The sequence below is a fragment of the Chrysemys picta genome, chromosome 1 (genome assembly GCF_011386835.1).
Source record: "Chrysemys picta bellii isolate R12L10 chromosome 1, ASM1138683v2, whole genome shotgun sequence".
Taxonomy (NCBI): domain Eukaryota; kingdom Metazoa; phylum Chordata; order Testudines; family Emydidae; genus Chrysemys; species Chrysemys picta.
In genome coordinates, this window is record NC_088791.1 from 18925967 (window position 1) to 18998055 (window position 72089).

Genomic DNA, 72089 nt, shown 5'->3' on the forward strand with positions numbered 1-72089 from the left:
ACCAGACTCTTTATGGCATGAGTACCTGTTAAAGTCATCTGTAGATTGCTCATCAACCCTTTTGATCACAGCTCCCTTGGACCCGGAACCTGTCACTCTTATGTCTATTAAGCACCATGCAAACTTAAGGAACTGAATATATAAAATAACCACATTTAAAAGCTACTCTAACCCTGAAACCCTAGGACCAAATCTTCAAGAGTGCTCAGCAGCCAGCAACTCCCATTAGAGAGACAAGGTGGGTGAGATAATATCTTTTATTTGACTACTTCTATTAGCGAAAGAGACCGTCTTGATCTGAAGAAGAGCTCTTTGTAAGCTCAAAAGCTTGCGTCTCTCACCAACAGAAGTTGGTCCAATAAAAGATATTACCTCACCCACCTTGTCTCTCTAATATCCTGGGACTGACATGGCTACAACGCTGCAAACGGCAGTTCCCATCGGTGTTTCTGCAGATACTGGCTCCCTTTGGTGTTGTCAGGGGTTGTGCACTTGTGAAATTGTAGCCACTTGTACTGCGTAACTGGGAGATGAACTCTGGCCCATACTGCACAGCTGATAGGGATGGGGGGAAATTCATTGTGTTCATGGATAGTGGTACTTCCTGGAGCTCAAGATCTACCCACTGTGCTCAATAGGAACCTAGTCACCTTTGATTTGCCTACTCTATTGTTTTCTGACTGAATCACTTTTGGAAAAGTACAGTTACACAGCCATGCTGATATTTCAATGATTCTTTTCTTAACCTTTCCCAGATGGCTATTATTCAGTAACTGATTCCCTGTCGGTATGTTACTGCTTCTCTCACAGGCTGTGTAGTAAGTAATAGTTCTGAAACCATGCACTGCAATTTGTAGGATTGCTGCATTTGTGTTGTGCAGGCAATATCCAGGGTCTTCCTCAGTATGTTTCTTGCCATCCAGGCTAAGGGTCAGGTTCAGATACCCTTACTTCAATTGAGTGGCACCATAATGTAAGTTCAGCCCATTGTTTCAAAGGGGCTACTTGAGGAGTCAGGTGCCAGTCAACGTAGGTAATGATGGCAGCATCTGGCCATACATAATTGGTATGGACATTCTAAACTTTTCTGTGTCTAGGTTAATGACCAATAGATTTACTCTATATGGCGTTACCTGGATCTAATGGCATGTAGTAAACTTTGCTGCAAAGCTTATGATATTCCTATTTGGTATGGCTGCTCACTTAAGTAATAGCAAATAAAGCCTAAGTAATAGACTTCATGAATCAAGTAAAAACAACACTTGTACTTCTGTCATACCCGGGCTACGGATCCGGAATTGAACTAGGTACAAAACTCACTTGAGACATCAACACCTTAATCTCCTTTCACTTGATCCAATGTGATGGCATTGCCTTCAATGGAGCTACTTCTGAGTCGCATTTAAGACAGGATATTCAGGCCTTGAAAGAGTGATGCTAATGCATAGGTACTATTCAACATCTAAGTAAGGGCCCTTACTGAATTAGCAGTCTTTTGGAAGTCAGTGGAACCATTCAATTGAATAAGATGCTCCTCAGCATATGAATAAGAATATCAGAATCTGGACCTTTGGTGCTTGATCTGAGGTGCACTTGATGTGGGTAAGTGACAAACATTTTTGATTGGTATTTCAGTAGCACCTAGAGGCCCCATTGGCCTACGCACTGCACATACACATAAAATACCATCTCTGCCCTAAAGAGGTTACGATCTAAATACAGTAGATAGACACAGTGAGTAGGGGAAGCAAAGATTAAAGTGACTGCCACTAATTGTGACCTGGGTAGAGCCAGGAATAGAAACCCAGAATCCTTCCACTATTCTACTGCCGTATCCAATTGACTGTAAGTATTTCAGTTTGGCAAACTGCCTCCAGAAGGGCTGGACTGAAATGATGGAGCTGTACCCAAACAGACTTTTCTGACACGGAATATTGGCATATTTGAAATCCAGATCTGATCTTTGAGGCGCTGGCCTATCTTTAGTAAAAAACAATGTCCCAGGGCATTCTCCTCCCCTTAATACCTATAACATTTAAAGTGTCAGTGTAGAGTATGGTTTTTAAAACTCAAACATTCTCCAATGTACATGATAAGGATCTCTTTTGGAGGGGAAAAAAGAAATATGCACTATAAAACAGTGCAACGTTGGCGGTAAAGGTGTAGAGGAGCTTTTGGCAATTTTAATTCGGCCCCTGTGTAGAACTGCTGGTCCAAGACCAGTTTTGTTTGTGCATTTACTGCTACCGGAATTGAAATAGCTGCTAGAGCTTTCAATAAAGATGTAAAGTCATGCAAGATTTGAAAAAAAATATGTCCCTTATTCGTAGGATAAATGTTACTGACTGCTGTTAGTGATTTTAGAAATGCAATATCCTTGCTTCTCTTGCCCCCCAGTTTGGTTTTGCTTTGTGGCACTAGAATCTTGAGTTCAGGTTGACTTACTGAATAGAGGATTGTAACTATATTGTATTAGCTTTTACTTTAAAAGCAGCACATTCTGAATGAGGGACATCTCTAAGGATAGAATGACCATAACCTGACCCTGATCCTGTACTCCAACTAGTTTTAAGATCCCTTGCGAGATCTAATTTGTCAAGGCAAGCTATTGCTTTTCAACTGTACCAGCTTGAAAGAGTGAATTACCAATGGCCACTGTCCTGTAAAGCCTGTTGATATTTATATCATTTTTTAAAAAAACAAAGCACAATCTTTTCTGAATTAAAAATTGGCATAGCCTGAATGATACAACTATTTTTAAATCAAATAACTGCTTTAGTGGGATAGCTACTCATAAAGTTCCATATAAAACTAATAATTTCAATTCTCTGTTCACTTATTTACTTTAGTTCCAATTATTACTGTACTTACTATATAGCAGAGCTTATCTACAATAAAGAAGGGGTTTGTTTCTTAACTTTTAAGAAACTCAAATCAGGAAGACATCAATAAAATGAGACCCTCTCCCCCGACGTGTTTCTAAAAGTATATTAAAAATGGGGGACATTATTTGGCATCATCATTGTTTGTTACCACATAATGCTGATTGTAAGTAATGGTAACAGTGATTAAATGTCAGCTTTTCAGCAGTGTAGTGTAGGTGAACTGATTAAAATACTAAGCTTGCAAAATCAAGCACTCAGAAGTGAAGAAATGCCACCCGTACCATTGACTGAGCAACCTTAATTTTGTCTCCTTGCCCAAGGGCAAATTACAGAGTTGCATACTACCTCCTCACAGGAAAATAGGATGATGGAGAGAATGCAGAATATGTAGAAAGGATTTCTTAGCATGACTAAGATGACTGCAATATTCACAAAAGACAAACACTATGGAATTATTGCTCATGCTTCTGCTTTAAAGAGAACCTGAGACAAAAGTTAAGTGAACTGTCCAAGGTCACAGCAAGTTGGGGTCAGATCCAGGAACAAACAAAATGCAGATTTCTTGTCCCAGTCCTGTGCTCTAACCACTAGCTCATGCATTCTATCACTGCAAGATCATCCACATATGGTAGCATTGTGATAGTGGTGCAGTTACATAATACAGTCCTTGTATCATCAATCTGCTTAGAAGAGCTTCTTCAAAGGAAAACCATGTCCATGTTGAACATGAAAATCCATTCTGTAGTAACTGACTTGGAAGGATTTTAATTTTCACTTTGCTGAATGTTTGGTAATGAAGGAATTCTCCCACGGAATATTCATGTTGCACAGGGAAGATCAGTTCATGAGAATTCTAATTGCAGTTATCACTGGAAGGAAGGAAACACTTTTCCTCCTGGGCATTAGAGCGGGACTAGCTTTTAACTTTTCTTTTAGTGCCCTGAAAAGAACTCCTGCTGCTTGTTGATGGAATACAGCAGCAGCTTTCATTGTTAGAACAGCAAAGACCTAAACGGCTTAAGACTTGGCTACCTGTAGAATTGATTTGCTCCCCATATTGTGGCACTGCAGAGGCAATCAAAGTACTTACCTGCCTGAACAGAAAAGGGCTAATACAAACTTAGGGCTAGATTGTGCTTTTATGACCAGGGCAGAGTAAGTGGAAGTGCATAGCTTTGTAGCCCCAGGAGCAAACCAGTGATGATATTGTTACTGTCTCTGCAGTGTGACTTTTTCTGTCACACCTGCTGAGCTGTGTAGACTGGCATATTGGGATGTGGAGTGCAGGCTTTGCCTGCCCATATCAATGATGCCAATTCACATATTTTTTGGGAGAAGAGAACAAATTCTGACCCCAGCAGGGACCTCATTCAAGTCCCTGCTCACTTCCTCCCCTCCCACCGGGACCCCAAGTCTCCCTCAATGTGGAGTCTCCTCTCTCTCTTACCCACACAGTGAATGAGCCAGTGTCACCAGGAGTCTCTCAGCAGATTCCACACAATAAGGGTTTGTCTTAGGCACAGTTTCTGTGTCAGATTGGTATATGCCTTTCCCATGACATACATAAAGCACCAGTAAGTGTTAACCTACCCTTGTATTTCTGTGTTGAGTCTAATATAGGTCAACACTGAAAGAAAAAACATAAGATCCGAAATTTTTGTTAAAAAGCAAAAGGGGGAGCAGAGGACACACTTTCAAAAGAATCTACAGTAACTCCTCACTTAACATTGTAGTTATGTTCCTGAAAAATGCAACTTTAAGTGAAACAATGTTAAACGAATCCAATTTTCCCATAAGATTTAATGTAAATGTAGGTTCCAAGGAAATTTTTTGGGGGCAGACAAAAGGCATCATATACTGTACAGTACTGTACTATGGTTGGGAAGTGCCCCTGGCTTACCCCACACAGGCACAGCCCACTGCAGGCAAGGACGCTAGGAAGCACCTTTGTAGCAGCTTCCCCAGAGAAGAACAGGCTCGGACTTTGCCAGGAATACTCCAGGCCTGCCTCTTCCTGTCCCCGCTCCACTCCAGGCCCACCTCTTCCCACCCCCACTCCATATCCTCTCTGGAACACGCCACATCCCTCCCCCCCTCAAAGCCATAAGTGCTGCCAAACAGCCACTGAAGATCCTTCTGTTGAAGCTTATCAAAATATTGCATAGTATATTCTGATTCAGCAGACTGGATAGAGTTGATGAACAAAGACTCTGAGACTTAGGTGAATTCAGTTTAAGCTGTTGGAACTCTGAGTTATTTCTCACAGTGTTTCTGTGGGGTCTGACCTGTTTAGATTTTTTTTATGCATATTTATCTATACCTGAAGATAGTGTATGTGGATTACAAAGTAGCCGTATTGGTTAGTAGAAATCAAGCTGTTATTTTTCTTAATGATTATAAAGTTGGTACTTAAGAATGAAGTTATTTCCTGGTGTGGACCCTGCAGAATCCTTCCTGAAAATCCTCAATGACTGAATTCTGGGTCTTCATGTGCTTTTCTATAGGAGTTTTGTTGACGCGCTAGGAGAGGGGTAGTAAAGTAAACTCTCACCTACCCAAAGGTTACACTTCCATAGCAATGTAACACCAACGTGCTAGATTATGGATGAGATTCTGTGCTGCACAGCACAGACTGTTTGTGCTGGGCCTGCCCCTCCCACTGGTAGGATGGCCCCTGTGTTTGGGCTTGCAGGAAATGTAAACTGCCTTGCACAGGGCTAATTCTCCTTGGCAGATTAAAGGGCTATAATAGCACTTTTACCAGTGGAAGAAAGGCAAATCCCTCCGCAGAGAATAAATTCAGCAAAACACCATTGTCTACAAGAGTTATTCTGGGTTTATGTCAGTGCTACTGCGACTAGAACGTGGTCCTCATTCTTTTAACTATCTACTTTGTCTAGTGAACAAAACAAACAATGTTTGTGCCTTCCCACATTAACCATGTGAATTATTTATCTTAGCCAAAAATGGTTAAATTATAGCATGTTACTAGTTTTAAAACTGGCTTTGCGGAGTGTTTTTAATAGCTTTTCTGGAACTAAATGACAGATGCAGTGGTTGGTAATTCAACCTAAAATTATCTAGTACTATAAAAAGGTTGGTTAACACAAAACCAATATCTCCTCTAATGGCTAGAATTTGCTTTTAGACATGCACACATGGGTCCTATTGAATCTAATGGCAACTTCACCCCAGGGCAGAATTTGGCCTTTGCCATACTGTGAAATCAAGTTAAAAAACGTCTGGTGTAATTCCTGCCACTTCTGTTTAAATACACATCGCTATTACAGGAATTACTAAAATCCATTGTCCCAGTTATCCAGTACAGACTTGGGACAGATTTGTTAGAGAGAGTAGAAGAACTTTTCCTTTGTTCTAGCTAACTTTTATAACCATCTGATCACACTTCACAATTCTGTAAATTTATATTTTCTGAATGCATCTCATATTCATCTAATCAGTCCTGATCTATTCTGTTCATAGTACTGCATTAGCCCTAAATGGGATGAAGGAAAATGGCTTACAAATTCTGTCTTTGGACCACAGAGCACGGACTACAGCATCTCATTGACTTGTCATTTTACTGCTTCCTCCATCTAACAGTTCTATTTTGACCTGGCCCGAAACCTGTGTGATTAATCTATTTAATTTTAATAAATGTGCATCTTTCCATGCACTGAGTATCCCTCCGATATCTGTATAGAAAATGTTTGCCTTGAAGTCTCTGCCTTGCTTCCTTGACTGCCCTCACTTCCTCGGTCTCTGTAGAAATATCCCGAGCAAGATCACACTGCAGCATTTCACTGGGAAATATCCCAGGCAAGTCAGTGAAAGCTATAAGCACGCTCCCCTCTGGAGCCAAACTTTTTTGTTTGTCCCTTCACAGACACCTCATACTAGAAGCACCATTTTGTAATGTGACTTTCAGCATTAGACAAGTACATTAAAAAGGCAGTTATACTAAAAGTGATCGTGGGGAAAATAGCGGTTCTGAATTGCCACATTCATTGTCAGTGTGGATTCAGTCGAAAGTTTACTTTCATGACACAGCTAAGACTAACGCTACTTACTCCTGTTAGCAAACCAATAGGCCTATGGGAGAATGAGTTGGATTCTCTTCTGGGCCCTGTATTAGCAACACAATTGTTGAACTAGACTGACTTACACATGTAAGTAAAAAGCCCCCCTAACACCTATTTGGGCTACCTGGTCCTTATGTCCAGGAGTTCTAGGATCTATTCTCGCTCTGCAGAGCCTTGCTGAGCCAGCATGAAGTAAGGGTGTCTGGAAGCTGCTACTGGCCTATACCGGCAGCAGGAGCAAGAAGGAAACAGGGGAGGAATTCTGACTCTTAGAGGAGTGTTTGAGGCATGATACCTTCCAGGGCTACTCCTGAGGTCACCCCTTGCTCAGGACCACACTTATTTTAAGTACTAGATTGTAACATTAAGAACAGAGATTCACATTTTGATTCCCTTACTCATGTTGAATAGCACCATATCAGCGAGCTCAGTTGAGCCCAGTGGGACTACGTAAGATCAATATTCTGGAATGTGAGTATTAAGTTATTTCTCCATACAAGTAAGGGTGGCAGAATCTGGCCCTACTGTTCCTGAAACTCCTACCCTAGGGCCAAATTTTGGCACCCTTACACTCTGAGATGTTCTTTGCTCTGTAAACTGTCCCATTGAAACCAGTGGGATGACTTGTTGAGTAAATGGTGTCTGTCTGTGTCAGAATGGGGCTCCTAGTCAAGTCCCCTTCTCTCCAGTAGGAGTAAGCATTTTGTGAGTAGTTAATCACATGAAGTAAAGAGTTACCAGGCTGATTTGGTGTCCAGTATTTGATGTTGGTCTGGGCTTTCCTAATTCCCAAATACAGCCTATCGAGTAATAAAGAGGATTAGTATTGCAAGAACTCGACCTACATATTAACGAAAACTTGCAATTAAAAGAGCACAGTGTTGTTTATCTAACATTCCAATACAGTATGTCCCAAGCAAGTGGCAGTAAGTTTCGCTTATCTTGACTTGGGACACCAGCTTTTGGGAATGGAGAACAAGTGCCAGAGACTAGCAAAGCATAAGGTTCACCTTCTCTGTCTTCCAAATTTCAAACTTGGATAAATAACCTCAAGTGTTGAGTTTGGGGGGAAAGTTTCCAAGCTCCCAGAGCTCTACTCAGTCACAGCTCATTGCTCCTAACCTTGTTTTCGCTCAGTATATATTTTATCAACTCTCCCCCTTATTTCACAGCCCACATGCCATGCCAGCTGTCCTTTCATAATGTGAAATGCAATGCAGTTACCAATTCAAATCCAAAGCAGTCCATATCGCCCTTGTCACCCCGCTACCCCCTTAAAAAAAATTCTAAGCTGATCTTCAATATCACCCAGGCAGGTGGGTCATAAGAAGTTATATTAATTATTAAAAAATCAGCCAATCAAAGCAAGCAAAGTCTATGCATATAGATTTGATTGCAAGGCACCTTCTGTCAACAGCATGTTTCAATTGGAAGGAGTTTTTGACACTCTTCATGCTTCGGTTACCTAATAGTCTCTTCTGTCAGAAGTAAATTGGGTTCCTAGTAAAACATTTGCTCTAAAACTGCATAAAAATTAATGACTGTGTCAAGCTATGTACATTGCCAGAAGCTACAGTAGGCTAGGAGAATTGCTTTGTATTTGGAGTTTTGATATCATGCTGTCAAGGGCTTCAGACTGGCTGTTGGCAGACAGGGCGATGAGTTCAATGTGCATTTTATCGAAGGAAATTGCAACACCAGCATGTGGCTTTGTCCCCTGTGACTGCTGATAATTTTAAGTGATGATTCTCCTGAAACTTTCACGCCAAAACTTTATTTCAGGAAGTTGCCGAATGCCTTGAACTCAAGGAATAACAATTTGGTACAGTGATGTCGGAAATCTAGGGGCCAGATGCTGTTTCCGCTGTTGCTAAAGAGAAACATGGTGATGGGCATAGTAAGAGAACCTAAAATGCAGGGTAGTGAAATGCGTTTTTCATGTAGCAAAGATGGAAGTTGAATGTCACAATGGAGCTGTGGAGAAGAATTTGGACCTAACCTTTAGCCCAATTTTCATACCCAGTAACTCCAAAGAAGTCAGTAGTTTGTATGGAAGGATCGAGCTCTGGCACTACACAGGTGTATTTACGTTAGAAAATGCCTGTATTCTGGCACTGGTACTGGAACTAGTAACAGCATAAGCAGTAGTGGAGGCTGGGCTCTAAGTGGGCTATAAACCTTTGTCATGCTGTCTAGAAAGGCTCGTGAACGTGGGTGTCAGCCTCAGGGCAGACTGTTACAAATGGGGCACAAACCCCAAATTGGTTGTGTGTTCTATAATTAGATTTCACCAATCAAGTGTGAACTAATCAAGCATCATAACAACCTTAAAATGGAGCCAGACAGTCCCCAGGGGCACTCCAGTCCAACTTGCTACCCATGCAAGACTTCCTTTGCGATAGATGGTCCCTTACACCAAAAATCACAATAATATCCAGGTTACTCCCAGTCCCAAAGGACCAGTCACTTACCCACATCAAGTGCACCTCAGATCAAGCATCAAAGAGCACGCTTGTAGCCAATCCTGTAATAAACTAACTAAAGAATTATTAACTAAGAAAAGGAAACAAGTTATTTACAAGATTTCAGCAGGTAAACATATACACACACGACTTAAAGTCTTAGCTTCCAAAAAATAATAAAGAGCTTATACATTACAGCAGCTTCTAGGGCCTAACCCGATCTAAGCAGCTTTGGGATCCCCTGCTTGTGCTTAGAAATATTGCCCTCTCCATATTCCAAGCAGCATCATGATGGCAATTTCTTACTGACAGGGATCTTCCCCCAGTGTTCAAGATGTGATGGGATGAGCATTTGTGGATATCCCATCTTCTTGGGGGTTGGGAAAACAGCCAACAAAATCTTTTGTCCACTGATGTTCCACAGTAGTTTGTCTGGTGTCCAGAGGCCTTGCTTTATTGGGCAGAAGATGACTCCTCTTTTGGTAAACTAGTATTTAACCCTTGGTAATGCTTCTCTCCTGACTGAGGTTTCTAGTTTCATAGCAAATACTTTTATAAATTACAGACCAATCACATAAATATTACCTTATAACATAGGAGACAGATATTATATGTGAGATTAATACATGCAGCAACTGATGAGAGTTTCCTAAAGTTCAAATACTAAACACAGCTCTATCAATCTAATAACTACTTTAACAACACTAACACACAATTGAGCCAGACTGGTTTCCAGCTATGCATTTGTCAGTGTTCAGTGAGGCCTAAGAGTCTTGGCATTAGCTGGCACCTGATCTGCCAGCACCACAACCTTAGTATCAATTACTAGTAAGGAGCTAACAGCCTCAGTATTGCCACCTGTAAAATAGGAACACTAATACAGGGGTGTGGAGGCTGACTTACTCGAGTTCAGAGGGAGTCAGTCACAGCAGGAAACAGAATTCTAGAGTCCCTGTCTGTCCTGTACTTAGACCACTCTTTTCGCTCATCAAGGTTTGAATCTCTAGCTCACAGCTATTGTGATTAAGTCTAGATTGGAACTTGCCCTTGTTTAGATGCCTGAGTGGGGTGAAGAGCACAAGGATCCTCTTTGTACCCTCGCCACGAATTAGTCACAACTGCAGCTCTTCCCACGAAATCGGGCTGGAGAACTGGGTAGGAGGCAGTGGGGCCACAGCCATAAGGCAGAATTGTGCGGCATGCAAGAGTTCTGTAGAGTCCTGGTACAGTCTTTCCCAGAGCTCCTTTTGAGGAAATGCATTGCCCCACCCTCTCATCAGAGGCTGGACTATTAATGGCACATTATGGCTCTTAGCTGGTATGCTTATTTTAAAGGAGAGGAAAATTGCAACTAACCCTACTTAATTGATTTTCCTAGCCTGAGGCAACCTCCAGCCTATGTAATCTTTCTGACCTTGTCTGCATGACATCTTTCTATTTTTGAGAAGCCAAAGTACATGCCTCGGTAAATGTGGCTTTGGGGCTAACGCACAGGTGTAAATTTGCTGGTGGCTTTGAAAGTAAAACATTTGGACTAGACATGACTTGGAGAAACCCAGCTGGTGAGCAAGTTCAATTTAAAAAATTCATCTCTCAGGATCCTTCAGGCAAACCTAATTAACATTGGTGGAGAAAACTGTCTCCCTTGGAGACTCTGAGCTAGAGAAAATTGGAGAAAAAACACAGGAGTTTGTGTTCTGGGTGGGATTTTGTCTTCTGAACGCTTTGGGGGGGGGGACTTTCAAATTCCTGAGATAGCTTTGAAAAGCTTACTCTTAATTGCATCACTGGGTACGTGTACACTACCTGCTGGATCAGCGGGTAGCAATCGATCTATTGGGGATCGACTTATCGCTCTCCCGTCGACTGCTGAACTCCAGGAGTGCGAGAGGCGGAAGCAAAGTCGACGGGGGAGCCGCGGCCGTCGATCCAGTGCTGCAAGGATGCGAAGTAAGTAATTTTAATTCGATCTAAGATACGTCAACTTCAGCTACGCTATTCCCATAGCTGAAGTTGCGTATCTTCGATCGATTTCCCCCCTCCACCAGTGTAGACCAGGCCATTCTCTCTGTTCCTGGTGCCTTTTTTAAAATAAAGGCTTGCAGCACTGTTCAGTTCTCTTTTCAGACCTTCTCTGAAAAGTTGTCCTCTGGATGCATGCATGTAACTACCATCTCAGTAAGAAACTGAAAGGCCTGCTTAGATATTACAGTGAGTGTCACTCTAAAAATGACAGACCAGAAAGAAGCACTCTTTTCATCATCCATGCTTCAAATTTCTTTGCCACTTGAGATGGAGTTCAATATGTAGGAAAGACTTTCTAGAAAAAGAATCTGGACACAAGATCATCTGTGGAGAGTTGAAGGAGATGGTCAAGTATATAAACTTGGCCACTGGCGGACCAGAAACAGGAGTGATTTCCAGAGTAAGATTCTTCAACTAAAACTCTGCCCTCCAGCCTTTGAGTTTAAATTTCAATCTGCCATCAGAAGCAAGTTATCTGATCTCAAATGGCAAAAGCAGAGGTGGTGTCTAGGACATCAAGGGCCCAGACCACATAGAACTCTGATACTAACATTAAAACCTTAAATTGTACTGGGAAGCCACTGCAGCATGGGTGTAAGTTTAGAGCCTGGATGTAGGTTTGTTCGAAGCTAGCGCTACTAAACAAATAGGTTGACATGTTCTGCAATAGTTGAAGATTCCAGGCAGTGTATAAGGATAGCCTTAAATCATCTTTCTCATTCAGAGGTGAGAAAAGCACAGAGACCTGTGGTAAGGTCTGCAACAGAAAATAATTAGAACTGGTCTGAGTACTTACTTTTCTGGAAAGAAATTGCTTCCACATTTGCTGTTTGCTGAAATGTTGAGAGGCTGAAGTCTCAATAGCCTGGTGGTGAGGGACCTGGCCTTGAATGCAAGAGACCCAGCTACATCCATGATCTGTTAAATCAGGAATGAAAACCTTAAAAAAATACAATCTCCTAGCCCAGGGGTTCTCAACCTTTTTCTTTCTGAGCCCTCCCCCCTCAACGGGCTATTAAAAACTCCATGGCCTACCTGTGCCACAACAACTGTTTTCTGCATATAAAAGCCAGGGCCAGTGTTAAGGGGTAGCAAACAGGCTAATTGCCTGGGGCCCCACACCACAGGGGCCACCAGGAAGTTAAGTTACTTGTGCTTCTGCTCTGGGTGGCAAGACTCAGGGCCCCAGGCTTCAGCCCTGCATGGCAGGGCTTAGGCTTTCTGCCCTGGGCCCCAGTGAGTCTAACACTGGTCCTGCTTGGCAGACCCCCTGAAACCTGTTCGCAGCCCCCCAGAGGGCCCCAAACCCCTGGTTGAGAACCACTGTCCTAGCCTATCCCAGATGAGAGGAAAACATGCTTGCCTAACAACGCTACTTGGGACATCAGGGCAAATGGCATCCGAAGGAACAGCAAGGTAATAGTAAGGGCTTTCACTCTCTTAATAGATGACTAAGACTTAAGGTTTTCCTAAAGGCTTCCAGCTACCCAGTTGCATTGTGTAATTTGCCTCATCCAAGCCTGTGGAGAGACTGGGTATGCTGCATCTGTTGGAGTGATGCTTATTGACAGGCAACTTAAAACAGCTCTCAGTCTTCTGCCCCTACCCCACCTCATAGTCTATACATTGTGCATGAGGAGCATCAGAATGGAGCTCCACACAAAGGCTTTAGGGAGAGTGAGTATTCATCTTGCTTCATCTTCTGGAACATCTTGGAGGGAAGACTGAGCCACTGAAATGCCACCTGTCAGAACCAACCTCAGCCCCACTATATCACGGCAGCCAACAGACCTCTTAAAAAAAATCCTGTGGTTAGCTGCCCTTTGATGATTAATAGGGGTGAAATTCTAGCCCTCTTGACTTCAGTGGGGCTAGAATTTCACCCCAGAAGTCTCCTTGACCAAGCATACTATGCCCAGGAAAGATCAAGGAAACCTGAAGATTTGAATTAACCACAGAGCTGAGCTGCTTCATTCACCACAATCTTCTCATTTGCTTTCTTCATTTAAATCCAGTTGGCAACTAGCTACATTGCCAGCAGCACGTGAGGGCTCACTGAGCAATGTGTGATCTTACTCTTTCAAATGTGGAGGGTGATTCTACTCTCATCTGTCTAGCTAGGTGGCTAGCCTCAATCCAAACACATCGCTGCCAGACCCCAGTGAAACATGCCATGTGCTGTTTGTTTGGGGTGAGTTGGAAAGGAGACCCTGCAGAGAATTCCTGGCACAAGTAGGGTCAAGGTAAGATCATAATACTCTCAAGTGGTCCTGCTAGTGAAGGCAGGGGGCTGGACTCGATGACCTTTCAAGGTCCCTTCCAGTTCTAGGAGATGGGATATCTCCATAAAAAAAAAAAAAAAAAAGTAGCCAATGACCAAGTGCATATAAGTACTCCAACCAAACCTGCACCTTCTTCATGTGACATTCCCTAGCTTTCTGTAAGCAGGACTTGCATAAATAACCACTAGCTGAAGATCTCTCTGTCCTTGATTTGGATTAACCTTGTGCATAGTGGTGTGGGTATAAAGTGAACAGAGGATATTTATTGACACCTATCTCCTTCATGACTTTGAATTCTTCAGCGACATTAGTTAAGGTCACAAGTCCTAAGAACTTGGGACAACAGTTTCTTAAAACAATGGCTAACTCCTTTCCCAGATCCTGTCTAGCTGCTGGGTGGAGAAGAGGCAAAGCACTTAAAGCATTTAGGGCTGTTGTCATTGAGCTTTATTAGCTTTTGTCAAGGCTGATTCCCCATTCTGGCACTTCGAGTGCAGAAGGTGGGGGTCCGGAAGGATTTTTAAAAATTAATACTGGCCACTCCGGGCTTGTATTAAACTCCCAAGGTTATAGCTTTTTTCTGACCTTGGCTTGGTAAACGCTGCCACCACCCAAATGCAAAACCCCTTTTTTTGGAACCCAGGAAGGCGCACTTGGGAATTCCTTTCTGTGGGGTACCCTCAAGCCCTTTCACACTCCCCCTGCCCCCCCCAGGAAGAGCTGAGAAAGAAAGCAAATGAAATTAGCTGTTGCTACCAGCTAATTAAACAACATATGCACAAATCTCTTAGGATACCAAAAATCCAATCCTGTTCTTAAAAAAGGTAAATTTTATTAAAAACAAAAAGAAAGAAAATACATCTGGAACTTAGGCTTTTGCTAGATTTTAAAAGAGCAATTCCAAAAATTAAGCACCCAAAATAGCTTTCTTGGGGGTTCAGTTTAAAAGTTACAAGCAAACACAAGCATCTGGGGTTAGAGGAGTCCACTAGTCATAAGAAATAAAAAGAAATAAACCTAATCGCGTCTTTCTAAACATTCCTAATCTACTTACATATTTGGGGGTTCCAAATAAGTAGTTCTAGGTATGATCTCATGATCTATTGATCATACCTGGCTTAAAGCTTTTCACAGCATAACTGCTGCCCTGCTCCCCTCTTTCCCAGAGAACAACAACACATACAAGAGAAAGTTTTTTCCCAATTTTAAAAAGTTCTAGCCCTGCCATTGGCTCTTTTGGTCAGGTGCCCCTCCTTTCCTCTTACCAGTGGGCTTGTTAACCCTTTACAGGTAAAGCAAGTAGAGAACAGCTACTAAGAGGAATTCTATCGCTAACAGGCTGGCTGGGTGTCCACAAAAGGGAGCTACCCCCCGCCACCCTTCATTTATCACAGCTTTAATAAAAAGTTCAATCACCAGAGCATCATATTCCAGATGTGGTGCAGCTGTAAAAACTGAAAACGAGCATTATGCCCTTATCAGCTTGAAATAATGTCTGTCAGTCACATCCTTAAGCACTCTATTACTCACTGCGATATTACCCTTTAGAAACATATCCCTGTGTGTGCAATGCAAAATATATCAGAAAAATAGAAGCGGCTCTCACAGAGCCTTGGGGCAAATCTACACTACAAAATTAAGTCAACCTAAGTTACACTGATGTATAGCCACTGCAGTAATTACGTTGCTTTTGCATGTGCGCACTATGCTCCTTGTGTTGGCGGTGCACGTCCTCGCCAGGAGCACTTGCACCACTTTAGCTGCCAGTGTGGGGCATTGTGGGACGGCTTCTGAAAGGCAGCAAAAGTTGATGTAAGCAGTGCAATGTCTCCATTGATGCTGCATTGGCCTAACTGCATAGACCTAAAAGCTATACCTCTTGTGGAGGTGGAGTTAGTAAGTCAGTATAGTCGGCGAGTTAAATCCGTGGGAGCTATATTTTAGTGTAGACACTTACAGCGAAAGGTCAATGTAAACTGCCTTACGTTGACCTACCTCTGTAGTGTAGAGCAGGGCTTAGACTCATAGACTTTATGCCCAGAAGGGACCATTATGATCATATTGTTTGACCACCTGTACATCACAGGCCACAGAACTCACCCACCCACTCCTGTAATTAGTTTATAACCTCTGAGTTACTGAAGTCATCAAATCGTGATTTAAAGACTTCAAGTTACAGAGGGTTCATCATTCCACCAGCAGGTGATGCATGCCCCAGGCTGCAGAGGAAGGCAAAAAATCTCCAGGGTCTCTGCCAATCTGACCTGGGGGGAAATTCCTTCCTGACCCCCCAAAATGGTGATCAGTTAGACCTTGAGCATGTGAATGAGAACCACAGGCCAGATGTGAATGCAGGTCTGCTACACTGCAGGTGAGTGCCCTAGCCTCCAGCCTATTGTGGGATGGGCCTTTCTCCAGAAATTCCATCCTGGACCTGAAACTTTCTTTAAACCTGATTAATTCATTAGAATTCCTGACCAGCTATAATCATGGATTGTCCTCTGCATGTGTAGATGTGTGAGGCTATCTGAGGTATACTATATTGCATTATCTGGTATTTCTGGACTAACAATATTTGGTCAGATTAGTCCAGAAATATGCAAATTCTTCAAAAATGCACGTGACTCTTCAACCAATTCTTAATGGCTTGGTTTCAGCCAGCAAGCACCATCAAAGGACCTGTGGCTGAGAGAATCCTAAGATGCAGAATGTCTTTTGGGGTTTTGGTCTCTGTTATGAAACCCTACAAAGGAGGGCAATATTCAGTCAAACTGGAATCCCCAATCCAATCTTCAGTAAACAGGAAGAAAGGATTTGCCATACTGACCTTATGTAGCTATGAATAAAGAAGACAGACACTTTCTTAACTTTAAGCATTCAAGTAATTCCACTGAGTTTGCCCATAGCTATTAGGGGACAATGTCAGTATAGGTACAGAAGCCCCATCGAATGTTTTGAGCTTCTGCCTTATGCACATAAAAGTAAATTTAGAGATATTTTAAGGTAGGTAAAAGTTTATCTTTTCTGCTTCACTCCAAGGAGGTAGTTCTGGAGATGATTACATTGTTGGACCATATGTGCATTTGCTGCTATCTCACATTCAACAGGAAACTCTAATTAGATAATGATAGCTACGTCCCTACTTCTAGGTTATGGGTCATCTTTTCAGGGACCTTGTATCTTTCTAGTTTTCTTAGACTATTTATCTTGGATCTTTATTATAATTAAGGCTGCAAGTCTTTCATGGAGGTCATGGAAGTCACAGATTCCATGACTTTCTGGGACCTTTGTGACTTCCGTAGCTGCAGTAGCTGGTGCGGCTGACCCCAGGGCCACCCGAGCAGCCAGGGCAGCCCCAGGGCCAGCCGCACCGGCTGCTGCTCGTCCAGCTCCAGTCAGCTGGTCCCGGGTGCAACCCCAGAGCAGTGGTCCAGGAGCAGCAGCGGTGTCCCTGGCCACCCACACCCCACCCACACCCCACCCACACTACAGCAGTGGTGCCCCGGGCCACCCCCCCACCTGGAGCAGCAGCGACCACTGGAACACCCCCGCCCCAGAGCAGCAGTTTTATTGGTCTACTACTAGATAGGAATGGTAGAATTATCAATAATGCAGAAAAGTCAAAAGTGTTCAGTAAATATTTCTGTTCTGTATTTGTCAGGAAAAAAACAGACGATGTAATCATGTCATATGATAGCACTCTTTCCATTCCACTAGTAGCTCAGGAAGATATGAAACAACATATCCTAAAGTTAGACATTTTTAAATCATCATGTCTGCATAACTTGCATCCAAGAGTTTTAGAAGAGCTGGCTCAGAAGCTCACTGGACAGTTAGTGTTGATTTTCAATAAGTCTTGAAACTCTGTAGAAGTTCCAAGAGACTGGAAGAAAGCTAATATTTTAAAAGTGTAACTGGGATGAACTGGGTAATTATAATCCTGTCAGTCTGCAATCGATCCCAGGCAAGATAATGGAATGACTGATATGGGACTCAATTAATAAAGAATTAAGGAAGAATAATATAATTAATGCCAATCAATTTAGGTTTATGGAAAATAGATCCTAATTTGTAATCTCATAAAAATGATATCAAGTTGGGTTGATAAAGGTAATAGTGTTGATGTAATATATTTAGACTTCTGAAAGGTATTTGACTTGCTACCACATGAAATTTTGATTAAAAAAAAGATAAAAAATTATTGTGGCATACATTAAATGGATAAAAAGCCGGCTAACTGATAGGTGTCAAAATGAGCTTATCATTGAATGTATGAGTTTCTAGTGGGGTCCCATAGGGTTTGGTTCTTGGCCCTACACTATTGAACATTTTTATCCATGACCGGGAAGAAAACATAAAATCATCACTGATAAAGTTTGCAGATGACACACAGATTGGGGGAGTGGTAAATGAAGAGGACAAGGGGAAAGCAGTGGATGTGTTATTCCTTGACTTTAGCAAAGCTTTTGATACAGTCTCCCACAGTATTCTTGCCGCCGAGTTAAAGAAGTATGGGCTGGATGAATGGACTGTAAGGTGGATAGAAAGCTGGCTAGATCGTCGGGCTCAACGGGTAGTGATCAATGGCTCCATATCTAGTTGGCAGCTGGTTTCAAGAGGAGTGCCCCAAGGGTCAGTCCTGGGGCCAGTTTTGTTTAATATCTTTATTAATGATCTGGAGGATGGTTTGGACTGCACTCTCAGCAAGTTTGCAGATGACACTAAACTGGGAGGCGTGGTAGATACACTGGAGGGTAGGGATCGGCTACAGAGGGACCTAGACAAATTAGAGGATTGGGCCAAAAGAAACCTGATGAGGTTCAACAAGGACAAGTGCAGAGTCCTGCACTTAGGACGGAAGAATCCCATGCACTGCTACAGACTAGGGACCGAATGGCTAGGTAGCAGTTCTGCAGAAAAGGACCTAGGGGTCACAGTGGATGAGAAGCTGGATATGAGTCAACAGTGTGCTCTTGTTGCCAAGAAGACTAACGGCATTTTGGGCTGTATAAGTAGGGGCATTGCTAGCAGATCGAGGAATGTGATCGTTCCCCTTTATTCGACATTGGTGAGGCCTCATCTAGAATACTGTGTCCAGTTTTGGGCCCCACACTACAAGAAGGATGTGCAAAAATTGGAAAGAGTCCAGCGGAGGGCAACAAAAATGATTAGGGGTCTGGAGCACATTACTTATGAGGAGAGGCTAAGGGAACTGGGATTGTTTAGTCTCCAGAAGAGAAGAATGAGGGGGGATTTGATAGCTGCTTTCAACTACCTGAAGGGGGGTTCCAAAGAGGATGGAGCTCAGCTGTTCTCAGTGGTGGCAGATGACAGAACAAGGAGCAATGGTCTCAAGTTGCAGTGGGGGAGGTTTAGGTTAGATATTAGGAAACACTATTTCACTAGGAGGGCGGTGAAGCACTGGAATGCGTTACCTAGGGAGGTGGTGGAATCTCCTTCCTTGGAGGTTTTTAAGGCCCGGCTTGACAAAGCCCTGGCTGGGATGATTTAGTTGGGACTTGGTCCTGCTTTGAGCAGGGGGTTGGACTAGATGACCTCCTGAGGTCCCTTCCAACCCTGATATTCTATGATTCTATGACAAGTCACTGATACAGAGTGAGCTGGATCACTTGGTAAGCTGGGTGCAAGCAAATATATATTTTACTATGGTTAAATGTAAATGTATCTATCTAAGAACAAAGAATGTAGCCATACTTACAGGATGGGGGGCAAACAGTGTCTCTGAAAAAGATTTGGGAGTTGTGGTAGCTAATCAGCTGAACATGGGCTCCCAGTGCAACACTAAAAAGAACGAGGAGTACTGTGGCCAAAAGAGCTAATGCAGGGAAATGTCAAGTAGGAGCTGAGAGGTTATTTTACCTTTGTATTTGGCACTGGTGTGAGTGCTGCTGGAATACTGTATCCAGCTCTGGTATCAACAATTCAAGAGGGATGATGTCGATAAACTTGAGAGGGTTCAACGAAAAGCCATGAGAGTGATTAAAGACTTAGGAGACCTACATTATAGTGACAGACACACGGAGCTCAATCTATGTGGCTTAACAGTGAGACGGTTAAGGGGTGACTTGATTATTCTATGAGTACCTGCATGAGGAACAAGTATTTAATGATGGGCTCTTCAGTCTAGCAGAGAAAGATGTGATAATTCAATGGCTGGAAGTTGAAGCTAGATGAATTCAGGTGGGCAATAAGGCATAACACTTTAACAATGAGAGTAATTAAACATTGGAACAATTTACCGAAGGTTCTGGTGGATTCTCCATCACTGTCAATTCTTAAATCAAGACTGGATGTTTTTCTAAAGACCTGCTCTATAAATTATTTTGGGGCAGTTCTCTGTGCAATACAGAAGGTCAGACTAGATGATCACAATGGTCCCTTCTGGCCTTGGAATCTCTGACTCTAATTCTGTAAGGTGTGGAATACCCTCAACTCACAGAGAAGTGAATGGAACTATAGGACAAGTTCTCCAACTTTTTTCATCGTCACAAAATAAGGTGCATACATTTATTGAATCTTAAATTATTACATGAGAAAATATGGTAGCACTGCAAGTTTTATGTTCTCTTTTTATAATAGTATTTGAGTAGTTTATATGATATGAATTGCATTGGTAATAGTAAATGTGTTTATTATTTGCTCAGAGGAGTTGCTGATAAGATGGGTTTTTCTTCCCCTCCGGCTTGCAATTGCAGCACAGGGACTAAAAATGAATCCACTTAGCTCTTTTTATTTTCCTTCTGTGAGAGATGGGATTTAAAGAAAACAGATCCAAAACTGTGACACTAAATAGTTACAGGATCTGATCCTGCAACCAGAGGTGGAGTTTGTCCCCTGGGCAAGAGCGGGGGGGGGGGCTGTAAAGCTCAATTCCAGGGCCTCTACCGGTGACCTTTCATGGACAATGCATACAAGGTCACATTGTGCGGAGGATGCCATTTGGAGCCCTGGGCAGCACTGAGCAGGACGGAGCAGCTGACTCCCAGTGGGCCAGATCTTGCTTTCAAGGGGCCTCTTGCTGCCTTGCAGCCTGCTGCGACTGCATGGGTTGCAGGCGCCTAATGTCACCACTGCCTGCAACCCTTGTTTGCATGAGCAGCCTCACTACTTCAACTGAGGCCTAATCCAATGTCCATTGAAGTCAATGAGAGTCTCTGTTGATTTCGATGCAGTTGGGATCAGACCCCTGCTAGCTAGCTAGCTATGCATCTTAGAGCCGGCTCTCTAAAGGCATTTTATCTGCTACTTCAGACATTTTCTGATTTGGCATCTGGTTTAGTTCGCATTTGCAAGAAGTTTGGCAGTGAAAAATAAAACCTCTTCCATTATTCCTTGTGAAAATCAAAATCTCTGCCAAGAGAATTCAACAAAGCCCAACTCAGAACTATTTGTAACAGCAATATTAGCTCAAGCGAACACAAACTTACATCAAACACTGATCTACAATAAAGACACTTTGGATTCTACTGATGCTTGACAAATATCAGCATTTGGTGGTATAAAAAACACTAACATATGTATATAACTCAGATCTTTAAATATAAGAAAAGGAGAATATCCACACTCACACAGCTAAACAAATTCCCTCCAGGCCCGCCCAGAGGATTCAGGGGGCCTGGGGCAAAGCAATTTCGGGGGACCCTTCCATAAAAAAAAGTTGCAATACTATAGTAACATGTATTTGGAAATGTAAAAAATAACTAGTGAAAACCATTCAAATATTAATTTGTAATAATTTGAAAATACACTAAATACATTATTTAAAAACATTAAATGCTTTAATGGTATGTATACATTTGCAACTACATAATGGGCTGTTGCTGGGTGATGGTGATGGTTGGTGCCAATGGGCTGTCACTGCCTGGGGGTGGTGCTGCTGTTGCCCAGGGCTGGGTGGGGAGCTGGGCTCTGGGTTGGGGGGTGCCCGGCTCACAGGGGCTGGGCTTGGAGCTGGAGGTCAGGGCTGTGAGAGATGGGGTCGGGGGGTGCCCGGCTCACAGGGGCTGGGCTCAGAGCTGGGGTGAGGGCTGTGGGGGTTGGGGTCGGGGGGTGCCCGGCTCAGAGCTGGGGTCAAGGCTGTGGGGGGATGGGGTCGGGGGTGCCCGGCTCAGAGGGGCTGGGCTCAGAGCTGGGGTCAGGGCTGTGGGGGATGGAGTCGGGGGGGTGCCCGGCCCTGGCCCCTTACCATGCTGCCCCCTCTCCCAGAGCCTCAGCGCGCCGCGTCCAGCGCTGCAGCGGCGTGGTGTCTCCAGTGGGGCCTGAGTTCCCACCGCTCGGCCGCAGCTCGCAGCCCCTCCCCCTTATCGGCTGAGACGCCGGGGGATGGGGGAAGACGGAGGCGGGGGTAGCCTCCGACATACTCGTGGGGGCCCCTGCGGGGCCTGGGGCAAATTGCCCCACTTGCCCCCCCACCTCTGGTCGTCCCTGATTCCCTCTGGAGCATACTTGAGACATAGCAGTTTGCTTACAGGCTTTAGTCTGTTAATATTTTGTGTTTCTATAGTACGCTTCATCCGAGTATTTCAAAATGCTCTATAAACTTTCATAAATTAAGAGTCAATGCTCCCTGTGAAAATCTGTAGGCACAGCAGTACAAATCCCTGACTTTTTGGTTCAATGGCATTCCAAAAACAAAAAACAAAACAAAAAACCCACATTGTTTGGCTTGAACCAAAACCACTATCTTTTTGAATTTTTGATTGATTAAAATATTAGGAATTTCATTTCAGGTAAACAAAACAAATAGTTTGACCAAAATCTTTTGCTTTGATTTGGGGTACTTTTTTTGGGGTGGGGGGGAATAGGTAAGGTGTGCATATGAAACATAGGTTTGCTGGCTACTTGTTCAGTACTTTCAGTATCTATGAATCAAGCAAAGAGCTGATTTTAATTCTGCCCACATGTCTCATGTTTTCAATAGGTAAAGCCTGGGTAGTTGCATAAAAGGAGTTTATAATCAGTCTTGTCCATCTTATTCAATGGTCAACTTGGCATTTTAATCTCTCCTTCAATGCACCCTATTTTGGCTTACAATGGAGATGGCCTGAAGCTTCAGAACTGTGAGCGGCAGAATTCTGATCTAGATACAGATTTCAAACAAGCTAAAGTCAATGGCTATCAGATATGAATCAAAAGCCCACATCCAGTCTTTAGATAGAAAACAGATCTGTATTTCCGTCTAAGTCTTGAGACAGTATTTGACTTAAAAATAAAATGCTGTAGGGTTCATAGGTCTATTTCATTGTTTTCAGTAGGTTCCTTATATATTATACAGATGGGATGCTCCCTTTACTTTCCACAATGCAACATTTTTAACCCATTTATTATAACTCAGACTTAATGTCATTGTAAGACAGATGGTATGAATGCAAATATTTTGTCTTGAATCTTACCTTTCAGTTAGCCTGTATACAGGCTCCTCCTGGAGGAGATGGAAATTATTGCACTGCAGAACAGGGATGCATTTCATAAACCGATATTATGAACTTTAAATAGTAACAGTAAAACAATTTTTTGTATTAAGAAAATGTTACTGTTCTCAAGGGAGAACTCTGAATTCTGTCCTCTTAGCTAGGTCCTCTAAACAAGACTGAAACTAACTTTCATTAACTGGTCTTGCTGTGATATCTGAGGCTCAGAGTATCAGAGGGGTAGCTGTGTTAGTCTGGATCTGTAAAAAGAGTCCTGTGGCACCTTATAGACTAACAGATGTATTGGAGCATAAGCTTTCATGCGTGAATATCCACTTCGTCAGACGCGTGGCTCAGAGTACCTCCCGCAAAAAAATGGACACCCAATAATTGGTGTCACTTGGCATCTTGCAAGAGGTTCTTAACTCCCTGCAGGATGAGGCCGTGAGACTTCCAGGTGAAATTCAAACTGGATCTACCATTCAGAATCCTTAGAGATAAAAGGTACATTCAAAAGGCCCAAGTCTTCCTCAGGTCCCCTTCTGCAGATGCTTCAGTGTATGGAAATACAGCAAACAGAGAGCTGGTGGAGCTGGTTCTTATTTCTCTATCCCTGTAGCTTCCTGTGCTGGGCATATGGTAGCAAGGGGTGAGGATATTACAGCATATACTTACTTTTTTCAACTTAGAATAATTTGCTCACACACACACTCTGAGAGTCCTGCCAACAAATTTAGGAAATGTTTGTAATTGTTCTCCATAAAGGTCTCGGGACTCCAAAATACCCTCCCCACCACTCCTGGTCTAATAGAGCCCAGATTTCAGGGCCTATTTTCCAAAAAGACCTTTGAAGAAAGGTAAGGGGATAAATCATCAATGTATGGGGAGTTTATGCCTGGCTGTTTGGTCGAAGGCCTATTTCCAAGCCCTGGGGCCCTTATGAAGAATGCCCTGCCAGCTGCCGACCACTTCGTTATATCGAAGGGGACCGAGTGCCAGTACCTTTGCTGATATGTTGTCATAATATATAACCTTTATTTATGTAATGTGTGAGACATTGACAGATGAGCAAGTTGGAAGAAAATAAATGGACCTAGAGTTACAGATGAGTGAAATCAGGATGGATCTAATTTTGTAGTACCAAAATCAAAACCAAGGGTCCTTTATAGACAACTCAATGGGATTTTCTATAAAGGGTCACTTTTTAAAAAAAATAGAAGAAGTGAATCATCCTCTGGAATTTAATAGAAAATACCTATGCTATAAAATGCTACAGGAATGTTCAAGGAATGGAGATCATTTTCTCAATTAAGTTTTATATAGACTCCTATTAAATGTCAGTCCAATCCTTTTAGATTCATACTTATTAAATTCTGTAGGATTTTTCCAAATGGGTGGTTTGGGGTTTTATTATCCAAATTCAGCGTGATAAATTTTGGCCTCTGGCTAACTATTACATTAGATACAAAAAGGTTTTCCATTGACCCATAACATTTTTTAAAAAGCTATGTTCCTAGCTGGGAGATCTGGACAGGTCTGTAAAAGATTTTCAAATATTAACTAGCATTTTGAGATGAATTCACTTAAGCTCTCTTGGCATCTTGTTACTGTTTGCTTTCCTTCAATACTCCGAACAAGCTTCCTGACAGAAATATTCACTGAAACAGTAAAGTTTAGGTGATTATTTTAGGTGACTGTTACAGAATATAGGTTGAAAGATACTGTCAAATTTATAATTAAGTGCACTTATGCCAGAAACTGACCAAAAAGTTTATGCATTCAGTCAAAATAATACCCTTGTGTCTAATCCAAAGTTTGAATGTAATATCATACAACATAAAAACTGCTTAAACAAGCAACAAAACAATAATTTACAGAACTTCGTTTGCTTCCCTCTAACCAGGAAAACGGTGGATCTGTTTGTAGATCAGAAAACAAGCTGTAATGAGTCTCATGTATTGGTAATTGATTTTTATTCAGATTTAATTCAGTCAGTTCGATTGTCAGTTCAATGTTTGCTTTATACAAATTATTCAGACAGCACAAAGACTGTATCTGTGGTTTATTAGGGTACTTTTCCTAGCCGCTGATATAGTTTAGTAAAATAGAAGCCTGGAAGGTGAAGTTATCAAACTGACTGGTACATCTGCCTTTTGTCATTAATAAAACGTCAGATAACCCTGGATCCAAAGCCTATTTAAGTCAGTGGAAGGACTGCCATTGATTACAATAGGCTTTGGATGAGGGCTCTGAAGTGCATTTTTTTACAGCTATTGTGAAGAGCTGCAGGATAATGTCTGGCAAGAAGGATGGTTTGGTCACTGACTCGTGGCCATTGCTGATGAAATTAGTGGGCGGGAAGTGGGTATAAAATGACCAAAATGCACTTATTTAAGGGGAGTCACTTCAGTGGTATTTCAATTACAGGGATGAGTTATTGATAACTGTTACAGACTTGAAATACATTCCTGCACGACTTGATATGGAAGGAGTAAGGATAGAAATCCAACATCCCATGGGGAAAAAAAGAAGAAAATATCAAGTAAGTGTTAAAGTAACATGAGAGACAAAATTCTGAGTGAAAGCTGCCGTGATAGCTGCAGCCCAATTCCATTGTGGCTGGTTCCGGAGTCTGTGAATAGGGAACTCCAGCAGAGGTCTTAGTTTGATGACTATATGCGGCAGTGTTCCAGAGCAGGATAAGTCAGGTGATTCTATGATACTTTCATTCAGAATTTAATGACTTTTCTAAGCTTTTTAGCCGACCATTCCAAGGAAGAGGCTGAAAAGGATATACTCTCCGTCTCTTCCTTCTATACTGCTGAGAAAAGGTGATCATCTCCCCCTGGATCACAAAACAATAGTGGCATGCAAATTACTTCATTTCCATTATTGTAACACCTAGAAGTCCCAATCATGGATCAGGACCCCATTGTGCCAGGTGCTGTTCAAAAAAGAATTCCCTACCCCAAGGAGCTAAGAATAGTACTCAAACACATGGATGCAGACAGACTGGGGATTACATGCAAACAATGAGACAATACTTGTCAGCATGATAGGCTATGGTCTCAGCACATGAGCAGTCTAACCACATTTTTTGTTGGAGGCATCAGGACAAAGTGTTAATAGCAAATGCTAGTGACCATAAAAGCATTTTATTTAGGCCCTGATCCTGCATGTAGACAGACCCCAGTGCCTTCATGAAGCTTCACTGAATTTAATACTTTACCTATACTGCAGTGTACAAGGGTAATGGCTACTGAGGGTACGACTATACTTACCCGCTGGTTCGGCGGCAAGCAATCGATTCTCTGGGATCGATTTATCGCGTCTTGTCTAGATGCTATAAATCGATCCCGGAAGTGCTCGCCGTCGACGCCGGTACTCCTGCTCCACGAGAGGCGTAGGCGGAGTCGACGGGGGAGTCTGCCTGCTGCGTGTGGACCCGCGGTAAGTACCTTTAAGTTCGAACTAAGATACTTCGACTTCAGCTACGTTATTCACGTAGCTGAAGTTGCGTATCTTAGTTCGAACTGGGGGCTTAGTGTGGACCAGCCCTGAGTAGTAATATTAGGTTAAAGCGGAGGCTTTATGGAGGCTAATGGCAGGTTAGAGTATACAGGGTGCTGATTGATGGTAGAGGGTGGTTAGGTGATTGGATAGTCTGACTCCGCTGCCTCTGGGGAACCTGTTGTTACCAATGTGGAGAAAATGGCACATGTCATTACAGATGGAGGATAAGTGTGGTGCCTGTGATTACATGGGAAGAGGAAGCTGCAACAGAGATGGTTAATGGCTACATGTTGGTGGCCTGTATTTTAAGAAATTGCAGCTTCCTGCTGTCTTAACAGAGCAACATAAATAGTTATCCCCAAGGGTGTGCAAACAGGACTAAAGCAAAGGACATGAATAACCTCCCAGCTCTATAAGCCAAACCAAAGATGAAATACTGTGCTCCAGCCTCAGTACCACATTTTGTAGTCTAAAGGTAACCTGAGAATGAGAAAGCTGCAGAAGGGAGATCTTATCAGCATCCCAACTAAAACATTGCCATTGTCGCTAAAATCAATTTCCAGCCTTGAGCAGCATTGCACTCAGCTACATTACTTACAGTGCTCAAAGAGCCACCGTCGGCACTGACTTTCTACCACTTCGTAATGAGCAGGGGATAAGTGAATCTGCAATAAGATTTCACTGGCTGGAGACTCAGAAAGCTCTTATATTTCCTGGTCTGTAAATGCAATATGCTTTATCATCAGCTTTCCTTTACTCATTGGGACATTCGACCAGGGAAAAAGTGGAATGTCAAAAGCTGGAGTCTCCTCCTGTCTCTATGGTGCTCCAGATGAAAACCCCACAAGGAACCATCATGAAACTTTGAAACAATTTGGAGCTGGGTCTAGATCCCAACTGTGTGGCTCAGTCCCATCGGTAGGGGTCATTATTTTTTTCTGCTGTACCTACAAAGGAATAGTGGAATTGGGCCAGTAGAGAATGAAGTCCATAGTTCTTATTGCAACTGAACAAATTCAGTCATCCCTATACAAAGCATAGCATCAAAATTATAGAAGAGAACAATATAAGAAAACATATTAGGCTAGATCCTTGGCTTGTGTCAATGAGCAGAGCACGGCTCGTCTCTGATGGAGCTGCCCTGATTTTTTTCAGTCACTGAGGATCTGGCCAATTTCTATAAGATTTTTACAGAGACCATCATTTCCTAAGCGGCTAAGCAACTAACTCTAAGCATTTTGGGGACTGAATGGCAGGCTCTGAAAGGCTGTTTCTATGCTGTACTGATTCAGATGGTGGTTTTGACCTTTCAAGTTACAACACATTCTGTGTCCGTAAATTACTACAGTGCTTTGCTACAGGTCTAAAATTTGAAATATTACCCATGAAAACGATCTCAAACAGAGCAATAAATAATCCCAATATGACAAGGAATCTTCTTTTCCAATGTTTAGGCTACACATATCCATTTCTCAAGTGCTTCCACAATTGCTTAGCTGCACAATGACTTGCTGCAGAGCATCGTGTTCCCTCAGACATTTGGGGAAATAGTATTATGCAATAGCAATACCAGGGTATGTCTTCACTACCCGCCGTGTCAGCAGGTAGCAATCGATTTATCCGAGATTGATATATCGCATCTCGTTAAGACACGATATATCGATCCCCGAACGCGCTCACTGTCGACTTCGGAACTCCACCAGAGTGAGCGGCGGTAGCGCAGTCGACGGGGGAGCCGCGGCCATCGATCCCGAGCCGTCTGGATCCCAGGTAATTCGATCCAAGATACTTCGACTTCAGCTACGCTATTCGCGTAGCTGAAGTTGCGTATCTTGGATCGATCCCTCCCCCCCAGTCTAGACCAGCCCTCAGAAATTATGGGCTCAGTCCCACAAGATTGATATGTACAGTGGAACCTCTCCTTCCATAATGCTATATCTCTGTATTAAAGAATCAGTGTGAATCCCAGCAGCAGAATATCTAGCCTGGGAACTAAGGCTCCTGGTTCTTAGTCCATAGGCTGGGTTATGATCTCATTTATATTGTTGTCTTCAGTGGAATTATTCCAGAGTTACACTGCTGCACCTGAGATCATAATTTGGCCTCTTGTTTCACCACTGACTTGCCGTGTCACCTTGGGCAAATCAGTTAATGTATCTCCCTCCATTTCTCTATCTGCAAAATCTACTTACTTGCCTAACAGGGTAGCTGTGAGTTTAGTTTGAAAAGCAGCTTTGAAATGTGGTTATTAGAGTAATAGTAACAGTGCTGATATCTACCATATTTTACTGGAAGTTACTGAAACACTTGGAAAACAGTAATCTTCCCAATACCCCTTTTGAGGCAGGTAATATTGCATGTATTTTAGAGATGCACAAAAGTTGCAACCTGCCCACAGTAGGACACGGAGCTGGTGTCAGAGGACCTTTGGCTCCCATCCTGTAAACACAGAGGCACACTGAATAGCAAGGGTTGAACATTGTCTGTTTTTTTTAATTAACAGTTTTGTCAAACACAACTTTTCACCAAAAACTGTTTCAACAAAAATATTTTGGTTTTCATTATTTAAAAAAAAAAAAAAAAAGGTTTTGGCCACCGAACTCCATAATTTTTCAGTCTTTTTTTTTATTTTACAAAGCCCAACATTTTTCAATAATTTAAAAAAAAAATTTTTCATTTTGCTGAAAGTTTAACTTCCCAAGCAACTCGGTTTGTTAACTTTGTTATGTGAGTTCAATGTAACTGTTCACATTGAATTTCAATTTCAAACCTATGGGCCAGATCCTCATTTGGTGTGGATCAGTGTAGCTCTATTGATTTCAGTGGGAGTATGCCACCTTCTGACTAGTTGAGGATATGGTCCTCTGTCTCAAACCACAAGGCTACACATCATACATCTAACACGCCAATAAACCAGCTTTTGTTTCTCTTTAAACTTTGTGCCTCCCATAGATGGACATACAATAGCCTTAAAAACAGAAACAGATGCTAAACTGTATACATATATTTTTTATTAGCGTTCGAACAAATCAAGACACGTGGCTCAAACTAGTACCATGGACAGCTACTCTTACAATTACAGGCAGCTTTGTAAACACCCTGGCAGAATGTCTTCAGCCTGTATATACACTTGACCTCTGTATCTTAGTTTGGGGGCGGGAGGGAGTTTGGCAATTGTTGAAGTAAGATTCCAATACTAAATCAATAGTGTGAGCCAAGCAAAAGTGTAACCAAACATAATACAAAGTGCCTCTTGTAACTTGGCCAGTGCATAGTGATCCTCTCTGTAACAGGAACAACCCTGCTATCCTGATCATGCCACATTGTGCCCAGCTGTGCAGTGGTTCAGTGAACTCTTGGTATTTAGGTTAAGAGAATCAGTTACTTTCATTTATGAATTAAGGTTGAACTGAGATCTCTGTTGGTGAAAAGTTACTGCAAGCTGCGGGGCTTTTATTCTTTTGTGACCATGTGGACAAATGTCTGGTCAGAAAGCCAGACAATGAAGAATCCATGAAAGCTTCAGGGCGGGAATTTGGAGTAGCAGAATGCCAGACCAAGGGGTGTAGAGCAATCTGTCTTTCATTCCCTTTTGTTTTCAGCACCCTATCTACCCAGCCTTGCGTGTGTGTTCACAGGTAGGGAAAGGAAGCTTAAGATTCTAATTGGGGAAAGTTTGCCAAAGTCACATTTATTTAATATTTTGAATGAATCCAAAATCATCCAGCTTCAAACTCCCCCACACCAGTCAGCTGTGATCAGGAATATCAGTGTGGGTAGCGTATGCTAAGCCAAAGGTCCACACACTTCGAGTGAGTGAACCGTCTCTTAGGGGAAGCTGTCTTTAAACTACAGAGAATTATACCAAATGTGCATGCCCGATTAAGGGCAAAAGCCATGGATCGCTTAGAGGAGACATGGGCTTTCACTCTTTGCTGAATATATGTTCCTCTTCACATCCAGCCATGTCTGCTATAGTGGACAACTGAGATTTTAATCTTGGCTGCTTCCAGCATCCCATGGCCTGAGGCTTTCTCTTCTTGAATAGGAAAAAAAGTATTATTCTAAAAAGGAAAATAAAATATTTGCCAGCAATAAATGACTGAACAATGCTGGGTCTCGATCAAGAGCTCTCATCATTGCAATTTGCCTGGACAGGACCCACATTTCTCTTCCTCTGCTGCTGATTCAGTGGCATTTTCACTGATAAAGCACCAACATTCCTGAGATAATGGAGGCAGGACCGAGGACTTGGGAAATCCCACTAGAGCTGGAATCTCAGGCTAAGGATGAAGTTAACCTTTCCCTAGCTTTTATATTGTAGAGAAGTCTCATTCAAACGCCAAACACTGAGATATTTGTTTTCTTCAATAGCCTTCAAGGGAACGTATTTTAGGGAAATTAGCTTGTCTGAATTCAATACAGATGTGTAGATAGAGTAGTGCAGGGGTTATGATAGTCTTGTGGCTGCAGGCTACTGAGTGGTTTGGTCCAATGCTTAAGGTGCTAACCTGGGCTATGAGAGAGACAGATTTAATTCCCAGCTGTACCACAGACACCCCATGTGACCTCAGGCAAGTCCCTTAGTTTCACTGTCTCATTTTACTCACCTGTAAAATGAGATAATAGTTCTTCCCTACCTCACTGGAGTGTTTTGAGGGTAAGTGTATTAAAGATACTATGGGGATTGTGGGGAGGAGGCAGATAAGTATCATAAATAGAGAACTCTTGAATTTTTGGCTCAGGTACTGATTCTATGTTTGGACATGGGTGAGTCATGGGCCTCAGTTTCCTGATCTGTAACCGGAAAAGCGTGCGGTGAGCCTTCAGCAATAAAAGTTTGCAAAGTGACTTGAACATCCTTGGTCGGAAGTTTAATATAAGTCAAAAGTGTTAGCAAGAGTTGAGAGAACCCGAATTTCTCTTCACGCTGTAATCATCACATTATTGCAGTGACACGTCTATTGTACAAATCCTGCTTTGTTTCCTTTTCCAGCCCCATAATTTAAGCAATGCTTCTCTAAGGAAATATCTCTGGCAAAGCAAGAGACAAGCTGTCAAGCAAATAGACAAACAACTCTGTCACTTCAGTACATTTCTGTGCAGGTACCGGAACAATGATATGCTGCTATAATTAAAAATGAATTACAACAGAGGATTAATAAAAGAAATGCCAGATGTCACCATTTCATTCGAAGACACTAAACTGGAGGGGGCAGGCAGAACAATTCTAAGGAACAATTCTAAGCAGAGAAGTACGGTGAAGAGGCAGCACAAAAAGTGCTAAGTACTTACAAGCTCGGCTGCATCGGTGGGGGGAGGGGGTCACAAAGGCAGACAGCAAGATATTCTGCTGAAATTCAGGCAGAGCGGAAGCTCAAAGCTACAGGGGGAAACAGGCAAGACAGGCAGCTTTAATCTGGGTATTTCCAAGTAGGATTATAGTACATCCTCAATTTCTAGGAGTTGAACAGTGAACACAGGCCCCAGTGCTGCAAGCTGCTCTGCTCAGGTAGACTCCTCCGAACTTCTAGGTTCCATGTAGATGCTGGAGCCTGTCCAAACACAGCAATTTGCTGGTTTGTGACCTAAGACCAAACCTTGCAAATGTTTACGATTGGGCCCAGGATCTCAATAGCACTAATCACTGTAGGAAATCCTGTATCTGGCCCTTGTAGGTTGCAGGATTGGGGCTGTCCATAGTGTTTTGTGAAGTGGGATGTTTTATATAGAATATGAAGACACCCCAAAGTCAGCCAGATTCGCAGCTGCTGTAAACCTTCCTAGCTCCAAGTTCATGTGACCATGATGATCTCGGAACCTTGCCATAATCACGCAATTGGTTTCTTGTAGGTGGAAATGAAATATGGAAAATCTTCTAACTGGAACAGAGAATTCAAAGTAATGCAGAATCTAGACCAAATCTAGGGGGGAGTTGAAACTACACTAGCTTACACATTGAGGGTCAGATCCTCAACTGGTATAAATTGGTATAACTCCATTGATTTTAATTTATACCAGCTAGGGATCTGGAGAGCTGGAAGGTATAAATGCTATACACTTAGATTAACATACTGAGTTTCTCTGTCTCTTGTAAATACTTTTGATAACACGAGGAGTAGAATTTTATCTTCAAAGTTATTGAGGTACATTTGTGATGCTGGAAGTCCATGGATTTGTGCATATTTATATCAGCAGTGGATCTGAACTGGGATGATCTGGTTTCTCTGGAAATACAGAAACTAGAGATCCAGTGTCGCTTATATTTTAAGATTTTTTTGTAACTCTTAAATGGGTAAGATGCCTGTTTGTGCTGATATGCTGTACGGAAGTGCCAGTCTAGAACAAATGTATCACTCTAGAAGTAATATTAGTTTAGCCTCTTCGCATGTGCTAGTCTGTCTTTAGACCTTCATTACGCAAGGGGTGAGAGTGACTTCTGCTAAACTGTTTTGTTACTTCATCTTCCCACCTCACCCCCATCTTGTTTCTTTCATCATACTACAGTATTCTGCCTGACCTGACATAGGTAGAGACTGTCTTCATTTGTCTAACACGATGAGGCTCTGATCCTTGAGGAAGGTCCTAGTCTCCACCTGTAATATAAAGAATGGCTTTTGGAGATCACTTCCCCTCTAAAGTGAATGGAACGCTATTGGAAGGTGCTAGATTTACAGTCCTCCAGGCAGTTTCTCTTTAACCACAGAGCAGGTACTACACAGGGGGTTGCAATGCCAGTTTCCCCACAGTGCACGGCCAAGGTGTCCTGACCTTTTTGATGGGGGAGGACCACCCCAGAGAGTAGATTATCCTCCATTTAGTACTTGAAATAATAATGGGCCTGAAACTCCCAATAAAGCTGGAGTGACTGTGGTGAATCATGCCCTAAAAGTCCAAAGTGCTTTGTGACACTTAGGTAACTATGATCCCCAGTGTCGAAATAAGGATGCTGAGGCCGAGAAGCCAAAAGTTTCAGACATGGTTGACTAAGCACAAGCTCCTAAATCAGCAGTCTGGGTGTGTTTTGCTGAGCACCTGTAGCTCAGGTGGAGTTTATGTTCATTGTTCTCATTCTCCCAGGAGTTTGAGACACAATTGATCTTGCTTCTATGTATAGATTAAAATTCTTTGCTGCCCATTCTGATTTCCTCAGCCTCGTTCGATCTTGGATAAATGATCCACATTTAAACTTGGTAGGAGTTGAATCTTAATTTCTTTCCAGCATACTTCTGCGTCCCATGTTTTTCTGTGCTCTCCTGCATTTGCTGTCCCTGCATCCATTATGTGACACTTATTACAGGGCTCTGTTTCTTTTATAATAGTTATCTCAACTTACCTACTCAAACTTCCCTCTGGCTGGGCTCCTAGATGCTATAACTCTGATGCACTAGGTACTTCTCCTTAGTAGTTGGGAAGAGACAGCAACAGCTTAAGGGACTAGAAATGTGTAAAGGCGAGAGCACTAAGAGCTGGGATTGTCAGAGGAGCCTAAGGGAATGAAAGCACTTCTGTGGGGAAATAGAGATGAGTGAGAGAAAGGTTCGCCTTATGGTTAAGGCATGGTCTTAGGACTGAGGAGATCAGGATTCAATTTCTGTTTCTATCATAGATGTCCTGTGGGACATTAGGGAAGCCATCTACTCTCTCTTTACCTTGGTTTCTCTCTCTGTAAAGTAGGGATCATTATGATTCTTTTCTCGAACCCTTTACCTAGTCTGCCAAATAGTCCTTCCCCTAAAGAGCTGCCAGCCTTTTACATCATGCATATAGCGTGCCCAGCAGAATGGGGCCCTGATCTTGGTGATAGCTTTGAGATGCTACTGTAATATTAATCATATCAACCATATTCAGAGCTGCATGACAGTGTTGCTTTTTAATAAAGAACCAGAATATGGTGCCAAAGATGGGTAATCTCCTGCAAAGATGAGGAATAACAACATCCATAAAACAAATCATGGAGAGAAGACCCAGCCCCAAGTGAATATGATAGGAGATATGGACTTCTGCAGAGAGTAGTATGTGTGGGGGAACTCCAGGCCATTTGGTGTTCTGAAATGTTTGACCAAGTTTACTGTTGACACCCAGTTATGAAGATGTGCTCTAATTAATACTGTAGGTGTCAACACCATAAGAAAACCATTCTAACAGTATTTCTGTCCATCGACAGATAATAGTGGATGGGGGGAGGAGCAGAACCACTTTCCCATCTTCTGAAGTGAGGAATCTGCAGGCCACACCTTGAAGTAGAGGGGAATGAATATGCTAGGCCAATCCAAGACCAGACTGAAGAGAAACACCAATGTCTGGGCAGCTAGTTTGGTGTGATCACTCTTTCTTATGCTGACTAGTGCTGTCCTTGTGCTTCCCTGTCTTTTTTTTTTTTTTTAAGAAATCCATCTGTTGTCTCTGGTTCTTTATACTTTGTGGCAAGGACTATCTGGTGTTACAGTAACACACATGAGATACCTGATGTGATCATCTTTAAAGACTATAAATTGGGAACGAGACTGTATGCTAGGCTGCTCCCTGAAGGTTGGAAGGATTCAGCATAAAATGTTACCAGGCTGTCATTACTTATCAGAAAGGATTAGAGGGTATTTTGCTACACATCTTATCTGTAAAGGCAAGCTTGTCCTCCTATGGCTTAAAACATTCTCCCAGTTCTCTACTCCTGATATCATCATATCATTTTGTTACATGTTGTATGTATTTATTGGGGCACACTAGTTTTCTGATGTGATTGAGTCATTGAGAAGTTTTAGAATATACAAAGAGGCTTATATCTTTATCTGAAAGGTAAATATTGGAGAGGAGAAGAGATGCAAAAGTTCATGTTAGCCACTAGGTGGTGATAATATATTGCATATTTGTACAATGAATCTGTACATGTAACTTCCTTGCCAAAAAATAACTAGGACTAATTGGGTGGTAGGTGCTTGTCAGTTTCTAATTCAGCCTTGAGACTAATTCTTGCAAGTTTAGATTTTAACCTGTAGGTAAAAACAGTCTTTGTTCTGAGTGGGTTTCAGCAAAACTTGTGTGTTCTGAGCCTCAGACTCTTACTTCTGATACTTTTTTTATGCTATATTTAATTAGGAAATATGAACAGGCTTACAAATCCCTGCCATGCAAATAGCAGAAACAAAATCATCATTACAATGGTGATCTTTTGTTTAAAGAGACACTATACAGACATACAATTATCAGATCTGTCTGTTACCATATTAGAGAGGGAGCATCATTAGAACACCTACAATATGTATTTCTAGTGAATTCATTAAATTAAGTGAAATCTCGGGTTACACATTTAACAAACCAATTATGTCTATCAAAAGTTAATATTAAAAAAATTAGATGTGCTGGTTGTTTGCAGACGAATATGTTTTGTCTGAGTATCCAATAAAAGGCAACCAAATATCCCAGTGTCTATTTGTCTTCTGTCTGTTTTGCTGGCATGTAGCTGGTGTGTTAATTTTTCCAGAACCACAAACTCCCATATTTTTTGAACCAGTGGGGACTATATTTCTTTTTACAGTTAGAGGCTCTCAATAGCTGAGCAGCTATGAGCAGATGAGAAATTATTTTGTTCATTTCCTCTTGTGTGACCATTTCCATTGGGAAGCCCCAGGAGAATTACCAAAGGATCATTTGGTAATAGATATCCAACAATTTGTGATATTTAGTTACAGATTGCATCTCGTTACTCTCTAATGACTAGACATATCCACCATATATGCTTAAAATCTCCTCTTTCACCACAGTTGCTCCATCATTCAATCTCTCTCTCTCTATTTTAACCTGACTGGTGGGAAATACCACTGAAACAGTATCTTAAAGGAAATTTTCTTCTATTGTGCTACAGACTAAGATGGTTGGTCCTCTTTTCCAGATCAAACCTCATTCCTCTATAGTAATTTGTTTATCTGTGTCCTTAAGGCAGTGTTTACACTGTACACAAAGCCTAGGAGTGTGGTACCCAGGTTTTTGGACTCAGTGTTTCCAAGTATGTGCTTGAGCACGCACACTGCATTGTAAACCTGGGTTTACAATTGTTGGAGCCATGCTAATACATCCAAACTGGACTACGCTGACTCAGGTCTGCGGCTTAACCTGCATCCACACTGCAAAATGATGGGACTTGGACACGAGTCACAGCAAGACACTGGCTCTGATCCACCCCCCAACAGGACCATAGGAGTGCTTGTTGACCCAAGTCAGACTGATTTGTGTGTGGCCAGAAGGGGGGCTTGGGCTCAAGCCTGAGCCAGAGCCTCGGCTTTGTGTGCAGTATAAATGTACCCTTAGGTAGGTTTCCTCTCTTAGCTCACCACCCGGCTTCAGAGCCTAAGCTCCAGCCTGAGCTGGAACATCTACGTGGCTATCTTTGGGACCATAGCATGAGCCCTGCCATCCTGAGTCTGTAGACCCAGGCTCAGAGACTCACCGCCATGGTTATTTAGTATGTGTGGGGGGGGGGGAGGGAGGGGAGTTCCATGTAGACATGCCCTTAGTGCTCAGTGGCTATTTGTGCTAGTCCTTACAGAATTACATTGGACCTAGAAGGTATGGCATTATAAATCACGTCTACTGATTTTATTATTGTATTGCCTGGCTTCCTCTGAATGATGGGGGGACATATAGAGAGAGAGGTGGAAGCAAGATAACCAAAGCACAGTATCTGATCAATAATCACTGTTAAACTCCTGTCACCTTTTCTGTTATGTTTCCGCTACATTTTTTCCTTGGCAAAGGTAGCCAGGTACGGCTGTTCCTTTTAAACTATCAGGGTTTTCAAATAATCAGCATGGCAGTGACAGTGCTCCATGTTCATATAGGGCACCCAGGGCAATGAGTAGCTTGTGGAGAAAGGTACTATGCAAGATGAGCAAGGGTGGACCTTAACAAACCCACACAATGGGCTAAAACCCACCACAATCCAGCCCACCGAAATCTGGATGGATCTGGCCCTTCACAGCTATGTTTGTTGCAAGAGGGTATCTCCTGATGTAAAGAGAATGGAATTGGTTAGTCCTAGCAGCACAACTGGTACCAGGGTGTGAACAGGAAGTTGAGGGTAGTCGGCACTCTGCAAGAGCTGCTCCTCAGGATCAGGCCACAAGTGCAGGGTTTTCCTAACCGTAGGATCTATAAAGACCTTCTGCTCCCAACAACTGTTAGGAGTTGGCGTGAAGCAGCACATGGCACACTCTGAGCAGCAGGAAAAGTTGGGAGGGAAACATACAAGTCACAAATAAAGATATCCTATCTCCGGAAGGGACCTTGAAAGGTCATCAAGTCCAGCCCCCTGCCTTCACTAGCAGGACCAAGTACTGATTTTGCCCCAGATCCCTAAGTGGCCCCCTCAAGGATTGAACTCACAACCCTGGCTTTAGCAGGCCAATGCTCAAACCATTGAGCTATCCCTTCCCACAGAAACAGTGTAGCTTGAGGAGCTGTATGGAACCTCATTGCAATAAGACTGAACTAGTTGTTTACAGTAACTTCTCTTGGTTGCTCCTTTACTCAATAATACCACCCCACGTACTCAAAAATCATGGCTCAGGCTCCCAACAATCATCAGAAGCTAAATCAATTTGTTTTTATCTTCTTCTGCTTTTTTGTGTCATATTTACAGCATTTCTCTGTAATCACAAGTGCTAGAAAGATATGTAGGGTATTTTTCCAAGAAAGCTGAGCTCACAGTCACGCAATTCCAGGAACTGGGGCTTTAAGGATCACCAGATAGCAGGACTAGGCTAAAATGCAAAGAGTTGGTAGCACTGTTAACTTCTCTTAGGAGGGCTCACTTCCTGTAGCCCGGATCCCCTTGTGGAGTGAGCTTTTGGACTAGTCTTCTGACTGTCGAGCAGTCTACGTAATAAAGGGGAAAAGCCCCTGACTACACTGAAGGATGCTGTCCTCACTACGTACCCTCGCTGCATCAATCTCCCTTTTTTGCCCCCCCTTACCTTGACATTTATGTTCTGCACCCCCCTTTTTTTCCATCCCAGAGGAGAGCCACAACTTCTGGCTCCCCCGTTGCCAGTTTGGAATTACACCTCATGTTTCTTTCACTTTGAACAAAACACGCAGTTTAACATTAGGGTTGCCAACCCTCCTGGATTGGTTGGGAGTCTCCCGGAATCAGAATCAATCGCCCAGTGGCTACTGAAACCAATCTGGGTGATTTTTAATAGGCCACTAAAAGTCTGGTCGGCGGCACAGTGGGGCTAAGACAGGCTCCCTCCCTGCCCTGGCTCTGCATGGCTGCTGGAAGTGGCCGTTGTGTCCCTTTGGCTCCTAGGCGCAGGAGTGGCCAGGGGGTCTCTGCGCGCTGCCCCCGCCCCAAGCACCAACTCTGCAGCTCCCATCGGCCGGGAACTGCAGGTAGGGGCAGTACACACCCCCGGCCACCCTTGATCCTAGGAGCTGGACATGCCGGTCACTTCCAGGAGCTGCTCAAAGTAAGCGCCGCCCGGCCGGAGCCTGCACCCCTCATCCTCTCCCACTCCCCAGCCTCCTACCCCAGGCTCAGCATGGAGCCCCTTCCCACACTCTGAACCCCTCGGCCTCATCCCCCCAGCCCAGAGCCAGCACCCCGTCCTGCACCCCACCCCCCTGCCTCAGCCCGCTGAAAGTGAGTGAGGGTGGGGGAGAATGAGCGATGGAGGGAGGGGCAGGGCTTTGGGGAAGGGGTGAGGCAGGGCAAGGAGGGTGTTTGGGTTTGTGAGATTAGACAGTTGGCAACCCTGTAAATCAGCACTGTTCTGTAAAGGGATTGGACAATAAATTTAACATAATAAAACACATCCTGAGGCCTCATCGAGCCTGCACACCCTTCCAACTTCTTGCTGATTAAACATGCATTACCTTTTTACTCCTTTTAGGGGTTGCCGTGGCACTTTTCTAGCAGGCCTGTCCTTTAAAAGCTCTTCATACCGCTCTAAAAAACATGGATTTCCCTGTTGCTCCAGACATGCCATGTTGTTTTAGATGTCAGTTCAGTAAGGCTCTTAACCACATACCTACTGAACTCAATGCAACTAATGTGCTTCAAGTGAGCCTGTGCTCAAGTATCTTCTAAAATGGTGTCTTAATCCTCATAGTCCTGTAAACTTTGGTGGTGATACATGGACAACTCAGCTCTCACTGGAAGAGGATTTTTATCTGACATAATTTTCTGTATTTATTATAAATGAAGATTATCTGTGACATCCCAGAATCCTCTGCTTTCGTCAGGAAGGTAGACACTTATGAACAAATGGTAATAATTGAGCTTCCAGGTTCTCTGCTTTCTGGAAGCCACTGCTCACCATCCAGTCAACAAGGCAATATGCGAGCATTTCCTAGCAACCGGTATTGGGCCGCTGCAATCTTACATCTCAGTGACAGTCACTTACTCCAGATCTTCCTTCCCCTGCTTCCCTGCCAATGTGGCAAATGGCTAAAAGCAATAGTGTGCTGTCAATATTTTAAAGATCCTCTCTTTAGCTTTCAAAGGGGTAGCCATGTTAGTCTGGATCTGTAAAAGCAGCAAAGAGTCCTGTGGCACCTTATAGACTAACAGACGTATAGGAGCATGAGCTTTCGTGGGTGAATACCCACTTCTTCGGACGCATGTAGTGGAAATTTCCAGAGGCAGGTATAAATATGCAAGCAAGAGTGAGTCAGGCTAGAGATAACGAGGTTAGTTCAATCAGGGAGGATGGGGCCCTCTTCTAGCAGTTGAGGTGTGAACACCAAGGGAGGAGAAACTGTTTTTGTAGTTGGCTAGCCATTCACAGTCTTTGTTTAATCCTGAGCTGATGGTGTCAAATTTGCAGATGAACTGAAGCTCAGCAGTTTCTCTTTGAAGTCTGGTCCTGAAGTTTTTTTGCTGCAGGATGGCTACCTTTAAATCTGCTATTGTGTGTCCAGGGAGGTTGAAGTGTTCTCCTACAGGTTTTTGTATATTGCCATTCCTAATATCTGATTTGTGTCCATTTATCCTTTTATGATAAACCTCAGGCGTGAGGGGTGTATGCGTTTGCTAAGGGGGTAGAAAGAAGAGAAGCTGGGAGGTTTCATTTATTTTCCTATTTTAAAAAAATTCTCATCCATAAGTTATAACCAGTGAAGGAAGCAATGCTAGATGGCAAAAAATAATAATTATAAAAAAATTACCTAGCGTGCTTTTGCTGGGAACTGTTACTTTGTTCCTGAAAATAGCAGATGCTGCTAGAGAGTAATGATGAACATAATGACTGCCTCCTCAGGGAGAGGGGAAACTGAAATAGAGTTAGGATAGCACTGTTTTCGCATTGTATAACTGAACCTGGGGAATGGGAGGGAGACCTCTTCGGGCAAATGGGGAAGGGGAGCCTTGCCTGACAAATGGTTTTGGAACACACCTGGGATATTCATGCATTTCAAAGCAAAAATGATCTAGGGCAGTGTGTTTTTGCAGGTAGCTCACTGGACTAGGCCTTAGGAAACCTGGTTTCTATTCCTGGCTCTGCTACAGACCTGCTAGATGATCTGGGGCAAGACACTTCATGTCCCTGTGTCTCAATTTCTCCATCTAGGGGTTAAATGGGAATAGTGATACTGAATAGTAAAGCACTTTGAGACATACTGATGAGAAGGGCTATACAAAAGTTGGGTATTATTATATGGCCCTCATCACTGCAGTCTCTGAGCACCTCGCAGTCTTCAAGGTATTTATGCTCACAACACCTTTGTGAGGTAGGGAAGTGCTGTGATCTCCATTTTACAGATGAAGAACTGACCAGAGCTGGGAAGTGGGCACCTTAACCACTGCTCTAACCTTCCTCCTTGGCAGGGATGATAGTAGAATTAAAAGAGGGGGTAAATCATCTGGATTTCCCCCTCACTTAAGGTGGTAAACTTTGAACCAGAGCTTTCCTGGAGCTGGTGATGAGAAGGGTATATAAATGCGTAGGGTAGACAGAGCTTCCAGTTCATCACTGCCTACATGTAGTCTGAAAAGGGAAAAGAAAACACTTTAAAAAGCGTAGATTCAGTCTGTAAATGGCGCAGGAGCTGTAAGGAGCTTTCTATTTGGCAAAGAAGATGGTTTCATCATCTCTAAAAGCATTAAATTCTAGCCACTGCCTTAGGATTCTAGACTGGATGGCTACAGATGAAGAGAATATCTCATCTGTTAGGAACAACCAGCCACAGAAATGCTATTGTGTGCTATAATGCAAGGAAGCAATACTTGGTAGTCTTGAACTGCACTTTCATGCACTTTGCAACATCTGTGCTTCATCTTCTTGGTGGTAGAAAGGATATAACTGGACTATTTTTAGCATCTTATTGTACTGAGTAGACATGCATCTCATGGCCCACCATGAACTGTACTTTTGCACTATTTTCACCATAATTATTCTTGAGGGTCCCTAACAAAAGCCATCTGAGAAAGTTTCCATAGAGGTAATTAAACCAGTGATTATACAGGATGAGATGCAGTTAGCGGTTTGCCTCATGACTTATGAATGCAGGCAAACAAACCCACATAGGCTCACCTTAAAAATCCAGCATCTGCCCCTCCTGTTTGCTACTAAGTTGACTGGCTTCAATTAAGTTGAGAGCACCAGGAAGAAAGATCTCTTTGTGTGCTGCTGTGACATGGGTCTGACAAATCTAAGGCTGGAACTTGAGAGATGTTGAGCAACTTAGGCAACACCTTGAGCAGTTTCAACTCTGGTTGAAATCAATGGGAGTTGAAGGGACTCAGGCTCAGATTCTCAAAGGTATTTAGGCACCTAACTCCCCCTGATTTCAGCCTAAATACCTTTAAGGATGTGGGCCGCAGACCTTGCAGGATTGGGCCAATAGTGCAGAAGCAGACTTCTGTAAGAAGCTGTAGCAGACAAGGGACCGGGTTTCCAGAGGTATTTAGGCAATTAAAGAAGCAGATAGGTGCCTATTGAGATTTTCAAAAGTGCCTAGGCACCTAAGTCCCATTGAAACGATGGGAAATCAAAACCTTTGTTAATCTGGCCATAGGTGCCTATCATGCCAGTAAAATACCCTGGTAATAGTGCAGCCATCCAATAGATAACGTATCTTCAAGAAAACCAGTACTTGTACCTTAAGCCAAGGAGTAGTAAAAGCACTTTAACCTCATTGCAAAGATCCATTCCCAATTACACATACACGAGTCCCTGTCAGCCACCTTCTGCCTCTCATCCTTCCAAATTCCTTCATGCTGTACTTGGGTGATGGTGATTCCATCCACTAGGCATGTGAATCAAGGGCTAAGGTACAAGACACCCTGGACAGTGCTGGGAAGAACAACCATGAGCAACAGGGAGAGCACATGGGTGAGGGACAGAAGCCAATTATGCAAAAAGTTCAGATATTCAGAATGTAGCGGGAAAGGAGGAACCATTGGCAAGACTAAGGCACATAATTAATGAGTAGTGACCTGTGAAAGGCAAGCAGTGGCAGCTTAAAAACCAGTGGTACATCTCTGGAAGTGGCCTTCTGTGCTTACGAAGCATATTTTTGTTTGAGGAAAGGAAGAACTTGGCCATAGGATGTGTTTTCTCAAAAGCTTTCATTGCTCCAGTCTTGGATCTAATGAGAACCAAATGGCTCCCGGATATCATTATTTTATAAGGTCTGGTGAACAGACATTAGAACTTTCACCTGTTGTAACCTTAGCTTAACCACTGCTTGAAATGAAGAGGGAGAATATAAAGTCCTAGTGCCTTCTGAAACAAAACCTTTCATTTTATACATAGTAAATCACTTAAAACTGGAAACCACATTTAAGTAACACCTTGTTGAGCCTTTTAAAAAACATTTCCTCTCAGTCTCCTATGTGTATAAAAAGACTTGAATACAAAATGATTTCTCTTTGTTGATGATGAGAGACTAAGAGGAGTGGGAGCATGACAATAGAACATGGCTTTAAAAAATGGTTTTAAGATTCTTTAAAATAATTTCCTTCCTTCAGACAGTGGAGTGCTGTGTCTTTTGGTTATTTAGATATGTGGAATGAAATGGTAAAGAGAAAAATCTCCACCTACTTTAATGGATAGATTTATTACATAATAGAGGGAGAAGGAGTGGCAGAGCGAGAAAGCAGCAACAAGAGATTTCTAAGACACTAAATACTGTTCTAATGAAAGATGCCAATGTCTTACTGATTAGAAGTTATTGATGTATAAGCACCCAGGACTAAATGCTCCATAGACTTAGAGATGCCATGCAATAATTACTTTCAGACAGTTGCTATGGGGATTGTGTGGGTTAAAAAGCTCTTCTTTGTCTGGGCTCTTAAACCTTTAGGAGGTAGCTTTGCCTTTCAGGGCAGCTATGCAAAAAGATTGTTGCCACCCAGACTCATCTTTCCAGGCTAGGCAGTCGGCGGGGATCCTGGGACTGGGGATTTCCCAGGTATAAAATTGCAGCGGCTGAGGGAGGAAAGGAGGCCTTAGAGAGAAACAGATGTAAATGCAGCATCCTCTGGGAAGAAAGCAGAAGTGCCTTAACGGAGGCTTCCGCAACAGCCTTTGCGTCATTTGTTACAACTTGCTTCAGGAAATGGGCCAGGTACATCTCGTAAATAAATAATAACCTGGAAAATACCTGCCTCCGCATCACTGATTTCTGCTCCAAACTGCCCTTGCAAAGTTCTGAATTCTGCTATTGCTCAGCAAAGGGGCAACACTGCAAACATACCCCTCCCCCCCCCCCCCAAAACCCTGATGAAATAACAATAGAGGTTCTTGAACCAGATTTTTTTCTACTGTAAGTCCATTATCAGTGGTATGAGTGGGAGGAGAAAGGTCCCCGGGAAAAGACCACTCATGTGGACATCTAGATGAGTATTGTCATATTTAGAAGATTTAAGAACTCTATAACTTATTTAGAAGATTAAAAAGCTAATGGTTGTTACTCTTCCATAACCAGGCATAACGGGGTCTCTTGCATGGCCAAGACCTTTAGGAAACGAAGCTGAAAATCAGTGAGCCATACTCCAGCATCAGGAAACCATGGTCACGTCCTCAGCAGGAGGCTGTCAGAGCACTTTTTGCGAGTTTCCAGGAAGCCGAGAGATGAAACCAGTAGTAAAGAAGAATCCAGCTTCCTTTTTCTCTGGCAACTTTCAAGCTGCTTTGTGGCACATTTAATGAAACACTAAATTAAGTTCAGTTAAACAAAACTGCATCCTGGAACATTATCTGCAACAATGTGTCTTGTCTATTCCCTCAGCCCTCTAGCCGACAGGAAGACAGCAGAGATCTGCCATTTTAAATAAGAGAGAGAGAGAGAGAGAGAGAGAGAGTGTGTGAGAGAGAGAGAGGGAGGGAGAGAGAGAGAGAGAGAGAGAGTATTAACCTTTGTTTGTTCACAAATATAATGTTATTAGAAAGGTGCCCTTTACATAAACGATTTATGAAATTCTTTGGTATAAATTGCTTAAAAAATTCCCAAAGGCAAATGCCAGACAAGGCAATTCTTCCTATGTATGCTGGAGGTTGTGGGTTTTGCTCTAAAAGTTCCCCAACAATATTACTATCCCATAGAAAGCAAACCCACAAAATCCTGTAGGAACCCACAAAAATGTAACAAGATCAACAATACCAAGGGAAAAATGAAGGCATCAATAATAAACTTATTGGGTGGTTTGAGTGGTTCACTAACAAGGGAGAGGGTGATGTACCTCTCTCCGAGGTTTCCCCTGAGGTTCTGGTGTTTTTCTTAATGCCTCAGCTCTCAGATTCATGCAATTAGGTAAAAAATCTCAACTTTCATTTTGAAAAGAATCTAACCCACATGATTGTGGAGTTTGAAAATGTGATCCATGTGTATAAGGCTCAGAAAACCAGATGGCAAATAAAAAGAACCCCAAACTTATTATTTTCAAAAAAATCTCATGATTTTTTTATCCTGATTTATGATTTTTTAATGCTTGGAGATGGCAATACCACACTAGAGTCACTGGATCCAGACTCCTGCCATGTGCCAATGTATTTATTAACCATTTGTCACTATGTCATGTGACAGGGAGAAGAAAATAAAGACCAGTCTCTTTTCAGCACTCCAATGAGCAGGAAATAAGCAAACCGTGCAGTATGTACATACAGTCAGTAAAGGGAGGGCGGGGGGAAGAAGCTATGAAAGATTTCCCATGCAAAAGAGACAGGAAGATTGCACAGACATATCTGTCTTTGAGAAAGGACTGGTTAGTCTCTTTGAATCTTTCATTCAAAGCAGATGTGAACTCTTTCTAAGCCTAAGGAGGGAAAGAAGTCATTTGAAGACCCGTATCCTACAACATCCTGAAATGAGCCAGTAGGTTATACACTGTGGTACCACTAACTGGTTTGTCATGGACATCTTTGCCATGTTGGAGCAAGTATATGCAGTGCCCTTTGTTTTTCCTCCTGTTTTTTCTACTATCCTTAATAGTTTGTAATACTAAAATCCATTCCCTTGTGGAAAATAACTTGCTGCTGAGAGTCTGTTTTTCTCTGATAAATATTTTCTCCTTTTTAACAGTCCATGCACATGAGAATTTGAAAACAGCAAGTGGATATTTTTGGGGAATTAAGACTCAGACCTTCCAAGGTATATAAGTGCCTACCTCCAGGGAGTTAGGTGCCTAAATAGATTGAGGATTTGGCCTAAAATCCTGCTCTAAATCTCAGTGAAGTCAACTGACTCCTAGTGGCTTTAATGGGCCTTGGATCAGACCCTTAGGCCTTGTTTTCACAAGGAAACAAGGTGTGTTCTTAACTTGAGTTAACTGAGTGAAGACATGACAGATTGTAGATCTCACACAAGTTAGCAGGTTGCTAACTCATGTGTCCTGTCTTTTCTAGGATTTAACTCATGTCAGCTAACTCGAGTTAAGAACACACCTTTTCCCTAGCAAAGAGTCACCCATCTACACTAGAAATTTTATCTTGGGTTACTTGATTGCGAATCAGCTTGACACAGAGCCGGTCATATATGTTCCAACTGATCAGCATTTTCCTCTAGACAACTGTTTTGATAAAATCAAAGTGTTCCATGGGGATGTGATGATTATATCCAAAGTTTTCATAGAAACCAGGCACCTGTCTGCTTGATTTTCTGCTGTCTTGACAGGTGGGCTTCCCAGCCTGCCCACCCCCAGTTGCCCACCAGGTAAACAGCAAGGGAGCCAGCTTGCCTTCCCAGATTTTTTTTTAAATATTAAAAACAGAATTTTTTGAAAATTTCCATTTTATGGAAACATTCTTTTTTCCGAGACTTTATTAATTAAATTAATTAATGGAGATATCCCATCTCCTAGAACTGGAAGGGACCTTGAAAGGTCATCGAGTCCAGCCCACTGCCTTCACTAGCAGGACCAAATTTCATTCCAAATTTGGAATGAAAACAATCTCAGAAATGCAAAACATTCCATGGGACAGAAACCTCAGTCCCACAGCTCCAGTAGTTAACAGGTTTGCAAAGGCTAGTCTGAATGCTCCCTGAATATTTGGTCCAGACCACTGGTGTTTGTAGCTTAACCTATGGATCAGTTTTAAAAACTTGAGAGTTAATTAAAAACAAGCAAAAGAGTCTAGTGAAGAAAAGAAGTGAACAAACCCCAGATCTTCAAAGGTTTGAGCCTCATAACTTCCACCAATTTCAACGGACATTAGGAGTCTAAATACCTTTGAGGGTCTGGACCTTAGTTCCTATCCCATTTCCACTGAGAAAGTCTTGTGTAAAGGAGCCCTTCCCTTAGAATTCAACTGCAGGGTCTGGCATAACTTCCCCATTCTGCAATAGATGGTGAAGGGGGTGCCCTCACCTCGCAAAAAGAACTTATGGGAGCCCAGGGCCGGAATTTTTCCATCAGAACATTTAGATGGGAGAGCAGACACAACTCTTCTTCTCAGAGAACATAAATGGGAAATCAGACAGAAACATTCCCTCTACTGGAGAGCTCCAGTAGGTAACTTAGCGATGAGTTCTTGACCAGGGGGGCTCAACCAGGGGTAAGCAGAGGTCTTCCAAGGGGTACATCAACTCATCTAGATACTTGCCTAGTTTTACAACAGGCTACATAAGAAGCACAAGCAAAGCCAGTACAAACTAAAATTTCATACAGAGAATGACTTGATTATACTGCTCTGTATACGGTACACTGAAATGTAAGTACAATATTTATATTCCAATTGATTTCATTTATAATTATATGGCAAAAATGAGAAAGTCAGCCATTTTTCAGTAATTGCGTGCTGTGACACTTTGTATTTTTATGTCTGACTTTGCAAGTTTTTAAGGTGAAACTTGGGGGCACACGAGACAAAACACTCTTGAAAGGGGAACAGTAGTCTGGAAAGGTTCAGAGGCACTGTGTTAGACAGTGCGCAGGCCCAGATAGAGCCTTAACAGCCTGGACTGTAGGAAAGGCAGACTGTAGGCTTCATAACTGATCAATGGACCTCCTACTCTTTTCCACCTGACACCTGCAAGAACTCACCCCTGCTATCTGCTTTAGAGTCCTCTGAGCAATGCAGACACCCCTCTGACCCTGAACTCCTCCAGCCTATCGCCCACAGAACAGGAGTGGCAGAATAAGGCCCTAAATGAAATGAACAGGATGAGATTTGCACAGCACTGCAGTCATTATTTCATCTCGGACAATTTTATTTCTCAGAAAAATTGCTAACATATACATTCAGATAAGAAAAAGAAATAGTAAGAATTCTTAGTCGGCCTGATCCACAGCACACTGAAGTAAATGGAATTTCATTTGCTTACACCAGGTTTGAATGTGCCCCCTTATATTGGAGTCCAAACATTGGACTAGACTTTGCCCAAGGGTGATGGCAAGTGACTATTTAATCAACAAAGACCCTATGCAGCGTTTTTAAAAACACATTTGCCACAAGATGGCAACCTATGTCTACAGTTTTGAATTCAAACTGGGATCATCTTGGTGTTAAAGTATACAAAAAACTATTTCATTTCCTGAATAGCAATAGCATCATGTCAGCATCCAATGGTTCTCTCTCGTGTTTTCATAGACAGTTTAGTATGGAAAAGAACTGTGGAAAAATGGCACTTGTCTCCTTTCTGTATCCTATGCAAAATATTCAAAGGAAACATCTTGTCTTCAGAATGCTCATTATAAAAGACAACTTTTGGTACTTTATAGTGATAAACTATAAAGGGCGCAACAGAAATTTACCAATAAAATATGTAACAGTCATTATGAATAATATTAATTAATTTATTTATACAGCTCTTGACCCAGCACAACTGGACTCAGTGGAAGCAGGATTGGGGCCAAAACCTATCAAAGCATTCCGAGTCTTTCCCTTGACTTCAGTGCGGATTTGGATGATGTGTGAAAGTGCAGCTGGTGCTTTACAAACGGATAACAAGACAGGTCCCTGCCCGGAAGATGATGAAATATACAGGCTGCCGAAGTCAATACAATGTAAAGGGTTCCTTAGCTATCTGTTATGGAGCCCTGAGTGGATTTAGGGTGACCAGAGGGCAAGACTGAAAAATCGGGACGGGGGGTAATAGGAGCCTATATAAGAAAAAGCCCCCAAAATCGGGACTGTCCCTATAAAATCGGGACATCTGGTCACCCTAAGATTTGAGGAGAGATTTAAGACAGCCTCAGTGGGGCTATCAATCAAGAGGAACCTGAAGTCTTCAGCAAAATCCCCATGGGGTAATTGTAAGTGAATAATAAGCGCTGTACAAAAGCCTATAAATAAAGTTCAGTTCAACGATGTATTGTGGCTGCCAGCGACCTGTATTAATGTTACTCCATGATCACTGCAGGGCACTTCTTTCCTGTCCCGTCACTCCATAGGAGATGAGATTAGTGACCATGCCTAGACAAGAGTTTCTGGATGTGTTGTAAGTTGCTAATAAAGCCACTCCTCATGCTGAGCGGTAGAGCAAGCCTCTATTACGAACCAATGTGTGTGGAGTGTCTATGTTACAAAATAAGCTGTGTCTTCACTGACAAAACCTTCTGTTTTTACCATGGGATAACTTGGGGACTTGCTATTCCACTGTAAAATCAAGTGGAGCGAAGGCACCTGTATTTCTACCACATGGTAAACTAGGCAAAGTCAACCACAGTGGGAATATGATGCTGATCATTTCTAGCTACCCAAAACTACATATGCCTTGTCTCCACTTAAGATTCTACAGTGAGATCATTAATGTGCAAGATTTATCTCACTACAGAATACCACCTTTGAGTCAGTGAAAACAAAACCCTGTTGTGAACTCTGCAGTGTTCCCATCTCGTGGGAACAAGAGAATGGAGTTCAGAAATCCAGTGGAGGATTCTTCTGTGGTGATGCAAAGGCCTAAACATAGGACCATACCATTAACTGATGCAGAAGGCCATTTGCTCAGGCTCCAGAATGCAGTAAAGTTTTTCAACAGTTATTCCTTTATGTCCACAGAGCCATCCCCTGTTCCCTAGCAACCCAGGGATGCCCCTTTGTGAATGCTCTCAGGGAAGTGGTTATGCAGCAGAGTGGGAGTGGGAGGGATCCTGAGATACTGTTCCCTGAAGATCCACCAGATTTTTGTCCTCTCTATGTCTGCTGATGGACAACTTTGGGGAGACCTAGCCAATGGCAGCAAGGCTCCAGGAGAAGCTGTGCAGCAGGGAAGGGGCAAGTGGTCAGCAGTACCACATAGGCTATGTCTTCACAGCGAGTTAACTTGAGTTATCTATGCTGGCGTTAATCTCTCAGTCTCTCCTGTTGAAGCTGTTCCACTTTGTATAAAATATTTGAATAGTCATTGAGCAAGAGAACGACAATGACTCTGTACCTGGTGGTCAGGGCAGTCACCTGAGAGCAGGAAGACCTGTGTTCAAATCCTTCTCCTGACCTGAGTGCTTTAACCACAGGGCTAAAAATTATAGGGTGGGCAGCATCTCCTCCATCCATTTTGTGAATCTAGCCTGAAACTATTCAGCGAATTCATGTAAATTCAGAAATACTTTCCAGTCAACTGAAAATGCATTTTTGGGCAGGAGATGTAGAGTGGAGTTGGTGGTCCCCTTTGAAATGAAATTACAGGATCATCTCACCCCCTGCCTGTTCAGACCCCCCTCCAGACCACCCTTGTACGATATAGGGATTTGCTGGGGGAAACTTGCGAAGTTTTTCTGGCTCTCCGGCCCTATCCTATATGAGTGGGCACCCTGGGTTAGGAAATCAGTTTCACATTTATTGTTAAAGGCAGTCCCTCCTGCAGTGTAGTGTTCCTGTTGCTATGTTGAGATACGGATTCAGTAATCAATCGGAATCTGCCAGCGACTGAATGACAAACACCACTTGTAGTCCTCTAGTGCTTCTTCCCATTCACACACCAGGCCTATCCATGTTTAGTTTGTGAGATCTGACGTGAACCCAGTTGGAGCTGGTGTGGTGGAGTTTGATACTTAAGATACCTTGATGGGATGGCAAGAATTCATAGACTGGTATCTTCTGGCTAATGAGAGCCATAGGAGCTGATGTGGCTGGTTGACTGTTTAGTAACTGGTCACATATTAAAGAGTTCTTCCTGGGCTGTGATACACAGACTGGGGGTTTATTATGCCAATGATAATCCTATTGGAGAGGCCTTTAGTAGGTAACTGCATAATAGACCCACTGTAATGGCTCTGCCAATGATCCATGTATAAGGAGTCTCTAAATAGTCATTGCCATTTAGTGCATCTTTCACTCTCATTTTTGAGGCACTTCAGCATTGATGGAAAAAACAGCATAGAAAAAGAGTCTTATCTATTCCACAGAGATCTCTTATTTTCTTATTTGATTTATATAGCATGTCCAACCTTAGCAACTTTAGAGACTTTTCCTGGTAATAAGGAGTTAACATCTAGGCTGAAACCCAGTTTTCAATCCTATTCTTACTTCTTAAACATCATCTTTAAATTGAAAATAATGAACTGTGAACAATTGATTAATGCCAGTGTGGTAATGACTAAGATTCACAATCATCTGTGGTAAGAACAGATACGTTTTTGCACTCATGGGTGTAATTTTGTTTGAAAGATTATTTGTCTAATAATTACTTAAGATAAAATTTTCAGATTTTGATGCCTAATGTTTGACTCCCCATTGAGGCACCTAGTAAATAAACTGATTTGGGGAAGTACTGAGCAATCGGATTAACAGGTTCTTAGGTTAATGCTCTCTGTGGATGTTCAGCATCTCTGAAAATCAGACTAGGTTAAGTCCAGTTGCTGTGAAACTTCTGTCTCACATGTCATGAGCCTCTTATTGTTGGTCAACAGAGTGATGGTGCCAAGGGACTGTAGTTGCCATGATAGGTCATGGTCACAGAAGCACAGAATATTTCTTAGGTAGCTTTTGTGAAGCCCATTCTCAGCTTTGACTCTCAGGACAGTAACCTTGAATTGGATCTATTCAATAAGGAGCCAATGCAGATGGTGGATGTGCTTATTGTGATTTGTGTTGCTAAGTAGACAAATTGCTATACCTGGCACCAGTTGGAGCTTTCTGAGGGCATGTGGCCTTATCCTGAGATAGGAAAGGCAATAATCAAACCTGGAGGTCATAAAAGCCTGGATCAGAGTGGCCGGGTCTGTGAATGATTGATTGAGACATAACATTCCAGCCAATTGAAGATAGAAGTGGACTTTTTTTTTTTTGTCACCATGACTCTTTTGGTCTCCATTACCACTGAGAGCACCAAAAAGGTCCCCAAAACTATGGAATGACTTGACAAAGCCCTTGCCAGTGGGGGATGCTATAGAGAAGGCAAGTTATTTGAAGCACTTCCCCCACTTACCAGTATCTTCTCAGTCTTGCCTGAGTTCAACTCTAGCTGCTCTTCATTCAGATGCTGGTTTGAATTTTGTTTAATTTTTTGTGTGGAACTTTTGTTTTTTCATTTAATTTTTGAGCCAGCTCTGGGTACATTTAAGCCCATGTCTTGGGTGTTTTTTTGTGTTTATCCCATTTCTTGTATGTAGCCCAGTGCTTGTCAACTTTTTTTTATTTGTGGGCCCCTAAAAAATTTCAAATGGAGATTTGGATCACTTTGGAAATCTTAAACATAGTCTGGAACACCCCAGGGGTCTGCAGATCACTGGTTGTAAACCACTAATGTAACCTAATTAAAAAGTCTTTGTTGACCTACCTGATGGTTGGTCAACCATATAGTGAAGAATATTTAATAAGTTTTTACACAGCACTTCTTATCAGTAGATCTCAAATTGCTTTACAAAGGAGGTCAATATCATTATCCCTTATTTACAGAGAGGGAAGTGATATGCCCAAAGCTGCCTGAAAAGTAGTGGAATAGCCAGGAATTGAATTCAACTGTCTTGACTCCCATTCTAGTGCCCTGTCCATTAGACCACAAAAATTACCTATCCCAAATCTTCCATTGCTTTAATTTCTTCCTTTTGGGTAATGCCGATCTGCAAAGCATAATGTGATGTGACTAACATGCCCAGGTTTTATTTGCAATCTCTCCTTAAAGCTTTATTTTTCACCTCATGGCAACCAGTTCTGTCATCTTTAAAATGTTCCCTAAAGCATAACATTGAGGCTTTAGAAGTTTTACAAGACGTTCTTTCATTTCAGGCAGCTCATCCTTGCCAGTGCTTAATGGTGAAAGGGGAGACAAAGTGCAAGGACAAATATATGCCCGATGTTCGGTTCATAATGGGCACTGACCCATCAATCAGATGCAGCCTTAGAAAAGATCTGCCTTCAAAAGGCAGAAACCAAGGAGCACACGCTGGATTTTTGGAAGGTAATTCTTCTACCTATGAAAAATCTTGGCACCTGTAAAACAAAGCAGCTAGATCTCAGAGTTAAAACAAGCAGGAAGTGAGAGAGGAAGTGTGGTGTAATTAATTCATTAAGAAAAGATATTCTGACTCTATGGGGAATACTGATTTATTGACCAGCAGTGGAATTTGCATAGGATGTGGCTGCTTTTAAACTTAAGGTTCCAACAGCAATGTTAATTCATTTACATTGTACGTATGGTCAGGGTTGTTTTTTTCTACCTAACTGTGCAACTTAATATGGTCTATATATGTCAGGAAACATATACTATAAAACATCCATTATATCCACTGCAGCTGAATTAATATTGCTGTTGGAACCTGCATTCTTCTAACCCAGCATTTACACTCTCCTAGTGACTTCCGCTGTGCAACCTTACTACGGATGCTTAATGGTTTCTTCTGAATTTAGTATTACAGAAAGCTGTCAAGAATTACTTGGAATTTATACGTGGATAAATGAGCTGCTTTACACTCACTGTCTTCAAACAATATTAAAGGAAAACTCTTGGCTCTGGCAGTAAACTGATTGACCATATTCCATTGTGTGGCAGGTTTGGTCTATCCACCTGCAGTTGTTTTATCGGCTTTCACCACCTTTAATCTTAAAACGCCTTTACCCTCAACAAAATATTGTTTCCCTTTACCCAAAGACTGAATCTGGCTCTTTAACTCTAACCTACTTGAAAACCCTTCCTTAGGGGTGATGGTTAATTTATTAGTCACATGGCCCAATATTGTTGAGCACCCACAACTTCTCAGGAAGGCCTTGCTGCTGTACCTCATTCCCAGATCTGTCAATTATTCCACTCCAGGGCCTCTGTGTTTAAATTATGCTGGGCTTTTATTGCCTTTAGAGAGCAGTGACTATCTTTTTGATACAACACAGTCCCTAATTTTGCGTACAAAAGGAATGTTGACATAAAAATTTGAAATACGATTGGATCATTTGTTAGAAAAACAGAGGATTATAAAGCTTTATTTATTTATTTATTTTAATAAGATTCTTCCATGAGGCCAAACCAAAGAGTATCTGCGCAGCAAAATAGAGAGAAGAAGCACATTCTCCAGATGGGGGAGATAAACCAGAGGTATGACTAAATCACTAAGATGACTTTGGAACTTAGGTTGAAGCCACAGAATGAAAAATTTGGTGTCAGCTGTTAAAATATGGGAAACAGTATTCTTTTCCCCCTTGAATTGAGAAGCTGAACATCTGAAAGTTGAGGCCTTCAGGAAACGTATGAGAGAAGTGTCCACTTGAAAATTTTAGTAGGCTGTAGTGCTAAAGACATCTATGACAATAAGAAAGGATAAACAATGCTTTAGAACAGTGGTTCTCAAACTGGGGCCACCGCGGCGTGGGCCGTGGGACGTACTGGCCGCCGCTTCCAGCAGCTACCATTGGCCTGCAGCGTCAAACCGCGGCCAGTAGGAGCCACGATCAGCCGGACCTGCGGACGGGGCAGGTAAACAAACCGGCCCAGCCCGCCAGCGGCTTTCCCTACACAAGCGGCGGCCCCAGTTTGAGAACCACTGCCTTAAAGAATGTATTGCTCTTTCTGTACTGTACTATATTAAAACAGATACAGTGGTTTCCATTTTAAAATGACAATCCTTTTCATAAAGTGGTGATATTCTTAGTTCTTGTTGTTTATGACAATGCCCATGAGCGAGATCAGGGTTCTGTTGTGCTAGGTACTGTACAAACATATGGGTAGACAAGGGTGATGCCCTGAAGAGTTTATGCTTGGAATAGGAAATATGGGGATTATCTCATACTATAGTATGGTGACTTTAAATGTGTCTGATTGGAGACCACTCTATGGTGATTTTTAGGGGCATACCCGTTATGTAATCTGTGTGTCAACCCAAACCAGGATGTGGGAAATCACTGTCTTGAGCAGACTTGTGAGAAACCTGCTGGCTTCAGTTAACACAGTTTCTGGGAGATTTTTGTATTGGCTGAATGAAATAAGTATGAGAAAAGGAATTACCCAACATGCCAGTGAAGGAGTATTTTTTCCACTCTTGCTGCTGAAGACAAGGAAGGCAAGCTAACTGCTCAGCGGAAGCAGTCTTGGAGAGACTTCAGAGAGGAGCAAGACCAACTTGCTAGCTCCTTCAAGTAGAATGTGGGCTGTCACCCTGGCCTTCCCCCAGAAGTCCAGAAGTTGATGACATGGAATGGAGGGAGCCTAAGCCTATTTGTATGGTAACATACCAGTGATCAGATTAAAATGGTGATAAATGGTCATATCAGATTAACATGGTGATAAGTGCCCAGATATGTATAGCCAGACAGAGAGAAAGATGGGAAGGAGAAATACAGTCCTGAATTGAACCCACTGAAAGTCTGGCCTCCCCTTCTTTTGGAGAAAATTTGCATTAGGTTCCAGGGGGAAAGTACAGGTATTCCAGGATTATTACCACTGCATTATCTCCACTAGAAGGAGTAAAGAGCAATGGACATACAAACAGAAATATTGATATATTTGTGATATTTCTTCCTGAATTTTTTCTGCATGCAACAATGTCCTGCACAGAACACGTCTAGAAAGATACAGATAGTTCAGCATATACATGCTCATGCACATTTGTTTGTTTCAAACAACATGACTGTCAGAGCAGAAACCTTGCACCTTCTCCACTTAAAATAAAGACAAGGTTTTTTTTCAGAACATTTATAGTCACACATCTTTCCTATGACTCCAGCCTGCAAATATTATGTTTCCATGGATGCCAGGCCTTAAACTCCAGGAGTTTGTCCATAAAAGTCTAAATAGAAGCATAAAGAAAAAGTGATTTCTGCACAAAACGTTATTCTGTTGCCAGCAAGTAAGATCCTGGTTTCTCCGCTCTGTTCTTTAGGAATCGGGAGCAGCGTTAGAGAGTGAAGATGAGGTGCAAATCTCTCAGATATTGTCTGAGGATGACGAACCCACATACCCAGAATGGAAAGCAAATCAACTATGTTGAGCCCCCATCTTAAGGAGTTCGCGTATTGATAGAGCCACAAAGAAGATGGAAAAAGAAACAACAAGCTGGCTGGCTGTACACCTCCTGCAGCTGGACTATTTGCAGTCATCTTAAAAGTTACTACACTTGGATACAGAGCAGATGTGCAGAGGCACAATGGGCTTTTCAGAAACCCATGGGCATATTTCAAAGATCAGCGAAAGAGAAAGGGCCAAATCGGACTCCCATTGAAGTCAGTCCCATTTCTTCAGTAGGATTGGGTCCTTAATCAGGATTCTTGGCTCCACAGAGCACATCAAAATTTTACCCAAGACAAGGGAACAGGGTGGACAGTGCCTGTGAGTTGTGTGGCTCAGACTTGAAGGCTGGTATGGAACATGTGCTGGTGGCTGTCCAGGGGAAGCTGATGTTTTGGTGTGTCTGAAAGAATTAGTGGGTGCAAAATCTATATATCTATAGAGAGAGAGACCACCGCTCCTGGTACATTGTAGATGTTACTCCTAGACATTAAAAGGATCAGTCTTTTAATAATGTACACTAATTGGAAATTAACAGAGTAGTGCACCCACAACTGGAGAGCATCTGGAATCAGGGTGCTCCTCCATTGCACTAGTATTTATGCTCAGGTCTAAGTAGCCACATCCTGACTCACAGATAAATAGGAACAAAATTAGTTGAAAGACACTACACTCTCAGCTATCAACTTTGCCTTATTAAGGTCCTGAATTTGGATGTTCATATTGGGACATAGGCATTTATGCACTTAATGGAAATGACTTGAGCTCCCACATATGGAATGCTATGTCCTTTTAAAATGACCACATTTGACCATTTGGCTTAGCATAATTTGCCAGACTATAATGACCCAGGGCATAACCCAGGAACACTTAGCCACCTCTATCCTGCCCTCTGGACCTGGGACTGTGTCTTCCTTTGTTTTGTACAGCACCTTGCACAATGGAAGTGTGATTTGGGGCTCTGAGTGCAACAGAGATATAAATGTTAAATAATAAAATAATGGTAAAGATGGGCCCAGATTTTTCTACACTGAGGGGGGGGATCGATCTAAGTTACACAACTTCAGCTAAGTGAATAACGTAGCTGAAGTTGAGGTACTTAGACCTACTCACTGCGGGTATCTTCACTGCGGTAAGTTGATTGCTGCCACTCCCCCGTCGACTCTGCCTGCACCTCTCGCGACGGTGGAGTACAGGAGTCAACGGGAGAGCGCTCGGGGATCGATTTATCAAGTCTAGACTAGATGCGATAAATCAACCTCCACTGGATTGATCACTGCCCTCCGATCCAGCGGGTAGTGTAGACATACCCTAAGTAAATTATGCAATTGGTACAAGGAATAAAGAAAAAAGAATAGTTCCACCCAGCATCAAAAACAGTGCAGCTTGCTTGATCTAGAGGTATTCATGTCATTCACTAACCATCTTTTTTCAGCTGGAAGTTGTCATGCAAAGGGTCTCCCTTTTGGATAATAGGATGTTTCTGTTTCTAACCTAAACCACTAGATGATTAGAAAGACCTCATTTAGGACTAATTGAAAGGAATGCAAATAGCCTTGGGAAAGGAAAGTCTGGAAGGATAGTCCTCAGATGATGAGCAAAAGGGGTGCTGTTAGAGAGTGAAGGAGGAAGGTCTAATGAGTTATGTCTAATAAAGGGGAAAGGGAAGGCCTAAGAGGATATGCAAGAGCAGACAGGTTGGCTGGGGTGGGGTGAAGAGATCTATGTTGTCAGCCAAAAGAAAAATATTTGGAATTACGTTCGAAAGCTGGTTCCAATATTTCCATTTTCTTTTTAATAGCAATTCCTGAAGGAAAAGAAATATGAACCTTTTAATTGAGAAATATAAATTAGATAGCCCGGTATAGTTTGTAATAGGATGGCTACAATACAGTACTGCTGGAGCAAATGTAAGGCAGATTTTCTAAAGCCTACAAATCAATTCATTTGTGTTTTGTGTGTGAATCCACTTACCTGTGTGTGTGTGTGTGTGTGTGTGTGTGTGTGTGTGTGTGTGTGTGTGTGTGTGTGTGTGTGTGTGTGTGTGTGTTAGATGTCCTGTTGATGTTTTGGGGCTGACTTCAATGTACTCCCAGAGGAAATAGTTGAAAGAACCAGCTTGGTTTCTTCTTAAATGCCAAAATGTCTCAGCTCTTTCAACGTTTTTGCCGAACTGGGAATAAATGACAGATGGAGACTGTTTCATATCACTGTTAATTATTTGATTTTATTTCCTGAAGTCTTTTGCTTTTACTCAAGACTTGACTTTTATATAGATCCCTCTCTCACACACAAACACATTTTATATATATATATATAAAGGAAGTGGATTTCAAAATTTAGAACCTACTTTGTTAGTTCATGCACTAGAGTAACTGGTATTACTTAATTGCTGCAGGCCTGCTTACATGTGATTTGCAGAATTCCAATATGTTGTTTTTTTAAAGCAAAGGCCTAAAATATATATATATATATATATATAAATGAAGAACATTGGTGAGCTGAACTGGGACTCTATATCTCTCTCCCTGATGTGGGATAAATAATTAGATACACTGCTTCTAAGAAATTATTGGGCAGAAACAAAAGTAGATCTTAATGACGCGATAAGTAAGGAGTTTATTTAGCTGCACAATCCCTCTGTATTCAGTGTTGTTCCAAGGGGACCGGTTTATTACATGGTAACTTATCTGGACTACTGTAAAGTCCACTTCAAGAACACGCTAGCTGCATTTGAACACCAAACAGTAATATTTACACACATAAGCAATCATACAGCATCTACTCAAACCCCACAATGCTCATGCTTTCTCTGTTCTAACATAGCTAGAACAGGTTAGTCCCCTATTTAGAGATTGGTAAAAATGGAAGAACAATTTGGCAAAAAAAAAAATGAAAAATTGAACTTGTGTCCATTTTGCAGAATTCAAAAGGAACAAAATATTGGAATTTTTTTTTAAATTGAAATAGTTCTGAAACTTTTTGAAATTTTGTTTTTCCCCTTCTCCTTTTTTCCCACTGGTCACTGAGTTCAATAGAATGAAAGATGTCTAGGATTGTTTGATTTTTTTTTCCATTTTTTCTCTTTTTTACACTATTTTTTCCACAGCTGAAGAAGCTGGAGTGGAGAAGTGAAAAACAGCAAACCAAATCTAGACACAATTGATTCTATGCATTGAGTGTCAAAAAAGGAGGGGAAAGGGGGAGATGGGGAAAACCAAAAATCCAAGATTTCAAAAAAATGTTGTTTTTTGAAAATGCAAACCAAATTAAAATTCCAATTCAATATGAAATTATGAAAAGTTTTTGTTCTATAATTTTGTTCAATAATTTCCCATTGATCATATTCTTAAAAAAAGTCATCCAAAGTCCTTTTCCTGCCAACTCTGCCCTTTGTTTTCTCTGAAACCTCAATTTTCATTATGAAAACCATCTCCTAACTCTAGCTTCATCTCAGTTCAGCACATAAAGAAGGAAGATGCCCTGCCCTGCACTGCTCCATGTTCCGCAATGTACATGTGTCAGTTACTTACACTAATGTCTCCCTGAATAAATATTTTTCAAAGGGTCATGACTAGGGTTACCATATTTCAATACTACAAAAAGAGGACACTCCACCAGGCCCTGGCCCCGCCCCAACTCCGCCCTTTCCCTACCCCTGCCCCGCCCCAACTCCGCCCCTTCCCCAAAGTCCCGCTCCAATTCTGCCCCCTTCCCTGAGCACCCCGCATTCCCCCTCCTCCCTCCCGCCCCCTCCCCCCCCGGTTACTGCTGCGCTGGGGAAATTGCTTCGGCCCCCGCTGCGGTGGAGAGCGGCGGGAACTGGGAAAGTTGGAGCCCGGGGAGGAGGCAGTCCCCTTACCATGCCTCCCTATTTTCCCGGACATGTCTGGCTTTTTGGAAATTCCTCCCGGACAGGGATTTGAGGACCAAAAAGCTGGACATGTCCGGGAAAATCCAGATGTATGGTATCCCTACCCCAGAGCTGCCTCCTGCCCGCCCGCCAGAACCCCCAGGCCTCACCTCAGAGCCGCTTCTTCCCGCCCGCCAGACACCACCCCCCAGAGCTGCCTCCCGCCCACCAGACCCCCCAGGCCTCACCCCAGAGCTGCCTTCCACCCGCCCGCCGGACCCCCCAGGCCTCACCCCAGAGCCACCCGCTCTCCACAGGGCCCATCCTCAGCCTTCTCCTGCCTCAGTGCCCCCTCTCCTGAGAGCCTGCCCTCTGCAGCCCCCCCACTCTCCACAGCCCCTGCCTCAGAGCCCCCCACCCCCTCCCATAGCCCCCACCTTCCATAGTGCCCCCCACCTTCCACAGCACCCCCGCCTCAGTCCTCCCCTTCACCTCCCTCCATAACCCTACCCTTCATTTCCCCACCTCCTCCCATAGCCCACCCCCTCCACAGCCCCCCACTCTCCACAGCCCCTGCCTCAGAGCCCTCCTCCCCCTCCCATAGCCCCCTACCCTCAGAATCCCCCCCACCTCAGAGTACCCCACCCTTCATCTCCCTCAGGGGAGCCTCCACCCCGCTCCCAGACCCAGTGAGGCTGTGGCAGCTCAGGCTGCGGGAGGCACTGCAGCGCGGGCCCTTCCCGGGTGGGGGAGCTTGGGCTCCCAAGAGCCGCCACATGCCGAGAAACTTTCCCCTGCGCCGGGACCCGCCCCGGGCAGCGGCTCCGCCGGGGGGGGAGGCAGCCCTGGCTGCACGGACCACTGGCGGGGGGGCTCCTTGCATGGCTGGGATGGAGGGGGGAGACTGAGGCTCTGCCAGAGCCGTGGGGGATGCTCGGAGGAGGGAGAAGCGGCCGTGGGTCCCCCGCACCAGCAGCTGGCTGCAGAGACGCCACCTCTCCTAGCCATGGGGCGCAGGGTTGCAGCAGCACGGGTTGCAATCCGCAGGCTGAGCGAGCTGACACCACAAGAGGAGAGGGGGCAGTGGGTAGGGTTATCATACGGCCGTATTTTCCGGACGTTTTTATATATTTAAAAAATCCTCCCGGATGGCAATTAACAACTAAAAAGCCGGATATGTCCGGGGAAATACGGATATATGGTAACCCTAGTCACGACTGCATAATGCCACTACTTCAGTTCTGAGGGACGAGAAATTCTGGTGCCTTTGGCCAAGGAGTTCAGGTCACTTGTAAGATACAGAATGTCAATAGCAAGCCTGACACACTCACAAGTCCCCTCCGTCTCATTCACGTTTGTGCCTGTATGTCATAGAGTGCTGCAGCTGCACAAGACGGGTCGTGCCGTGTCATGAATGTGGAGGAGCAGTTATGTGGAGGAGCAGTTATGCCTGGAAAGTGTCCAGAGCTTTTGAAACATCATTGGGAATGTACAGATATTTTGCCTGATAATATCCTTTCTGAGTGTTTCATTCCTATGGCCCCTCTCATCTGAGGATTGCGAAGCAGTTTACAAATATATTAGCCTCACAGTACCCCTATGACAGGGGTGGCCAACCTGAGCCTGAGAAGGAACCCGAATATACCAATGTACATTGCCAAAGAGCCATCAGCAGCCCCCCATCAGCTCCTCCTCCCTCCCAGTGCCTCCTGCCTACCGGCAGCACCGCCGATCAGTGCCTCCCGCTCCCTCCCCACACCTCCCGATCAGCTGTTTCGTTGCCTGCAGGAGGCTCTGGGGGGCAGTGGGAGGAGCGAGGGCATGGCAGGCTGAGGGAAGGGGGTAGGAAGGGGTGGAATGGGGGCTGGGCCTGTGGCAGAGCCAGGGGTTGAGCAGTGAGCACCCCCTGGCACATTGGAAAGTTGGTGCCTGTAGCTGCAGCCCCAGAGTTGGTGCCTATACAAGGAACCACATATTAACTTCTGAAGAGCTGCATGTTGCTCCGGAGCCACAGGTTGGCCGCCCCTGCCCTATGAGGTAGTCATATCACCCGTATTGCAGATGGGTAAAGTGAAGCATAGAAATGACTGGATGACCTACAGTTTGCATGGTCCCAAGAAAAAGTAGGGCATGAGACCCAATCTCTGAGGACCTGGTCCCTAGTGCTCTCAGTTCCAGACCAACACTCCAGGACCTTTTCCCACACAGTTTGAATTGACGTAAGTCATTGTACTTCCACCACTTCCCTTGGGAGGCTGTCCTGCTGTCACGCTAGATTGTTACTGGATCTGGAAAGAGCTCATTGTTAGGAATGTTTTCCTTTGCCATATATATTTCTCTTTGCTACATAAGTTCTAGTTAACATAACCTGCAGGGCACTCTTATTTAGTTTATCCTTACCCATAGGATGGGGCGGTGTATTAAAGATCTATTTCATTTTTTATTGGTAGAACTGTGTGAAGCTTCTCCCATCACAATTCCCACTCCATTAAAATGATTCCCCCTTCACCTCCCGGCAATGGAGATAAAATAACATAGAATGCTGAATTACCCTGCAGTTACAGAGCTCAAGGCTTATCAAATTAATTCAGCATATTATGAAAAAACCACAGGGACTTACCAAGCACCGAAAGGCTTTGGCAGAACTTAACCATTCATACTAAAGCGTGAAAGCAAAAGGGATTTAAACTCATAAACACTTGAATGCTAAAATGTATCTGATATTATCTGAATAGCTCTGCTTCAAAGGGAACATTCTTGTAATTAATCTTCTTCTTCTTTTGTATGGTTTGGGTAGGTAGCAACAACTACAAATTTATATCTAATTGTAATTAATTAAATGTGCAGATGGGATAAATATTCCCCTGTATATTGAAATAATAGTAATTATTATTGTACACTAGAGTTTAGCAAAACAGGTGCAATCCACAATGATAAACGCTGAACCCAGTAAGTTCTAAGCAGAAATGTTGTCTGGCCAGTTTTGGTTTTGCCTTTGGGCAAATGTGTGTCTTTGCCCACAACCCTGAGCATACCTGTGCTGCTCCCGGAGCAGACCCTGGCCACAATGTGGTTCTTGGCTCCCCCACACCTTGCTCCAGTGGGATGTTACCTGATACAAATCTACAGCAGAAGCAGATGACTTCCCTGTTCTTCCAGCAAGCAGAGCTGAGCTGACACGTTGTGGGGATGGATGAAAGCCATGGCTCCAGCCACTCTCCACCCGTGCCTAAACATGCCCTGACCACCTGCGTAAGAGGGGAAGTAATGGCCCCATTGGGTATGCCTACACTTTAGTGTAAGCCCAGGTTCAGACTCAGACTTGAACCCTAATCCCCCTTCGGTCTACACACAAATCTCTTGGGCTTGGACCAAGGGTCCTAGGACCCTGTGGGGGTGAATGGTTTGAGGCCAGGACCCAGGGTTCAAGCCCTATCACTTTGCAGAGTAGCTGCAGTACCCCATCCCCAACTCAAGTCCTGGGAATCTGCCAAAAGTATCCCACAATCCCATGGGCCAACTTCTTTTGTCCTCTCTCTTCCAAGAATCGCCAATTGACTCCAGGGAAATGGAAGCAACACCCGTTTGTTGTAGTACAGCAGCTTGGTGAGTCAGTGTTTAACCCTTCCATTGTATTCTGAATGCCAAGCTGCAACCTTCTGAGACCCTTCTGCATTTGCAATGGATACTGATCAGAAGTCTTTTGCAAAGCACACTGCTTTATGGTCATGGGAGCACAGCCAGATTCTGGTTAATCTCTGGTGCAAGACCAGCAAAAGTGGCTTTTAATAAGAGTACCAGAAATGACCATGCACACCAGCGTATACCGAAGAAGCTGGCAGTGTTGTAAATATACCGGACTGGCAGTGAGTGGAATAAGCAGCTCAAGACTGATTACCAGAAAACCAGGGACCCGAACTGCACCTTGGGCAACTCACTGATATCATGCCCATTTTATGAGTTTGACCGGGTGTTGGGTAGTGCACTGGGTGATGGGAGTGGATGATGAATTGGTCAGCCAGGATAGCAACCTGATGGCCCCAGACTCCAGCATGGGAACTGATGGGAGCAGCAGGTGCCAAATGAGGCCAATGAAGTGACTCTGCTGCTGACAGTGGTTCCTGAGGAGGCTTCGCTACAGGAGCAGCGGCAGCACATCTTGGGGCTGTACTTGGAGGAGCTTTTCGATGTCCCCCCCAGGGAATGGCTGGCAGCAGAGAGGGAAGAGGCAGAAGCCACCCTGGAGCCTGGTACATTTCTGGTTCCAATTCAATGTTTACTAATATAAAATGGGAGGGATTTCCATTTGATGAAGCAATGCAAAAGTTATTACAAGTACAGGCTAGCAGCATGCTGGTGCTATTGGCAAATTGTATGCCAGCAACTTGGCATCCCCTCCGCCGCTATGTGGCATTCAATATGGCGACCAGGAAATGCAAACAGTTAAAAATGCCTTGAAAAGTGAATTTGTTGCACACAGTTTTGCTAGGGGGATTCCGATTTGTTAAAAATAATTACCTTATGCTGCTATCCCTGTAAAATATAGCCACTCACCTGTGTAACAAGCCTCCTGAAAACAATGCACTGCAGGGGGAAGGTGGAAATATGGTCCACTTATAAAGCCAGTCCATTCAGTTAAATGTAGTCCACATATGATGAAATCATTTGTCCCAAATACAACTAGGGTTTTAAATTTTGTTCAAAAATGTGTCAGAGAGTGGTGCTAAGGGAGATGGCACTGGAGTTCTGTGTGTTTGCATGCAGTCATAACAGTCTAAGCCACATGGACTCCAACACAACATCCTATTGATTCCCTCATGGATACTGATCCAATCCTGGGTTCTGAGAGCTGCAAACTTTTCCGTTAGCAGGAACTCCAGAGAGATTGCCACATTTCAAGCACGGTTGTATTTTCCAGGGCTCCCTTGGTAGCTGACCAACCCACTCTACTTGTAGAGGTGCTGTTCAGTTACTATACAGTTGAATACATTGGTGGCATATGCTGCTGGTTTCCCACTGGCAGCTTGGAATTACCTTTCTCTTTACCAATTGGGCACCACAATGACTGTTATGTCCTTCAAAATATGAAATGCCTAAAATGATAGAGAAACCTTTTGTAACTCGGCCACTAACTGCCCACCAGACCAAGCTGTGCTGCAATTTTTAGAAAAAAAAGCAGGTGTGATTTTTAAATTTCCCGTTGTGTCTGCATGCCTTTCTGAAGTGATTAACTTGGCTGTGTCTATGGTCTGAAGTATCCCTCTCACAATGTATTGAAGTTCAGGTTTAAAACCAAACCATTTACATCCTTGAAATTCCACAAGGCTTTTTTTCTGTGCTCCTGCCCTGAGCTATTTGAGACAATAACTCTCTGTGTCTTGTCCTACTCTGTCCTCGACCTCTACAGGGTGCAGTACCTCCACAGCTCCCCCACAGGGCAGCAGTAGCCTGGGTCTACGTACCTTCATGCGCCGTTCCAAGAGGAAGCGTCTCCGTGAAGAACTTATGAGGTGCTGGATAAGGCTCACAAGCAGGCCCTGTACCAAAGACAGGGGGACTCATGGCTAGAGGAAAGGCGTGGTGAGAGGCAAGCAGAAAGGCTCAGTCTGACGGCAAAGCTTGAGGACAGGGTTTCAGTGAAGGAGCAAGCACTTGCTTTGGGTGGCTAAGGGAGGATGACAGAGCTCAGCAGAAAGAACTGTTTGAGTGGCTGCTATCACTAATAGCTGTAAGGGCTCCTGCTACATACACGCATGGCCTGAGTCCCCTCTGTGGTACCCTGTGCTGAAGTCCAGGAACAGCTTGGACAACTCCATGGCTGGGCGGCCCAGGCAGTTGGGCCCTCTGCGTGGCTGGGCAGGGCAGAGCCGCTGTGCCCCATGCAGTCCTCCATGTTGACGCCCTCCTCCATGGATGCCTCCACCCGCCTCCTCCAGTGCCAAGTGTGTGGCAAACATGGAAGGAAGGGAAAGGAGAATGGGAAAGGAGAGTGTTTCCCTTTTGTACATGGTTTCACTGTTTGCACTTGTTCATGCACTTTGCTCTTTCTTTTTAAAGGTTGAGTTGTTACTGATCTTCTGGTGTGGTAATAACAGCTGGCCAGCCTGGCAACATGTTACAGTTGTGCTTTTCTAATAGATGCTTGTAAATAAAGCCTTTTCTTTTACTAAGAAAGTTGATTGCTCTCACTGCATCACATCATACAACGGGTATTTCAGATAATACAAGTCAACATATGATCAGGGAACACTGGGAATTTGTATGCAAACACTATTCCTCAATAGTTAGCTACATCAATCCATACATTAATTGCTTCCTTACATCAATCCATACTGTCAATCAACCCTCCCTTCCCCATTTAATAACCAGTCAGGTCATTCATAGGTATGTTACATGGAAACCGACCCCCCTACCCCCTCCCAAGCACTGAAACCTCTCACAAGCAGACAAGCACTTTCATAAAGGTACTATTCTCCCTGTTCCATTTTGCACGCAAGTCTGTCATGTGAGAGCACAAAGCATCTTTGAATTTTGTTGCCTGGGTGCATTCAACTCCAGCTGTGGCTGCACTTTCTGGCTGAGGGAACTGGGTTCAGCAGTCCATCACTGTCATAGGTCCATTCACGGGGAAATGGCTGACCTTTGGCTTCACAAAGATTGTGAAGACCACAGCAAGCCACAGTAATGCACACAGCATTGATGACACTGGAATCCAACTGGGTGTGTAGATGTCTCCAATTGGCTTGCAAGTTTCCCAACACACATTCAACAGCCTACACCTTCTGAGAGTGTAATTAAACCTTCTTTTGCCAGGGCCTCAGAAATCAAGGTGCTGTTTCATAAGCTGAAGCAAAAGCAGGTATGAGGGAGTCCCCCAGAATAACGGTGGGGACAGTGACTCTGTTTATAACAATGTCATTTGGTAGGAATAATGTCCAAGCCTGTCCGTGACTGTAGACTCCTGAAGGGTGAAAAATCCTGGCATCATGAACTTTTTCCAGTGCAGCCCACATTGATGTTTATAAATCGGCTTCTCTGGTCCATGAGGCCCAGCATAACAATGGAGTGGTACTCTTTGCAGTTTATATACTCATGTGCTCCTTGAGGAGGGCATGATATGGGCAGATGAGTAACATCCATGGCCCCAGTGCAGTTAGGAAACTCTCAAAGCCAGCAGTTACCTCAGGAATATACTTTATGCCCAGGACTTGGGGAAAATCACATGCCTGATTGACTCCAAAACCTTTGTCACTACTTTACCCACAGCTGACTTTCCAACACCAATCTGTTTGGCAATGGACCTAAAGCAGTCAGGGTAGCCATCTTCCAGACAGTTATAACAACCCACTTCTGGACCAGCCTGCCCACCCTCATGTATTTGTCTTCATACTGGAGGGTCAGGGCAAGCTGCTCACAGAGCTCCACAGATGTAGCTTTCTTCATGCAGAATTTCTGGACACATTGCTTGTCATCCAGGGTCTGTAAGACAAAGTGGTCCCACCAGTCTGTGTTACTGGCCCTGTGCTAGAATCACTGGTCTACATAGGGGACATCAGTGGCTACACTGAGTGTCGTGAGCAGAATCAGCCAGTTTCAGTGGGCCATGTCTGCCTCCTTCTCCTCTTCCTCCTCCTGCTCTGTCAGGTGCAGAAAACGCAGCTAAAATGTCCACCAGCTGCTCACAGAAAGCTCTGCCCATTTTCTGAAACAGGAATGAAAGTGCAAGGGAAAGAAGGTCTTCAAATGTCTCCTCCTCCATGTTGCTGGCTCCGATTGCTAGTAGTGTGCAGAGCAAAGTGACAGCTCGGCAGGCTGTGCTGGGAGGTGGTTCGAACTTCCTGTAATATACAGGTTGCACAGCCAAGATTTTCCACACTGCACCAGCAACAAAGGGCTTCTGCAGCCAGGAGGGCGCTGGGAAGTCCAGGATATCGTTGATTGGATTTCGGTCTGTGTACTGTAGTGTGGTCACTGGAGCCCTGGGTTTGGCCTGGGGTAAAAAATTCTTAACATAGGTTTGCAATCAGGGTAGACATTCAAGCCCTGGGTTCTCAAACCAAGGATCCACTGACTCTAGTTCTACTAAACCTGGGCTTACACTGCAGTGTAGACATACCTGTGGGGTATATCTACACTGCAAAAAAAAAAAAACATCTGGGGCTGGCCCAGGTCAGCTGACGCAGCCTTGCCTGGCTCGGGCTGTGGGGTTATAAAATTACAGGTTCGGGCTGGAGCCTGGCTCTGGGACTCTCTCCCTACTCGTGGGGTGTCAGGGTCCAGACTCTAGCCCGAACATGAACATCTACTCTGCAATGCAGGTAGCTCATGCAAAGGGATAAAGAGGCAAATAAGATGCCGCCTCACACTTACTCCTCCTCTTGCCTCATAAATCCAGCCAAAGCCTCTGAGGCCTCAGAACTAAACTCTGTGCCTGATTACTCCTTTGAAGTTACTGCTAATTTTCACAATTATACTGCAAATTATACTGGCAGCAAAATAGGGAGTGTTGACTTTAGCCATTGAGAAATAGGTTAGAGTCTGTACATACACCTGCACAGAGGTGCAGTAAAAAGACAAATTAGGAAACTATTCTTTCAAACACTGTTACAGGGCCATGTATCAAGACAGAATCAGGAATCAAATCTTCAACCTCCTTCTGGCATCTTTCTGCGGCTCGGCAAGTTCAGGGTTAGGAAAGCTGGGTGAAAATTTTCAGGCAGTTCTGATTCACTGAAACATTTAGTGAATTTGTGTCAATTTCAGCAAGATGTAGTGATCAAAACAAAAAAGAGGATGTCAGAAATGTTGAAGTGATTGTTTTGAATCATAGAATATCAAGGTTGGAAGAGACCTCAGGAGGTCATCTAGTCTAACCCCCCTGCTCAAAGCAGGACCAATCCCCAGACAGATTTTTGCTCTGCATCCCTAAGTGACCCCCCCAAGAATTGAACTCACAACCCTGGGTTTAGCAGGCCAATGCTTAAACCACTGAGCTATTCCTCCCCCCCCCCCCTTAGCAGAACAAAATATTTTGATTTTTTTTCAGGCTAGACTCACAAGGGGGCTTAAGATTCATTTAGGTGCATCTGTCTCTTATAATCTTTACTCCAGTTGTTAAAGCATTAACTGGTTTTGCAAAAGGGCTTGAGAAAGCCCCATCTTAGAAGAGCCAATAGCCCAGTGGTTAGGGCACTCACCTGGGAGAAGGGAGACTTGAATTCAAGTTCCTGCTCTGTAATGGGGATTGTACCGAGCTCTCCTACATCTCAGGTGAAAATGAAATACTTAGTTTTGGGTCCCACAAAATGTTTTGTTCGATCCAAAACAAAATTTTACTAACTCCTTCAATGTGCTAACATTTCTACAAACTATCTGTTTTGGTTCAACCTAAAACAGTGTTTTTTCTCCCAGAACTTCCCATGAATTGAAAAATCAATTATTCACACAGTTCTATTCAGAGTGCTTTCACCTAGATTTTGGCATGGATTGTTCTCCACTTGCAACTGAGGAATAATTATCCTTGGGACAGGTGGCTGGATTTTTTTTCACCAAATAGTAAATTGTCCAAAAAAAAAAAAAAAAGCATTGTTGGGGTGCACAGAAGCTATCCTTGAATTCACTTAGAATTTGGTGAACAGTTCAAGCTGAAATAGGAGAAATTATTTTTTAAAAGTCAAAATGGTTCATTTCAAAGAAACAGTTTGACTCTTCGTTTCAAAATACAGATACATGTATTTTTATAAATCCAAAATGGGTAAAAACAGCCCAAACAAAAACAAAATGAAAAACCGGGGCAACAATTTTTCTGAACAGAACTATTTTTTTTGGCAGGGGAAGGAGTGGATTTTTCACTTTGGCTCTTGAACTGAAGAATCAATTATTTGCTCATCTCTAATCTTTAGGGTCATTAGCAAGCCCATGCACAGCATATACAAACACACTGTAAAACTCTGAGTTGCAAATCCACATAGGGAAAGTAGGAGGTTTTACAAGAGGTGAAAAATTAGAACACAGTATTTTGACAATGTCTCAGCATTCGATTGCAATCTGGTAAATGTCGTGCAAACAGTGTGTATCAGAAAAAGAGCAGTACTCACTGATGTTTGTTTCTTCCTATTTCTTAATCATCATCATTATTATTATCAGTACATGTGTTAGCGATTTAAAAAGATGAAAATCTATGGGGCTGACCCAGCTGTCCTTACTCAGGCAAAACTTCACTCTTCTTCCACTTCACTGAGACCTCATTGCAAGTTATGACTGAATACATACTGCAGGATTTGCCCTTGTACCATGAGAAGCAGCCTGGAAGAAGTAAACCTAATCCAAACAATTGAATTGTTTCCCTTTAAATGTAAAAGTATAGGTTGTGTCAGATCCTGAGCTGGTGTAAAGTACATATCTGAAGTTATCTTGAGTTACACTAGCTGAGGATCAAGCCCTTTATGTTATCTAGAAGTCTATTGTTAATAGGGATAGGAGATCAGGTACACACAAAATGAGAACTGACAGAGGTATTTGCCCTAAACTTAAACGACTGGTCAGGAGTGTTTCAGCTACCTGTTTTTAAATTGGAAAATGCTGATTCATCAAAACTGAAACCTTTTGTGGCAATGTAGCAGTGTCAGCAAAACTTTTGTCAGGTCCAGTATGAATTTTTGAGGGGAAGAGGGAGGAAGAGAGCCCAGAATAGCCAATAGCTCAGTGGTTAGGGCATTCTGTCTCTAGCCATTAGGCATGACTACCCATACCCCATTAATGACATCCCCTGCTGCTCTCGAGATTGAGGATAACTTCAAGGTATTTTAGGAGCAATGTTGCTCTCCTCTCCATTTAGCATTGAACCCAAACCTTTGCCCATCCCAAAAGGTTAACAATTTGCAGTATGCACTGTTATACCAACATGTCTGACAAAAGGGAAGTAACTCCAGTATAATATGTGAGCCTTCATCATAAAGCATTATGCAGCAGAATCCAGCTCTCTCGTACCTTTCAGCAGAGAAATGTGTCTGTCCTGATTAAATCAGTTTTAGCCAATCGCATGGGAACCTTCCACAGAGAGTTAGAAATGGGTGAGGAAGACTTATGCCTCCCTACATTCCCCCAAAACCTTTTAACCACCCTCACCAGCCACATGGAATAGGTTAAAATCATCATGGGAAAGAGCCTGGAAGTGACTGTTAGCAGAGCCCTTTAATATAAAGCCTGTGTGTTTCTCCTTAAAAAAATATGTGCTGGAGGGTTATTTTTATCAGTCCTCCTTCAAGATAATCCTCCATATGTGGATGCCCTTGTTGTATTCTCCCAGCACATGTTCAGTTTGCTCATTTCATTTGTATGTTATCTGTTCAGGCTATATTCTAGGCATGAGATAGCTGCATTTTTATTAGTCAGCGGCATAAATAAAAGTCTGATTCCTCACTCTGTCAGTGATGTCAAGAAATAGTTTTTCTTCTAAATCATGTTTAATTTCCACTCCTCTCAAGATGCAGAGTATGGCTGGTAATTTTTATGCAATTACAGGTATAGCTTGTTATTTTTAAACAATCATGGAAGTTTCTGAAACATCTTCATTCTATTCATTTCCTAATTGGACTAGTTTGGGGCTTTATGAAATTTTTGATGGAAATGTGATTTTTCTCCCCCATTTTTAAAATCAGTAATTGTTCAAAAAAGACAAATATTCAGTTTAGGAAAAAGTCCCACTATGAGACTAAACTGACCAGTCAAAATTGGCCAAACCCAACC

General features: G+C 43.1%; 1 long non-coding RNA gene across 1 annotated transcript; it reads left to right on the forward strand.

Annotated features, from left to right (window-relative positions):
* The first annotated feature begins 10812 nt into the window (after positions 1-10812).
* LOC135972907 (uncharacterized) lies at positions 10813-60036 on the forward strand. Its single transcript, XR_010589520.1, has 4 exons — positions 10813-11379; positions 53284-53455; positions 54496-54583; positions 56364-60036. It is a non-coding gene; the product is annotated as an uncharacterized LOC135972907 (long non-coding RNA).
* Positions 60037-72089: the final 12053 nt, after the last annotated feature.